General features: G+C 41.7%; 1 protein-coding gene and 1 pseudogene across 2 annotated transcripts; both read right to left on the minus strand.

The window, feature by feature from the left end:
* Positions 1-7,987: 7,987 nt before the first annotated feature.
* LOC147421579 (chloroplastic import inner membrane translocase subunit TIM22-2-like) lies at positions 7,988-35,177 on the minus strand. Of its 2 annotated transcripts, XM_086502873.1 has the most exons (6): positions 34,950-35,177; positions 11,038-11,133; positions 10,873-10,937; positions 10,729-10,801; positions 8,430-8,483; positions 7,988-8,332 (listed from the first exon to the last, which is right to left on the minus strand). In XM_086502873.1, the coding sequence occupies exons 1-6, from the start codon at positions 35,107-35,109 to the stop codon at positions 8,076-8,078; spliced, it is 705 nt and encodes a 234-aa protein (XP_086358999.1). In that variant the 5' UTR covers positions 35,110-35,177; the 3' UTR covers positions 7,988-8,075. The 2 variants fall into 2 exon arrangements, with proteins under 2 accessions (XP_086358999.1, XP_086359000.1); XM_086502874.1 differs by lacking the exon at positions 11,038-11,133 and having other exon boundaries at positions 34,950-35,174.
* Positions 35,178-42,184: 7,007 nt separating this feature from the next.
* On the minus strand, positions 42,185-43,513 carry LOC147421580 (uncharacterized; annotated as a pseudogene).
* Positions 43,514-72,089: the final 28,576 nt, after the last annotated feature.

Consider the following 72,089-nt stretch of genomic DNA (forward strand, 5'->3'; position numbering starts at 1 on the left):
TCTTCATGGTTTGTTGTGACCTTTGATTGGAAAAAATAGTGTAAGGAATCATTTCAAAACTTGAAGCAAGCATTGGGATCTGCACCTAAGGCACCAGATTGGAGCAAGATCTTTTATGTCCATATGATGCCTCTGCTTTTGCCATTGGACGTATCTTGGCACAACCTAGGAAAGGGACTATGGACTTTCCCATATGCTATGCTATTCGTCAATTGAACACTGCTAAACAAAATTACACAACTATGGAAAGAGAAGGAATGTGAATGGTTTATGCTGTGAAGAAATTCAGGCATTATCTCCTAGCCAATGGATTCACTTTTTTTGTGGATCATCAAGAAACATTCTATCTGGCAACAAGCCATGCAACACAGGCCGAATGGTGAGATGGTTCATCATCTTGCTTGAATTTGATTTCACAGTTGTGGTAAAGAAGGGGACAACCCATCAAAGGGATGATCACCTTTCTTGGCTAGTAAATGGAGAGAACCCAGAAGGAGTTGAAGATGACTTTCCAGATGTATGTCTCTTTAACCTAGAAATGATACTAGATGGAGTGAGAGTATAATTCCAATTTTGTCTATATGAAAATTGTCAACAGATCAAGAGAAAATAGCTAATAGACAAATGATTGAGCAAAGCAATTATTTTCAACTGTGTAGCGGACGATTATATCATAAGGGCTCGGATAGAATCTTGTGATTGGGTATCGAAGCCTCTAATATTTCATTGTACCTAAAAGAAGTACATGTCACAATGGACTTTATCCATCATGGGAAAATTAGAATCTACCAAAATTTGATGACAATGGTAGTTTTCTGGCCCAGTATGAAATTTGATGCACACATACATGTATGTTAAGAATTTCAAATCATGTACAGATACATCTCCCATGGAGTATGCTACACCGTTTCAATTGAGCAAAGCACCACATCGAAGTAAGTATATTGTAGATTATTTAAACCAAGTTCCTTTTTTTATTAAACATGATTAAAACCAGGATAAAAGCTATCAAAACCGAAGCACAATCACATGAATTGATTGGCAACCAACTACTTTATAAGTGTTGCAAAGATAATCAACTCAGACTTTGTGCATCAAAAAGTGAATACTTGCCTATCTTGCAAGAAGCACATTGAGGGCAAGCACGAGGTCATTTTTTTAATAATGAAAAAACGATTAAGGCTATAATGTTTACCAAAATTTGGTGGCCAACACTCGTCATGGATGTTGAAGCATATGTGAAGCCGTGCAGTGAATGCCAAAGAACAAAAATTCCATTCAAAAAGGACGACATGTGTATGAGACCAATGATGGAGTACACGCATTTGCAAAGTGGGTCTAGATTTTGTGGGTCCCATAGAACCATCGGAGTATAGAACTCCTGCATAATAGGTTATAGTTTCTACATACTATTTCACCAAGTGGGTTGAGACCAAAGCCACACAAAACAATGATGCATGCACTACGACACAATTCTTGTATGAAAATGTTTTCACACGGTATAATTTGCCTATTAAGATTGTTAGTGATCAAGCAACACATTTTGTTAATGAAGTCATTGAGTATTTACTTGATGCGTTCAAGGTCATACACAAAAAATCAGCTCTGTATCACCCACAGGATAATGATTAAAGCTAAAAAGACCAACAAAGTATTGTTCACGGTTCTAACAAAAATTGTGAACGAGAATAGGTTGGATCGAGATCAAAAGTTTCACTCTGCTATTTGGTCTTATAGAGCTGCATACAAGAATGTTCTAGGGACTACACCGTATAAGATGGTGTTTGGACTTAATGCAATTTTACCCATAGAGTTTTTATTCCAACTTTGCATATAGCAAATAAACTTGAATGGACTGGACATGAATGGTTTGACTGATTGGACGACCTAGAGAAGTTGTATGAAATTAGGTTAACGGTAGTAGTCACAATATACGTCCAAAAATGATGCATGAAAGAGTTTCATGGCAAGCATGTGAAGTCCAAGGACTTTGCATAAGGAGATTATGTGCTTGTTTACACTCTCAAGAAAAGAACAAAGAAATTGAACAAACGAGAAATGGGACCATTTGTGATTCATTCTATATCATTGAGTGGGGCCATTAAGCTTGCAACCTTAAATGGATAGGAAATGCCAAATTGGATCAATGGGTGCAGGCTAAAAAAACGTCACTTGACACTGACTCAAGAGATGCTTGAAAGGGAACATGCAACTAGAAACCAAAAACAGAATCAAGACCTTGAGATTCAACAGGCACAACAAGAAGCTAGAGAACGTGCATCAAAGAGAAAACAAAGAAAAGAAAATTTTGAGACTCATAAGACTGAGCTAATTCATTCGATTACAAGCATTGAGGAAGATGAAGAAAATGTGGATCCATATATTTTTGCAAAACTAGGAGCCATCATGTTACCTATTCACCTGTTGGTCGACTATGGTGTGCATTTTAATACAATTAGTTGGAATCTATACCAGAAGATGCCAAAGTTGGTGCTACAACCATTGAAAAGGACATTTATAGAATTCATGGTATTGTGAGTATTGCTATAAGTTATGTGGAGCTCATGATACACATCAATGGATACACATGTCCCCATAAATTCTTTGTACTACCACCAAACGCCCCTGGTAATCAACTATTACTTGATACACCATGGCAATGCAAATACAAAGCTTATATACATCCTTCCGACAACCAAGTGTATTTTACAACTAATCATTATGCAACATATGTCAATTTTTCTTCCATGGAAGATAACCGATATCTTTTTAAGAATGCTAGCAACAAGACAAAGGAATTGGCCAACAATTTCACTGCGACACAAACACAACAACAAGTACCATTGATTGTACCAAAAACAACAGCCACAGGGTCCATTCATAGCCTTCAAGTTGCAACTACCCGTAATCCGCTCCCTTCTGTACAAGTCTTGAATGACCCATCTTCTTTTTTGGAAGCACAACCACCTATCACCAGGCGCGTCTCAAAAATTGCCTAGAGAATTCATAACAAAAACATGAAGCAAATGTGGATACCAAAACAAAGAGGTGCTCACCTACGTCCAAAGCACTCCAAACCACTCTTTAAACAATAGATTTGGATACTGAAAGGAACTCCCCAAATTCAAGGAAACTTTATGTGGATTCCCAAAGGTCAACTACAAGGCATATCTTTGAAAAAGTGACAATATCCTTCTCCATAGCTAGTATAACTCCGAATGTGAGACGGCCGACTCATATTCCAAAACCATAAACACTTAGATACACCAAAGTGTGGAGATCGAAGCCCAAGGCCGGGCCGCAAAAATAAGTAAGTGTGTGTGTGTGTGTGTGTGTGTGTGTGTGTGTGTGTGTGTGTGTGTGTGTGTGTGTGTGTGTGTGTGTGTGTGTGTGTGTGTGTGTGTGTGTGTGTGAGAGAGAGAGAGAGAGAGAGAGAGAGACACAGAGAGAGAGAGAGAGTCTCCAAAACCATCGAAAGACTAAATGGTGAAGTTTGTCAAATGTGCACTATTGATGGACACACAGTTTTAAAATAAAGGTAGGAAGCCCTCCATGTACAATGTAGATATGGGCTGACACAATGTGTGCCATACAATGAGAGGTGGCACGCTACCATGAAGAGGGTTTCGATGATGAACCAAAAATCATGACAGTAGGAGAGAGATTGCATCAATGTGATAGGAGATGTGGAATTTTTTGTGAAATATATCTAAGACTAAAGACCTTGTCCTATCAACGAGCCTATCAGTTGTTATCCTTGTCCTACTTAAAATTTATTTAACTGAAACTACTAACTAAAAAGGTTTTATATGCTCATGGATTTTGTCATCATCAAAAGTCCATCACCCCTTTTGACACAAGTGGCTTTGTACTTGTTAAACAATAAGTTTTTATAAATTGTAATTCATTTTTAATCATTTTTCAGGTTTACATAATCCATGTTAAACATTAGCTTTCACCTCGTAATGTAGTAAATCATTAGAAGGCCATTAACCCTCTTGATGCAAGTGGAAAATTGTAATCCATTCTTCAATATTTTTTAAATTTTGCATAATCCAAGTTAATCTATATTCTTCTATGCATCTTTCCATTATGTATTTTTCAAAGTGATTAGGTAAATATTATTATGCACCTATAACTACATATGTATTCAATTTTCAAGCCAAAAAATAGGCCCAACAACTTGCTATGATCGAGTATATGAGAACCATCAAGTGAGTAATAAAGCCCAAATAGTTTTTCTACCAGTCCATAGTCACAGAAGGTTAGGAATACCATCTCGTGGCATTATGCTGAAAATAATTTTTTTGGTTGTGATTGTATGCTTAAACTTCCAAATGAAAACACGCATTTTTTGACTTTTTTTAATGCCAAGAGCTAAGCTTACCAGCATTCCAAGCCCAAATATTTGAAAAAATAAAGTAAATCAGTGGTTTAAAGCTTTAGAAATCGGATCTTAGATAAAGCACTCAGAATTTTAGTAAGCTCGCATCTTTTTCCAACAAGTCCACAATTTTGAACAGTGAAGAATCCCATCCTAAGATTATACAAAAACAGTGTATCTCAACCAAGGCTAGGGGAAAGGCAGGAACCAAAGAATATGAATATGTTTCATGAACCATTAGAATGCCAAGAAACATCTAAGTAGTACCGACAAATCAGACAAGATCCATTCACTATCCGAGACCCATATGGTATTCCCAACAATAATTCTAAATTCTGAAGCCTATCACACAAAAAGATCCCATCCTTCAAAACGGTTATGGCATACTAGTAATTTCCACAATAACATTCAAACTAAGGTAGAGATTCTTAGGTTTTTTCAAACCCTATCGAAAATATCAATAGCATCAAATATTGGTGATTTCACATATTATGATACATTTATTGTCATCAAAGATGACAGAGCATTCCTCTTTCCACGTTTTGATAGCTTGTTATCATTAAAGATCAACCATTTATGTCATCTTTTCAAGCTATTATTAAGAAATATCACATGAGAGCAACATTATTAAGCTATCCAAAATTTAGTTAAAGATTTATATTTGGTGTTCCCAAGCAACAAAACCAAACTAGAAAACCACTTATCCTCAGAAAGAGATTTTTTTTGAGACCGTGATTTCCAAAAATCCTCAAGCCATGTGTACCATCATGGAAACTATCCCCAAGTTACAGGTTACAATTAATGTAGGTCGGGCATCGCCAATTAATGCAAACCATCATGGGCCAAAAAATCATTACAAAAAAGGTCTTTCCTTTTAAAATTTAACTGACATAGTTCATAGTGATTAACCCCTAATTTAAGACCACCTTCAAGTTTTTTTAATGAAAAAATGCCAGTACATGCGTAGCAAATTCCAACAATGGATTAAACATGATAGTTAGTGAAGCATGACAACAGGTTTATTATCATCAAAGGTGAAAAAGAAACCTGAGAAGGAGCTGTTTAATCAACAATATCCATGGTGATATAGTTAACAGATTTGGCACCACACATTCTTTTCTTTTAACAAAAACACACTAGTACTGCAAGGCTAAGTGAGAGAGATGAAAAATCCCTCACCTATTTGAATAGGAAACACCATCGTGAAAGGTTTCCATCAATACCCTTGAAAAATGCATTGAAATCTCTCTAGCCAGCTACAGAATCGCCTACAAAGCATAGCATGTAAGAGCCACAAGAGTACAGTCTTCAATAAGATGTCCAAAGTGTAAAGCTTCAAGGTGACATAGAGAGAGAGAGAGAGAGAGAGAGAGAGAGAGAGACTTACCTAGTGTAAAAAAGCATAACATGGTAAAATTGTGCAATTTTGTGCAGCAATTACAGAGGAGCTCAACAAAGTGAGGACGACCCGATGCAAGCCATGCCAAAGAAAGAGTGTTGAATTTTTAAAAATGAGAATTTTTTGGAGAAAAAGCAAGTTTTAGTTAATACGGTACGTGAACTGCAAGGGTTAAGTCCCAGAGAGGGGATAAAAAGCATCAACAACTATGCCAAGGCAATTAAGGCAATAATCCAATATTTAGAGGCTCCATGGCCACCTTATAAAGCAGATAGTTGATATATTCCTCACCTAACATAAAGACCTTAAGAGGAGTATCTCACTAAGGTGCCAGGTAAAGAATTAAGCTAATCACCCATAAGATAATATAAACATCAGCAACATTATGGTAATCATCCTCCAAAAAAAAAAAACATCAATTTCAATAAGTATAGCATAAGCAAGGGCAGTAGCACGACAAATTTTCTTAAGGTTATGTTACAAAACAATATACCAATCAACTCAATCATGCATCCTGCACAATAGAGCCAAATTCTCCCATTGAGGTTATAGGAAGGTAAATACTCCAAATAATTACCAACAGGATGATATAAACTATTAGCTCTATCAAGCATATTAAAAGGCAACTATAGCAGCTACACGACAGCAAGCAAAAGCATAGTAATGGGCTAAGGAAACTTAGTTGTAGCCAGATGTAGCACTCAAAGCCAAGTAAATTGACCAAGTGACTCGGTTAGGAGTCAAAATCCAAATTCTTTAAATCAAAGAAACCACATGTCCTAAAATGATCACAACATCAAAAGTCCCGAGGTAAAAAGTGCAAGCTAAGACAATATTAATTATCAACTTACATAAGCATAGCATAAGCCAGATTCACCCCACGGTCTATCCTCAAAGTATCAAGCAAAGGGTATATGTGTACAACCCACACCAAGAAACCCCGAGTGGAAAAATATATATATGTTCAGACAAATCTAAGAAAAACCCAGATTCACCATTGAGAACAGTGAAAGGTGCAACCTTTTAGTAATCATCCTCGTTATAATATAACCATCAACTCCAACAAGCCAAGCATAAGCCAAATTCTCCTATTAAGGACAATACAAGGTAACTATACATGGTGTTTACGCACAAGACCAAAAGAAAGCATAAACAAGCCATCTACTCAAGCATTATGGGCAGTCATGTCCAAGCCGGCCATTAGGTCAAGCCCGGTAAAAAGTTTAGCATTAGCCAACAAGTGAGTCCTAGTTTAACATAGGTAAACTAATACAGTGTGTGTGTCAAGGATGAAGCTATCATAGCCACGTATAATTTCCAAGAGTGTGTGTGTGTGTGTGTGTGTGTGTGTGTGTGTGTGTGTGTGAGAGAGAGAGAGAGACCCCAAAACCCCAAACTGGTATTGAAAGACTGAATAGTCAAATGTGCACTATTGATGGACACAGTTTTTGAATAAAGGTAGGAAGCCCTCCATGTACAATGTAGATATGGCCTGACACAATGTGCACCATACCATGAGAGGTGGCATGCTACCATGAAGAGGGTTCCGATGAGAGCCAAAAATCATGACAGCGGGAGAGAAATTGCATCGATTTGAGAGATTGCATCAATATGTCACAACATGTAATTTGTTGACATATATGTGAAACTAAAGAGCCTTGGTCAGGATAGGTATATGCATTACCATGAAAGAATTGAAGCTCAATGGTGGCTAATCGCTATCTGGGACCATGAGTGGCATGACAGTATAACCAGAATGGGACTGTGTGGCTGAAATGGGTGCTCACTAATGCAATGGCCTCCATTTCACAAGTCGAGATAGTACTTTCATATCCTCGTCTCACGTGATTTTCATCCTTGATTGTGCAACTGAGAGAGAGAGAGAGAGAGAGAGAGAGAGAGAGAGGGTGGATGGGGGTGTTTTTTTTCTTTTTTTAGGCGGCCAGCAGGGGGGGGGTAAGTTTTAGTGCCATAGGAACAATCCCAAGAGACCTCAAAGATCTATCCGATGGGGCTTGAACTCAAGACCTGCTACCCAAGAGGGAACTGAGAGAACCAATCTACCACACTTGGGTGATAAAAAGGTTATTCCAGTTTCCTCTTATTCACACACACACATGCACACGCAATTCGTGTTAGGCATGTCAATCTGGAGATAAGACAGAATCATGGAGACAACAGCATGCAAAGAGAGACAAACTAAAGAATTGAAAACTTGCTTGCATGAGCACTGTAATTCACATGAAATTTCGTCACACAAAACTGTTAAGGGTAATTTCAAAGAACCAAGGGTCACCAACTTTTCAGGTTTGTGTACTTCACAATTGTCCCTCTGCTTGAGAGCTCGAGAGAATCCAGAAAAGTGGGCGGCAGAACAAAAGGGGGAAGAACTCCAAATGAGAAGTTTCTGTCCACCAGCTGTCGCTCCGATTTTGCTGGCAAATAATCTAGAGAACCTGCTATAGCCTCTGGTGGCTTACTAAACCTTTCCATTATATACGAGAAAGCAGCAAATGTTACACAGCTGCGTAGCAGGGCATCTGGATTTCCTGTGAAACATTGATACATGGATCTTTCATTAGCCAGCAAAGCGAGAGGAAGAGCTAGCTGCGCTACAAGATCTATTATTCCCCAAACGACACTTACCTGGCGTACTAAGGACCAGGCCGGTAGCACATCCAGCAATACCTGCATTTATAGCTGAAGGCATTGCAGAATATTGTTGGTCAACCAATAGGAACAAAATTCACCAAAAACCTTCATGCTAAACCAAAGAGAAAATCCGAGATACAAGAGGCACCACACATGGACTAAGCAGCCAAATCAAAAAGCATATTGGATTAGTTACTTCAAACACATTGCACAATTGAAATATGAGCAAAAGCGTTTGGCTCTGTTCATAAGCTCAAGCACCATGCTTAATGGAGCATGCACTTCAAGAGAGGGCCTGAACACTGATGCCAGATTACCGGCGGTCCATGTCGGCATCAGTATGCACGACAGGGTGCAAGAGCTTGGAATTGGGTTTTTTTTTCCATGTCAGCCGCTTCTCGCTTGCTGCTGCAGCCACATACCCACCCCCTTTACAGCCAAACAGGCAGCCTGTAGCGAGCCACCAAAATTAAAAACTCTCTCCATGCCTTGCAAACAGGCCGTTCATCTCCCTGAATGATTTTACAAGCTGCAGAAAAAGCATTGCTTCTTTGATTTTCTACTGTTCCTACTTTTCTATGCAAGCACCTTCTTAGAAATTGAGTCCATACCCAAGGTGTTACGTCCCCTAACCGTCAGGATGGGCTCCTAATCTGTGTACACCGAGTGTGAACCAAGCCCTTGAGTTAGGGCCATTAAGAATCCTATAAAAGTTAAGAATCCTATAAATAGGACCCCTAGTCTCTATCTTGTGTAATCACCACACTTGGACTCAAGACTCTTGGCAATGTCCACCAGGACAAACACCGAAGCTATTGGTAGTTTGGGATGCCATGTGTTCCAACAAGAACATGAGACAACGTACATTATCTAGATTCTAAACTAGAATAGCACAAGATTCATTTACCTAGATACCTGAACAAAATGCAGGAGTAACATGAGGAAAAACTCCATTATCTAGATTCAGAAAGTAAGATGTAAAGCTCAAGAGAGAAACAAGAAAGCAGACAACTTGGTATATGAAGCACACAAACTCAAAAGACTAAATCTGCAAAACTTCTGCACTCCACCGTGACTAGGATGTGAAAAACCACAGCATAGCTTGAAAGTTAAAAGTAACGTCAGAGTCACCTTAAAGCGTTTCATTCTTAAACACGGAGTTTTGGCACAAACCATTTCACCCCAAACAAAAGAGGAGTCAAGACCGAAACATCAATGTATATAAAAATCAAGAGAAATTCATTGCCTTATGTAGCAAGGCCACAGTGTCGCAGGCACTGGACAGACAGTTAGTTGCAGTTGGGCTGGGCTGAGTCCACACTGGGCAGTGACACGTGGCAGGCATACGGGTGGTGGTCTATCGGACGCGGGGCCAGACCACCACGACCACAGTTTTGAGATAGTCTTAGCTGGATTAGATATTTGTGAGCCGTTGGTGGCTCTTTATGGTTGTATATATCCATAGCTGTTTGGGGTTTTGATTATCCACTTTGTACGGTCTAGCGTCTAGTCTCGAGTCCCGAGTCTAGAGTTTTGCACGACACTGGCACTCTCCCTGCACATTGGAGCCTCGACACCCCCATTGTACCTCGAGTCCTAAGCTTGGAGTTGTGTGTGCTGCCAGCCAGAGTTGTATGGTTCTTTGAGCTTGTGGAGTTCCATTAAGTTGAGTCTGCAGTTGTGTTTTGAGTCGTGTTGTGTCTTGAGTCATATTCCACTTTTGTGTTTGAGTCATGTTCTTGTGTGATGTTTCTTCTGTTGGAGTGAGGTTTCATGCATACTACACTGAGGAGCACCCACTCTAGAGAGCACAACACCTTTTCCTCGCTACACCTTATACACCTCAACTTTGTGAGCCGCAGTAATAAATCCAGAGGTGTTTCAACCGAGGTTTCATGTGGGCGTTTCAGCACCCCTTGAAATGTTTCAGAAGTTTCAAGATTTCAAAGTTTCATGCCCACCGAAACGTGTTTCACGGGGCTTCAACAATAGGGATGACATGTACACCTCCATCAACGCCCAATGGAAATTGTAAGTTTGGCAAAACAAGACTGAACTTTAAAACACAAACCAAATTTCAATTAATACTAAACAAACAACCCTTGAAAAACATCCATGTGCGAATAGTTTGTTTTACTATTGATAGAATGTGTTCATTAGAATGTGTTTGAAAACAAGGTGAATGCACACCAAACTTAATGCAGCAGATAGGCTGCTGGTCCCAGGACCAACTTGGTCGAAGACAATATGTTTTCCTACACCCGTCAGCCTACATCGAAATTTAAAATCTTACCATCTTGCTTCCCTCGAATCTTCCTTAAGCAGCACGTTACTAAAGTGTGCACGCCAGAAAGTAAAGCAAACATCTGCAGTCACACAGAAGTTATTATCAGGAGCACCATTGACATTGTCTCCATACTATCGCCAAACGTTTTACCTTCGCAGAGGAGCCAGCCTCCTTCAAAGACCCTTTAAAACCCTGTTTCTTCCATAATCCTTGGCCTAAAATAAACAGAAGAAATTGAAGAAAATTATGCCCACAGATGAACACACACCTTCACATCACTTTCAAACTAAAAAAGAAATCATACTGGAAACTTACTCCTAAGTAAAGCTAAATTTCCCTGAAATACAGCCATTGAATTCATAATGTTTGCACACCCTTTTTCCCACAAGATGATAAGAGGATAGGACCAACCTGCAAATGAAATAATTAACCTAGCAAGCTTCTCCTATGACAAAAGAGGTAATAAATGGGCTTTTTGATCCTTCTAGTAGTTAATAAAACTGCCCAGCAAGCTACAAACTGCCCTAACAAGAGGGGGCTACATAAGCATGAGGGGAGACTCTCCCAATGAAAAATGAGATATGTACAAGACGGCTAAATCAGGAGATAGGAGGAGGAAACAACCACGCGGGTGGCGGTAGTGCCATCTAGGAGCCCCAAGGACCATGGTGTAGAAAGGAGCCAGATATGCTGTACGGAATTGCGCAAATTACACTGGCTGTTTTTAGCAGCTTTTGGATGAAAGATTTTTAAGGAATTGCTTTTGGGGCATAAAGCTTTTGAGTTAAAAGTTTGGGGCTCTGCTTTTGGGCATCCCTTGTACCAATAAATAAGTTGGTTAGGCCTCATTACTCAAAGCATCTAGACCAGAGTCTGAGAGTGAGCGCCTGCCGACTCTCTTGTACTTTGAACACAGATTAATATAAAAAGAAATACCGAAAGGGCGCCAGTCTTTGGGGCCAATACCTCTGAGCACGGAACTACACCGGGCCGTGTCGTCTTTGTGAACTGTTTTGAAGTGAATCTTTGTTGTGCCGCGGTAGAATCTTGACTTGGGGTGTCCAAGTTTGTTGCACAAGATTTGGGGCCAGTGCTCTCTTGGGGTGGAACTCCGCCACTCGGTGTCTCGTGTGTCGTGCACTCTCTCTTCTCTCTCTCTTTCAGTTCAATTGTTATTTGACGTGCTTAAAGTTGTTTAGCCTGTTCTTTTCCGTTGGCACGTGGTGCCAGTCCCCGTTACAGTGGTATCAGAGCTTCAAGCATGTGCTTTTCTAAAGCATATCGGTCCTACCAAAGAGCAGATAGAGCAAGTGGCGCTTCCAAGGCTTACAATCAATTTTAGTAAAGAATCTTCGTGTCCTAGACCTGGACTTATTAACCACTCCCACCCTTAGTTCATCGCGCATCGGGCGCACTACCGTCTTCATCGCTCTGTCTTACGGGGCATAAGCCATAAAGAACCCACCCAAGACCACATGTCGTTCATGGATTCAGCAAAGTATCTGTAGTTTCTCCTCGATGAGCTTCGTGACATTCTTTCATGGCATCCTCAACAGAATCTTCAAGTGCTTCAAAGCTTTCAACAGTTTCTCAATTACATGTTACCCCCTCTGATGCCCCAAGTGGTACCTCCTCCTCCGATACCAGGAAGTACAAGAGCTTCCAACCAGAAATCTTCCCAGTCGTCTGTTCCGATCAAGGGAGTCTTCAAGAATATGGTACAGCCATCTGCTGACCCTGATCCAGTGCAACCGCCATTCCCCCCCCCCCAAACCGACACCAAGCTACAATGATTGGAGCCCGTATGGATACCCTTATTATCCATACCCACGATACGCGCCTAACCAATCGAAAGATTTCAAAGATGGCGGCACGACGGGGTGAAAGATCAAAAGAAAGCTTTGCAGTTCCTACAGCCATTCGACAACATCTATGCTTTGGGGAACTATACATAAGAATCCAAGATTTCTCGAGCAACGGGATTTCTTAAAGATAATGCTATGCAGTGGTGGAGTTCAATCGCAACACAACCGCATGCTCCAACGACCTGGCAAGCTTTCAAGACAATATTAAAATATTTGCACACAGTTATATGACCTCTCTTTAAAGTTCAGATCTTGGTAGAATAGGGGAACTTGAAAATGCTCGCCACAGAGACCATGGACGACTATGACCAAAGGTTTCTCGACGTCTACCTCCCGGTGTCCTTCTCTAAGTTTGTTAACTTGGAGGAGCAGTTAAAACCAGTCTATGGACTCATAAAGCAGTGATTCAAACAGTAAAATACCTGCACTTTTCACTCACACAGTCTTCAAATCTCACTTCCTCGCTCACACATCAGATAGGCCCCGAAGTCCGGCACCCCTTGCAGTATTTCTTTCTCAATTAACAAAGTAGAACTTCACAAGTCCAAAGCTCTAAATCCAACAAAGCTATCCACGCTTGTAATTGGCAGCCATAACCTGTTTTTGGCCAAATTTCGGCAACATAACAGCTCCAAAACTCAATATGACAGGAATTCCATTGAAAGGACAACTTCCCGCGATGTCTGGCACGCTTTCCAAAACCTGTCAGAAAATTACAGCAAGTTGTAATTGTTTTGCCCTGTACCTGCTGCCCAAACTTTGTGGAACACTCTCGGAACTCTTGCCCAAGCTCTAGGGCACCTGTATGAGTGAATAGGGCCAAAACCTGAGACCTGCAATTTCTGTACAGCAGCCTGTTTTGCCCTAATTTCAGACCTGTACCTGTCAGTGAGGGCTCCTACACAATCCTCTCACAATTCGCCACGCACAGGGCTATCTGCCTTTGATTTGCTCGCAATTCCACCGCCGGAAATGCAAGAAATCAACATAAAACAGTGGGGAGAATTCTTGTACCTGTTTGGGGGTTGTAGTTAGCTACCCCATGTACCTGTTCAAGAGGCTCTTGCCTCAGCAATCGAGCATAAAACCCACATAGCTGTACATAAAGTCAGATGATTAGCCATCTAGTGGGGCATTACCACTGCTCATGACGGATAGTAGGAGTCAAGAGGGAGCAAGCTCAACCACATGTGCATGAGAGACAACGAGAGGGCAGCACGGAATAGCTTTGGTACCTGCAACAAGCCACCATGCGGCTGAAAATGCAACCCAACGTTCAATTTCAATGCCCTCTCTCTCTCTCAAGCTGGAAAGTACCCAAAAATGTGCCAAGTGGCACTCATGCATGGTTTTCCCACTTTGTACCTTCTGGTCTACAAATATCTCAACCGGTTGCTCAGTTGACCTAGCAACAGAGTAATACAATGTTCTTCTTGTCATTCTGGAGCTATGACACGAACACATTTCAAGGTCCAAAAATAGCAACTCCCTAAATTTTAGGGATCACCTCCGTTGCATTCCCTCAGGTCTTCTGACCATCTTTCAACATTGTGACCACATCTAGAAATGTATTGTGGCACAAATACAGTGACTTCAAGTTGGTATCCACTCACGGGTGTGCACCTTCATGTCCGGTCAGGCACACTGTCTTGCACAATCTTCAGGGTGTAGGCTTTGGCTTTCACCCAAAATTCTTTACTTTAGACACACACAAAGAGAACGTGCAAAGGAAACCTGCGACGAGAATTAACACTTAAGCACACACAGCTCGGAAGCTAGAGTGCTCCGAGTAGACACCGACAACCTGTAGGCCCCAAATTGGTGCCCCTTTCGGTATTTCTTTATATTTGAGAGGGTAAATTACAAAGTAGAGTCCTGGGAATTCTTTACCTGTATCCAACTAGATACCAACTTTTTTGGCCAAATTTCGGCAACATAACAACCCCAAAACTTGCGCGAAACCAATTCCCCTGCTGGAACTCACTTCCACTGGCATTAACCCTCTGATTCCTGCCCAAAAAAAAGTAAATTCAGCACGCTGTATTTATTGGTTTTTGCCCTGTTTTCAAGCCCAAACAGTCCCCTAACTGTCATTTGCCAGTGGGGCACTATTCCCAGTGGTTTTGGCTTCCGTATGGCTGAAAAACAGTCAATTTATAGCGCATACACAGCGCTGAAAACGCACCTGTACGGTGAGGTTATGACCCTCACCGGTGCTTGCTTTGGAGTAGCAGTTAGCTACCACTGTTCCTGCTCAAGGAGGCTCTTGCCTCAACACAAAAGCATGAAACCACACGACTGTACATCACATCACATAACTGCACGTAGGGGAGAGAGAGAGAGAGAGCAATGTGTAGTGTGCAGGGCATCACTCCTAGCACCACACTGTACATAGAGAGGAAAGCAAGCACTCCATAGCTCTTAACCTGTGATTGACAGGAAGTAAATGAGGCCTCCCAGCTTAAAATTCAGCGCCCATTTTTCTGAATGAGGCAAGTACACAAGAAAGTGCCACTTGGCACATTTACAAGCATTTGCCCATTTCGATGTTGCTGCCTAAAAATCTCCCGACTGGTTGCCCAGTTGACTTCGCGGCAGAGTTGTAGAATGTTCCCCTTGTCATACCGGAGGTAATGACACGAACACATTTCACAGCCCAAAATAGCATTTCCCTAATTTTTAGGAGATGCTTCCGCTGGGCTCCCACTGGTCATCTGACCATCTATCCTCATTGGGACCGCATCCAAAAGTGCAATGTGGCCCAACTGTCGGATACTTTCTGTTGGTGATCCCACCTTGACTTTATGCCTTTATTGAGTTCACTTCCTAGTATCCACCAACTTGCTGAGTGAGACAGGGGGACCTACATGATCTTGCACTGAGCCTAGACATCCTCTTACTATAAGAATTCCAGTGCCGACCAACTTCCCATCTGCGGGTGAAACTACCGTTCACATTGGCCATACAATGTCCGACCATTTGCAACTTCAAAAAGAGGGTCTCAAAAATAAAACAAAAATCATTGAAAAGAAACCAACAACTAAGGTTAGCAATTGCCACGTCCTCGTAACATAGTTAACAGCTGCCACGTCCTCGTGACATACCCTCCTCTTGAAATCGCAAACATCCTCGATTGCATACCATAAATATACGCCACTGATGATCTTGTGTTGTTAGCACTCTTTTATCATCGCATGTATCCACAAGAAAGATCGTAACACATAGATACAAATGACTTAACGAGACCTTCATACTTTTGTCATTTCCATCTATTACACTGAATTCATAAGTACATTTGATGTACTAGCTCTATCATTACCCCTCCTTCGCACACATTGGGTTGGGACATAAGTAGGTTGTTACCCAAAGGCTTCAAGGTAAAGCTGCAATACATTTGGTGACTCTAACAGTTCATGCTCTTCCATTCACTTTGCATCCATAGGCGGATAGTTCTTGAACTTCACCAATAGCGTCTTGCAACCTGTCCTTTAACTTTTCTGTCCTTATGTGCCAAAACTTGCTCAGGTACTAGAATCTCATCAAGTTCCTCAACTTCTAATTGATCCTCATCTGGCATATCTTCTGGCACATCACCCACGAAGGGTCTTAGAAGACTCACGTGGAACGCATTATGAATCTTCCACGCATCAAGCAATTTCAGCCTATAAGCCACATCGCTGATCTTGTCAAGCACTTGAAAAGGCCCATAGTAACGCATACTAAGCTTAGGAAACAACCGTTCCTTGCCCTTCATCTTCTTTAACCTTGCCTTTTCGAACCTTAATAGTACCCAGTCACCAGGTGATAACAGCAATTCACAACGGTGACGATCAACAACCTTTTCTTTGCCTGAGTCTTCTCCAAGGCAACTTTAGTTTTCTTATACATTTCGTCCATGTTCTCAACATATCAATCCACCTCAAAGATCTTGCCCTTTGTATGCAAAATGGGAGGAACTTTTTTGCCGCTTCAACAATCTCAAAAGGTGCTTTGCCAGTAGACGAATGCACCGTATTATTGTACGCATATTTAAGCATAGGCAAATATTGTTTCCACTTGCCCTTATTATCTGACACATAGCATTTCAGCAGATCTAAGACAGTAGAATTAGCCTCTTCTGACTGTCCATCCGTTTGTGGATGAACAAAGACGAGAACTTGAGCGTAGTGTCCATGTTCTCAAACAATCCTCTCCAGAACAAACTGGTCATGCGAGGATCACGATCACTAATAATCGATTGTGGCATACCATGGTACTTAAACACATTGTACAAGAACAAGCGTGCCATCTGATCAGATTTTATCTTCTTTCTGACAAGGATAAAATGGGCCTGCTTGCTGAACCTGCACATGATGGTCCATATACCATCATTCCCTGCATTCTTGGAAGATCAAAGATAAAGTCCATAGCAATGCTTTCCCATGGCTTATCCGGAATCGACAGTGGTTGTAACAACCCTGGTGCCTTTTCCTATCAAACTTGACCTTTTGGCAAATCACGCATGCTCGCACAAAAGCATCCACATCTCTCCTCAAGGTAGGCCAATAGAAGAATGTCTCTACCGCTTTAACTGTCGCATCAATACCACAATGCCCTACATATGGTGGGACATGTCTCTCGTCCATGACCTTATGTCGCAATGGCCTAGTGACACAAAGTCTGTCATGCATCATCATAAAACCATCTCTGAGGAGGTAGTGCTCATGATGTTGCCCCTCTTGCAAATGTTCAAAGATTCTTGCAAAATCTTCATCAGTAGCATATTGTTCCTTCATGTCATCTAACTCATGATGATAAGGAATTGACACAGCTGAAATTTGTGGCTTCCTTGATAACGCATCAGCCACAACATTCTTGCCTTCCACATGCATAATCTGGAAGTGGAACATAGAAAGAATGTTTGCCCATTGCATATGCTTTTCAGATAACTTTGATTGTGTCAAGAAGTATCGCAAGGTATGATGATTTGTTTGGACAACAAAATCAGCACCTAAGAGGTAGTGTTTCCAGCTAGAAAGCGCATGAATCACGGCCAAGAGCTCTTTCTCATAGACTTGCATAGTCCTCTTTGGCCCTTGCAAAATTCGGCTTTCATAAGCTATTGCCCGTCCATCTTGCATTAGCACTGCTCCGATGCTACTGCCACACGCGTCACACTGGACCACAAATGACTTCTTGAGATCTGGCAAAACAATTACTGGATCTGAAGTCAACTTTTCCTTTAAGAGACTAAAAGCTGAAATCTCTTTTTGGGTCCATTTGAAAGTGACCTCTTTCTTTTGCAAAGCGTGAAGAGGCGATGCTATCTCTACAAAATTCCTGATAATCCTTCTATAGTAGGAACACAATCCCAAGAAGCTTCTGACATCGTGCACAGTCTTCAAGTCTGGCCATGTCTTAATAGCTTCGACCTTTGCGGGATCCATTCTGACACCATCCTTTGAGACTATGTGGCCAAGAAAGTGGATCTCTTCCAGGAAGAATTCACTTTTCTTAGGATTAACAAGTAGCCTGTGACTGCGGAGCTCTTCGAACAAAATGGTCAAGTGACGCCTATGCTCCTCTTCATTGTTCGAATAGACTATCATGTCATCGAAGAACGTCCCAACAAACTATTGATGCGAGCGGAAAATCCGGTACATCATTCTGTTGAACGTGGCAGGAGCATTTGTTAGCCCAAACGGCATCACTAGAAACTCATAGACCAAATGTTGTTCTGAACGTAGTCTTGTGCACATCCTCTGGCCTTATACGAATCTGATGGTACCCACTCTTAAGGTCTATCCTGCTGAAAATTACAGCGCCCTCTAAACGAACGAGAATATCATCAATCCTAGGAATAGGAAACCTATTCTTGATGGTATTCTTGTTCAACGCACGGTAATCAATACATGCGCCATGAGCCATCCTTCTTCTGCAATAGGAGCACTGGGGAGCAAAAGGGTGAAGAACTAGGCTGAATCAGCCCCTTCTCTATAACTCCTCAACCTGACCCATAATCTCTTTCTGCTGCGCCGCGCTAACGCTGTAGGGAGGTCTATTTGGTGGGCTACACCCTGGCACCAAATCTATCCGATGATCCTCAGGTCTCTCTGACGACAATTGCGACGGTAATGAATCAAAAATGCTGACCTTTCTTTATCTAACACAAATAAATTTGATTGATCATTATCTGAGACATCACATGCAAAAATCAAGTACACAGAAAGATGATTCTTTATTACAGAAGTGATAGCAGAAGCAGATACAATAGGGACAGACTCTCCTTTGAGCTTTACATCCAAAACATGAGTTTTGCCCCTATGCTGAAGGGTGATCATCTTGCCGAAGGCATCCAGCACGCCATGCACTCTGAACATCTACGAAATTCCAAGTAGCGCATCGCACCCTTCCGACCCTGCCTCTGCTGTGTACCCCATCTCTTCAGCTCTGATGCCCAGCTTCATAGCTAGCTCTGGAGAGATAAAGTTTGCTTTGGCACCTGGATAAAAGAAGATGAGTGTCGTCTGATCCCTAACTTTACCCCATGCCCTGCATAACTCACTGGCATCTGTATTGGGCCTATCATCCACCATATCTGGCACCAAACCTGCCGTGGGTTTAAGCTTCTTGCCTTTTCTGGTCCTCTTTATCATCTAAGTCAGCTGGTCTTTTCCTTTGTCGACAATTGGTAGCAAAGTGACCAAGTTGCTCGCATATAAAGCATTTATTTTCAGCCATTAGGACCTTCTTTTCCTGGAGCGACTTGCGTAAAAAGGCTTCCTTTTCTGTTTCTTTGCCTGCGCTCCAGAAGCCCCGGCTGAAATCTTATCTTTGGTGGCCTTTTCTAACCCCTGTGACACTTCAGGAACCGTTTTCGCAAAGGGCTTCTTCGCTGAATTTTTCTTATGCTTCCCTTCTTTTTCGTTGCTCTGAAACCCACTGTCCTCTCTTTTCAACAAGGCAAGACCAGTGTTCACAATTTCCATAAGCTGAGTGAGGGTAGCCACTCTGTTCTTGGTATAGTAATCACGAAGCCCTTTAGGCAGCCCACAACACTACTTCTCTATCTGCTCTATCAATGGCACAAATCTATAGGTGGTCAATGAGAGTAACGCTTTACAAAACCTCCGATTATACTCCAGCAAGCTCTTGCATGTAGTTGAAGTAAGCTGGTGTCAATCTGTCATGACGTCGGCTTCAAATTCATTTGACAACCAAGCAGATGCAAACATTTGCTTGAAGTAAACGCAAGTGGCGGGTGCCTGTCCTTGCATTAACAATGTCTTCCACCATGTAAGCGCATTGTCCTTTAGGAAAGTGGCAGCTTAAAATTCCCTCCCGATAAGCTGTATCAAACTGCTGGAGGAAAGTGAGAGCCTCTGCTTTATCCTCGAAGCCACTGAAAGTGTTGAACTTTACAGCTGCACCACCTTCTTTGTAAGCTTTCAGCTTTTCCAGTGCCCCCAAGTTGTCATAAGGAATGGTCTGCAACATGGGCACTGTAGTAGGCATGATCGGCACATCTTGGCCATTAACATTTTGCGTCAGAGGTGCGATATCTGGCCGCTGTCCAGAAAAACCAGCGATGCCAAAATGATCCTATGGCACCCCAAACTGGCCCTGGTTGCACTAAAAACCTTGTTGCATGCCAATACTACCATACATGGGGTTTGGCATCATGCCTTGCATACCCCCAAACACTGTTCCTCGCATGTACGACTGGCTTCCAGGCGCATAACCAGCCCTACTTTGGAACACTGATCCACCTCCGAAATACCCAGGATGTACCGTGGGTGGTGGAAAAACTGGGTGCATTGCCTGGTAACCAGTTCTCTGGTTGCCCAGTTCACTTCGCGGCAAAGTTGTAGAATGTTCCCCTTGTCATACCAGAGGTAATGACGCGAACACATTTCACGGCCCAAAATAGCAGTTCCCTAATTTTTAGGAGATACTTCCGTTGGGCTCCCACTGGCCATCTGACCATCTATCCTCATTGGGACCGCATCCAAGAGTGCAATGTGGCCCAACTGTCGAATACTTTCTGTGGGTGATCCCACCTTGACTTTATGCCTTTATTGAGTTCACTTCCTAGTATTCACCAACTTGCTAAGTGCGACGAGGGGACCTACATGATCTTGCACTGAGCTTAGACATCCTCTTACTATACGAATTCCAGTGCCGACCAACTTCCCGTCTGCGGATGAAACTACCGTTCACATTGGCCATACAATGTCTGACCATTTACAACTTCAAAAAGAGGGTCTCAAAAATAAAACAAAAATCATTGGAAAGAAACCAACAACTAAGGTTAGCAGTTGCCACGTCCTCGTGACATAGTTAACAGCTGCCACGTCCTCGTGATAGTGGCCAAGCACTCAGTCTGATCCATTGTTAATCTGTCCTTCACTGCCACTTTTAAGGCTCAGACAGCCACTTCTCTGGCCATGCAATGGTTCAAGCTTAATCCAAGAAAATTGGGGGAGAGCAACAGCAGCAAAAGAAGAAAAAGATATATATATATATAGAGAAAGCAACTGCAAAAATATCACCACCTGGTGACACACTGCACACGATACACCATTGGAATACCATCACCATTGTAGCAATATTGTCTATCCAAGCAAGTCTCGACCATGCAAGAGCTTATGAACCATGCCGCAGTCGGCTACAAGCTGATGAAGGGAAAACCACAAAACCAACTCCAACCACTAACCAGAACTCTCGACAACAACAAACAAATTCTCATGAGTCTCGTGAACCTCAACCTCAAAGGCTTCATATGACACAGCGTCAACGAGAAATATCACCACCCGGTGACATACCCCCCTCTTGAAAGAAGCAAGTGACCATAATTGCAAGCCACACATGCTAATGGATGACACCGGACGATAACAAGATTCCCCAGGTTATTTGTGTTATCACATGTTTCTCTTGCTAACGGATGACACTGGGCAATGATAGGAATTCCCCACTACCATTTGTGCCATCGCAAGTTCAAGCCTCATATAAATGTAGTCAAATATGCTTACTTCAAGCCTTTCGAATACATGCTTTCAGATGCAGCACGGTGTCACAACATGTATAATCATTCTATTGAAGCGTAACAAATACAACTTCAAAGCATTGAAATTTCATTCAATGACAACACATGTCAAGTCTAATTCTGTACATTATTCAAACGAAGTGCACTATACAATTGTACAGTACATAATCTACATTGCTTCAAAAAGCATTTCATATCACTGTAGATTTCAATTGGAAAGCCTCTTTGTAAAGTCGCAACAACTGAGCTGAATCGGCCAGTTCAACCTCGTCTATTGTAACAGACTTGGACACACCAAGTCAAGAATCTACCGCGACAGCACCAAATAACCACTTCAAAACAGTTCACAGTTCACAATTTTATCCGACACTTGGCCTGGCGGAGTTCCGTGCCTAGAGATATTGGCCCCAAAGACTGGCGCCCCTTTCGGTATTTCTTTTTGTATTAATCTGAGTTCAACGTACAATAGTGCGGGCAGGCGCTCACACTCAGACTCTACGTCCAGATGCTCTGAGTTGTGAGAGGCCCTGCCAACTTATGTAAAGGTACAAGGGATGCCAAAAGCTGCCATAAAGAAAACTTCCCATAAAAAAACTGCCCTAAGAGTAGGCTTCCAATTTTAAAGCTCCTTAAAATTTAAAAGCCCTTCTCTCTCTCTGGCTTGCGTAAATAAAAGCAACTGTATTGCGTAGAAAAAGCATATCCAGCAGCGTAGACAAAGCGTCGCCCAAAAGCTGCCAAAAATCTGTCAACGCTCAGCTCCACAAGATGCGCTGCAAGATTCGTGGGCTGCCACGTCAACAGGCTGCCACTGCCAACTAGTCAACATTTCAGCCCGTGTGTATGTCGAGTGGGCACGCCACGTCATCACATTTCTGACATACCCCCCTCTTGAAGCATTGTAATCGCCCTCAATTACGCCTACGAAACAGACAGAGGCCATAAACTGTCTTAGCAGACACTGACTGTTAATACCTACGCACTAGGAACACACATCTAGCACATGTACCAATCAACAATCACATCACACGACATCACAGGACATCACATGACATTCAACATTCATTCGGATCTTAGACCATGATTTATCGGCAATGTAGCTAGCAATCGCATCTAGATCCACTCAGGACCTCATCGATGCCCAATTGACTAACCCCTATTGCAACCATGCCTATTCGAGATCAATTAGACCAAAATGCTGCAATCATTTCGTCTATCAGTTCCAGCACTTAAAAACAAGTCAAGAACAAATCAATTTCATATTCAAGAATTCCATTTCATAAAGTCATACAGCAAAATACTGTCAGCTCTCAATATCCCCGAAGCTCAAAGAGACATCAGTGACTCTAGTATTCTAAAAATCAAGGCATCTGTTGACAAAGGAGCGGAGTAACTCCCCTCTTGTGCATCCCACTACACCAGATCTCCGGCCAAGCTGAATTCTGGGTTCCATTTGGAATAGACTATGCTAAACCAAAAGCTTCAAGGTAAAGTTTCACAATCTGAGGAGAAACTCCTAGGTCCTCCTCCATCCACTTCGCATCCAATGCAGGATAGTTCTTGAACTTAACCAAGAACCGCCTTCGGACTTTACCTTTTTTCTTTGTGTCCTTATGTGCCAGAATTTGTTCAGGAACAAGGATCTCCTCGTTTTCCTCTACTTCGAGTTGCTCATCGGGCTCCCCATCATCAGGCACATCACCTTTAAAAGGTTTCAAGAGACTCACATGAAATGCATTGTGAATCCTCCAAGTGTCAGGCAATTTCAGTCGGAAGGAGACATCATTGATCTTTTCGGAGATCTGAAAAGGTCCGTAGTATCTGAAAAGGTCCGTAGTATCTCATACTAACCTTTGGAAAAAGCCTCTCCTTTCCCTTTTTCTCTCGCGTGCCTTCTCAAAACGTAAGAGCACCCAATCATCCTCCTTCAATTTCAAATCGCGACGATGGCGATCCGCTGCCTTTTTCTGTCGTTCTTGAGATTTCTACAAAGCCTCGCACGCCTTGGCAAAAGCCGTGTCTAAGTCGCGCGTATGCTCATCCGCTTCAAAAATCTTATCTTTCGTGCTTAGGAAGGGTGGAACCTTCGTAGCAACAATCTCAAATGGCGCCTTCCCCGTCGAAGAGTGTATCGTGTTATTGTAGTCAAATTCCACCAAAGGTAGATACTTTTCCCATTGAGTCTTCTGATCCGAGATATAAGACTTCAATAAATCTAAAACCACTGAATTGGCAATCTCAAATTGCCAGTCAGCCTGCGGGTGGAACGATGACGAGAACTGCAACCGCGTACCAATGTTCTCCCAAATTGCCTTCCAAAACAAACTTGTAAATCTAGGGTCTTGTCGGAGACAATCGTATCAGGCATGCCATGTAATCTAAAAATTTGGACCACAAACAGTCTCGTTAAGTGATCCATCGACTGTTTTCTTCACTGGAATGAAATGAGCCTGCTTGCTAAATCTGTCAATAACAGTCCAGATAGCATCGTGACCACTCTGTGTTCTCGGGAGAAGAAAAATGAAATCCATTCCAATACTTTCCCAGGGGCGGATGGGTATGGGCAAAGGCTGTAACAATCCCTGTGCTTTATGCTTGTCAAACTTGACCTTCTGGCATACTGTCACGAGGACGTGGCAACTGCTAACCTTAGTTGTTGGTTTCTTTCCAATGATTTTTGTTTAATTTTTGAGACCCTCTTTTTGAAGTTGCAAATGGTCGGACGTTGTATGGCCAATGTGAACGGTAGTTTCATCCGCAGACGGGAAGTGGGTCGGCACTGGAATTCGTATAGTAATAGGATGTCCAGGCTCAGTTCAAAATCATGTAGGTGCCCCCGTCACACTTAGCAAGTTGGTGGATACTAGGAAGTGAACTCAATAAAGGCATAAAGTCAAGGTGGGATTACCAACAGAAAGTATCCGATAGTTGGGCCACATTGCATTTTTGGATGCGGTCCCAATGAGGATAGATGATCAGATGACTAATTAGAGTCCAATGGAAGCATTTCCTAAAATTTAGGGAACTGCTATTTTGGGCCACGAAATTTGTTCGCGTCATTACCTCTGGAATGACAAGGGGAACATCTTATTACTCTGTTGCAAAGTCAACTGATGCACCAGTTGAGAGACTTCTAAGCAGGAAGCCCAATGCAGAGAAATTGCATGTATGAGTGCCAAGTGGCACTTTTTGGCTAATTTACCAAGTCTGGGAGAAGAGAACTCGTAACTGACTTTTGGGAGCAGTTTTGGAGGCTGATAACTCTAATTTTCAGCCATTTCTCTCCATTTTTGAGCTTCCCATGACTTTATCTAGAGCCAAGGAGCTCATTTTCAGCATTGGAAGACATCCGATGCGTGTTTACAGGACTGTTTTGCTGCGTTTTCAGCGATACGCAAGTTTTGACAGCCATGGAACTCCTCCCCTTTTGCATCGATTTGTTCACAAATGCATTACAGGTCAAGGACAGAAGAGGGGGCGCTCGCTTTATGCTGGGGGATGCTTCATTGAGAACTTGTCACAGATTTAAAAGCTATGGAATGCATGCTTTCCTCTCTATGTATAGTGTGGTGCTAGGAGTGATGCCCTGCACACTACACATTGCTCTCTCTCTCTCCCCTACGTGCAATTATGCGATGCCCCAGAGGGCTCTTCATTTGACTGATGTACAGTTGTGTGGTTTCATGCTTTTGTGCGGAGGCAAGAGCCTCGTTGAGCAAGAACAAGGGTAGCTAACTGCTACTCCAAAGCAAGCACCGGTGAGGGTCATAACCTCACCGTACAGGTGCGTTTTCAGCGTTGTGTATGCGCTGTGAATTGACTGTTTTTCAGCCATACGAACGCCAGAACCATTGGGAATAGTGCCCCACTGGCAGAGAACAACTAGGGGACTGTTTGGGGCTGAAAACAGGGCAAAAACCAGTAAATACAGCGTGCTGTATTTACTGTTTTTGGGCAAGAATCAGAGGGTTTATGCTAGTGGAAGTGAGTTCCAGCAGGGGAATTGGTTTCGCGCAAGTTTTGGGGCTGTTATGCTGCCGAAATTTGGCCAAAACAGTTGGTATCTAGTTGGATACAGGTAAAGGATTCCCAAGACTCTACTTTGTAATTTACCCTCTCAAAGTATAAAGAAATACCGAAAGGGGTGCCAATTTTGGAGCCTACATTTTGTCGGCGTTTGCTCGGAGCACTCTAGCTTCCGAGCCGTATGTGTGTGCTTAAGTGTTAATTCCCGTCGTAGGTTTCCTATGCACGTTCTCTCTGTGTGTGTCTAAAGTAAAGAATTTCGGGTGAAAGCCAAAGCCTACCGCCCTACGGGCCGGTTTCAAGGTTCCGTTGCCGGGACCGAATCACTTTTTCCTCAAGAAGTGAGCCTCGGTTGTTTTGGGTAAAGACAGACTACAGGAACGCGGGATTATACTATGGCCGACAAAGGGAAGGGCATTATGGAAGAGGTTTCCTCTTCACACGACAGACAGGAAATTCCGCATGTTTGCCCTACCAAAAAGTGGTCAAATTAGGGCTGATTTTTTGCTGCGTTTTTAGGGTTTGCAAGTATGAACCAAGATGAGATAGGGAGAGGTCTCACGGTGGTAGATTGGCCACTAGATCTCCTACGGGAGTGATGTGGGTCTGCCAAGTAGCACGCTGCTCGCCGATTCTCTCAGGCGATTGCTTGGATTCTTTGATGCATTAGTAAATCATCTTGAAATTTGAGCTTACTTGGTCGTGGGTAGTACGCTACAGTGTTGTGGAATTATGCTCGTTTGCCAGAGCCTCTTACACATGTAAAAAGTTAAGGGACAGGTTGCAAGATGCTATGTGGTGAAGTTCAAGAACTATCCACCTATGGATGGAAAGTGGATGGAAGAGCATGAACTGTTAGAATCAGCAAATGTATTGCAGCTTTACCTTAAGGTCTTTGGGTTACAGCCTACGTATGCCCCAACCCAATGTGTACAAAGGAGAGATAATGATAGAGCTAGCATATCACATGTACATATGAATTCAGTGTAATTGATGGAAATGACAAAAGTATGAAGGTCTCATTAAGTCATTTGTATCTATGTGTTACGACCTTTCTTGCGGATACATGCGATGATAAAAGAGTGCTAACAAGACAAGATCATCAGTGGCATGTATTTATGGTATGCAATCGAGGACGTTTGCGATTTTAAGAGGGAGGTATGTCAAGAGGACGTGGCAACTGCTAACCTTAGTTGTTGGTTTCTTTCCAATGACGAGCCTCTGTAGAACTGTCAACAACTGGGCGAGATTTAAACTCCTTTGCCTTTCTCTTGCCCTTTCCGAAGCTTTGCTTTTTGCTTCGCTTTTTGCCCTTTTTGTCTTCTTCGCTCGAGTCAGAGGAGCTAGAAGAACTCTCAGAAGAAGAAGAAAAAGAAGAACTGGGTACTCCTTCAAATCGAACACGCTTCTTCTGCTTTCTTGCCGATGCAAATGTAGACTCACGACACAAATAACCCGGGAAGTCGGTTCTTTTCTTCTGCTTTTTGTCGTGCTTTTCTGCTTTGTTTTGCGCGTCAAAAAGCTGAGCAATTCGTACATCAACCACCTATGCTAATTCTTGCTCTGTATAAATGCTTGGAGTAGGAGGTTTCTTCAGTGCCGGTTTGAGGGGTGGTTTTGTGGTCTGTCGCCACTGTGCATGCACCTCATTGAAGGAGGCCTGGCTCATAAATTTTGCAAATTTCGGGTCCTTCGCAAAATTTAGCATCATCTTTGTTGCATCGCTCATTAATTGTCAACGCTCCATCTCTTCGAGCTCCGCCTGAGTAGGCCGAGGCGGGCCGTACTCCTCGCATGAATCATCGTTGTCGTCTCTTCCCGCATCTCCGGATGTATAGGAAGTCGACTGATTTCTGTCTGAAGCCATAGGTACCACGTAAAAAGGATCGGATTTCCCGTAGAAGAGAAATCGGCTATGCTCTGATACCACTGTAACAGATTTGGACACTACAAGTCGAGATTCCACCGCAACACCACAAGAATTCACTTCAAAACAGTTCACAGTTCACAATTGATTCGACACTGGCCCGGCGGAGTTCCGTGCCTAGAGATATCGGCCCCAAAGACTGGCGCCCCTTTCGGTATTTCTTTTTGTATTAATCTGCAACTCAAAGTACAAGTGAGTGGTCGGGACTCACTCTCAGACTCTGCATCCAGATGCTCTGAGAAGTAAGAGCCCAAGCCACCATTAAATAAGTTTACAAGGGATGCTAAAAGCAGAGCCCCAAAAGCCATGTAATTTATCTCACAATGCTTTGAAAATAAAGCAACTTAAATCAAAAGCTCTCTCTCTCTTTCTCCTTGCGTAAGAATTGCGTAGCTGAAAACTGCGCACACATCAGCTTTTTCCGTACACTGCTGCCAACGCTTTTGGCGCCGCAAATTGCGGAGGGTCCATACGGCATGCCACGTCAACTATTCCCCCAAACCTGCCACGTCAACATTTGTCTGCTTTTCCGGGACTGCTGCCAGCGGGTGTGTGTGAGTACTGGGCAGCCACGTCACTGAGTTGTGACAAGGTACTCTTGGAATCTATGTCAACGACGATGATGTCGACGACGAGGTACTGCTAGAATCTATGTCGACGACGATGACGACGACGAGGTATTGATGGGTCTATGTCGACGATGATGATGACGAGGACGAGGTACTGATGGGTCTGTGGATCTATATCGACGACGGAGACGACAAGGTTCTTGACGAGTCGGTGGATCTACGACGACAACGACACTCAGGCTGAAAGCTGGGATCTGCTAACGGTGTCGATGGTAAGGGGTGTGCAACCACGACGAGGCTAGGTTGAATCTGTTGGCGCTTCAAGCTGAAACACTGGCTGTCTTGGGCTGAAATCGCTGATCATGCTCTGCTGAAAACGCTGGTCTTCAATCTGAGAAAACGTTGGGCTGCTGGCTGGTCATGCGGCACGCCTGGGTGCTCCTTGTTTCCCTGCGTCTTCTGCTTCTACAAGCGCCTAATGGGCTGCCTATATAGGAGGCAAAATCTGGGTCGAGCAGGGACTAATTCAGCCCCAACAACCATGCTTTTAAATTGCTGAAATCACTTGTTAATAAAAGAGGTGGTTCACGCGTGGTAATATGCCTACGTACTGAAATGTAGTATTGTGCAAGAGAGGGTATGCAACTATGACCGGCTTGGACATGCACGCCATGCTAGAGGCTCACAAAAGGTGCCACGCTCAGTCCTAAGCTAAGACTCGTGCTAGACTGTAGCAACGTAACCGCGAAACGTTTCAGACCCGAAACGTTTCACCCCGAAACGCGACGTTTCACCCCGAAACGTCTCACCCTAGGCTAAGGCCTCACTGAAACGTCAGACCGAAACGCCAATTTTGTGTGTATATAGTGTTATGTATAGACAAAATAGGTGTTCACAGTGCAGTGAGTAAAGACACGTGCTATGTTAACCTTGAAATAGCATATACATAATTAATAAATAATTATTTAATGCCCAAATTCTCAGAAGGGTTTTTTTTTTTTTAAAGGCGTTTCACTCCAGGCGTTTCACCCTGCAGCCTGCAGGTGAAACATTTCGGCCGTTTCACTCGTTTCGCGTTTCAGGCCTGCTGAAACGCGTTTCGCGGTTTCGTTGGACTGTAGTAGAAGCATGTCCACGTAACGCTAGTGCGCACGTGACATCCCCCCGTCAAAGGTGAGGCACAACTGTTGAACTCCTACCTTTGGATATTTTTATGTACTTCTGATGTTGACTGCTTTTGATGCTTGTGGATGTGTTAGGTGCAGCGGAATGAATGTTGTATTTTCTCAAGATTAGTGATCTTTATTGCTCAAGGTTCCTTTTAGTTCTTAGGGAAAGAGAGAGCTTTCCGTCTTATGGAGAGTGCTATGATCACGAACAAAGTGAGTGGATATTGTGCGTGCAAGTGAATGAGACTGAGAGAAGGAGAGAGAAGAGATACAACACCCGAGAGGTTGTAAAACCCTCCTCCGAAGGCCCCACTCTCGTCGGCGAGAGTGGTCTATTCTTTGATTGCACAAAGGTGTACAATGCGTATGCAATGGACTATGCAACTTGGTCTATGCCGATGACGACGACGGTGACGACGATGACGACGACGGTGACGACGATGACGATGACAACGACGACGACGACGATGGCTGAAATCTGAGATCTTCTAATCGCTGAATTTCGGGACTGTTTCGGTGGCTGAAAATGACTGTTTTGGCTGCGTTTTCTTGGCTGAAAAATGAGGTTTCTTAGGGCTGAAAACTGATGGTCTTTACGGGCTGAATCTGCTACACTTTAGGTGAATAATGCCGGTCTTAATTTGCTGCTGAAATCCAAAAACGCCAAGGGTTGAAATTGGTCCTTCTGTCGCCAGGGTTCTGCAAATGCAAAAACGCTAGGCTGATCTGCTGTCTCGTGATGACGCCGGGGCTGATCTGCTATGCACAAATCGCCAAGGCTGATCTGATGCAGAAACGCTAGGTCTTCTGTGGAGAAAACGCCAGAGTAGTCGCGGGGGTTGGTCTTGCTAAGAAGTTGCCTGTTGAGCAAGGTGCTCCTGCTGCCTCTTCTGCCATTTAGTGCTAACTTGGGTTTGCTTATATAGAAACTTAGCAAAATTGCCCTACCTACTTTTGTAGGAAAGTCACTTAAAAATAATAAGTGAAAATAACCAATAAATAGGAAAATAGGCTAAATGCAATGGAAAATTCCCCTAACTGATGCTAATGGATTCTGATGGGAATTCCGATGATCATGCTATGTGCAACCGGAGGATATGCATCTATGCTAAGTGACTGGGCATGCACGGTCTACGAATAGACTCACAAAAGTGCCAGATCACTGCTAATCTAGACTTGACTGAACTGACTGAACCCTGCTGTGGTGTAACTTGTCCACGGACACATAGGGTTGGGATGTGTCACGTGACAGGATGCATAACCGATGAAGACTCCTCCAAACGGGTGGATACTACAGATGTAGGTCTGGTGCGATGTTAGGTGCAGCGGAATGAATGTTTGCGCTTTGCTTAAGATGAGTGCTCCGAACTGTGCTCAGGGTTCCTTTTGTTCTTATGGAAGGTAGAGCCTTCCGTTCTTAGTGAAAGAATGCTATGATCACAAACAAAGTGAATGGACACTATGCATGCAAGTGTATGAGACTGAGAGATAGAGAGAGAAGAGAGATACGACACCAGAGACGTAAAACCCTCCTCCGAAGGCCCCACTCTCGTCGGCGAGAGTGGTCTACTTTATGATTGCACAATCTGGTACAAACTGAATGCATGTGAATGATGCAAGTCTAGGCTATGTCGGCAATGACGACGGGGACGACGAGACCGACACTAGGGCTGAAATCTGCAATCTTTCTACTGCTGTCCAAAAACACTATGGGCTGAAATCTGCGACCAGTTCAAAAACGCTGATTTTGGGGCTGTTTCTGTGGGTCTTTGTCGCTGAAAATCTGCAGGTTTAGGGCTGAAAACTGAGGTTCATTAAGGCTGAAAACTGAGGTTCTTACCAAGCTCAATCTACTACTCTTTAAGGCTGAATCTGCTACTCTTTAGGGGTTGAATCTGCAAGTACTTCATTGCTGAAAAACGCTGCATGCTGAGGTCATAAATGCTGCAAATCTGCAATCGCTAGGACATGCAAAAACGCTAGGCTGAGGTGTTTCCAAAAACACTAGAGAAGGTCTTCAAAAACGCTGGGTCAAGGCTCTGCAAAAACGCTATCTGCTGGGGGTTCTGGCGATGATGCTGAGTGAAAACGCTAGGTCTGAGCTTGCTTCCGTCGCGGTAATCTGCTGATGAGAAAACGCTAGGGCTGATTCTTCTTGCTTGGAGGGGGAAACCGCCGAGGGGTCTTGTTGAGAAGTTTCCTGCTGAGCTTGGCTCCTGTTGCCTCTTCTGCCATTTAGTGCTAATCTAGGTTTGCTTATATACAAACTTACTCAATTTGCCCTACCTACTTTCCAACAAAAGTCACTTAAAAATAATAAGTGAAAAATGTCAAAAATAGGTTAAATGCACTAGAAAATTTCCCTAACTGATTCTAATGGATTTTGATGGGAATATTGATGATCATGCTGTGTGCAACCAGAGGATATGCATCTACACTAAGTGACTGGGCATGCACGGTCTACGAATAGACTCACAAAAGTGTCAGATCACTTCTAATCTAGACTGACTGGACTGACTGAACCTTGATCATGTTGTAGCTTGTCCACGGACACATAGGGTTGGATGTGTCACATGACATGCGATGTAAACACCGCCCATACAAGTTGCTAGGCAAGCTTACTACTGTCACAGAATACCAACCTTCATGCTGACTTGCGAGCAAGTACTACCACTCGAATAGTCCTGTCGTGAAAACATTGCGGGTGAAGTTGAAAGGTAAGGGTGCTTGGAGGTAATTCCAAGGGTTTCTTGTCGACGGAAGTGGATGCACGCTACATGCGAATGCAAACGACGAAGAGGGTTAGGGATCCTGTCTCCAACTCCTTCCATATCCGCATAAGAGGCAAGTAGATCCTGGTACTCAAGATCTGGGTTGTCATGTATCCGATGTCGATCTTCCTTCGAAGACATGGCAATGAAGATGGGAGCTAATAAGTCCATGGTCAGGACTCAAAAATTCTTCAGGAAAAAAAACTAAGAGAGGTTCTTTGGGTTCTTAGTGGTTCTTTGGTACTTGGGTTCTTGGTTCTGCTTGGGTTCTTCGGTTCTTGAATCTTCCTGGGTTCTTGGGTTCTTGAGTCTTCTTGGGTTCTTGGTGGTACTTCCTTTTGAGTTTGCAAAACCAAAGCACACAGATCTCTGATACCAATGTCAGGTGCAGCAGAAGTGTTTATGGATTTAGCTCAGACTAATATTGGTTTCAATGATTGGTGATTTACTCCCGCGTGAAGTAGTGAAAAATGTTGTTTTGGTATTGTTAAACCTCGGAACGACACAGACGGGATGTTTAGGGAGCATTTTGTTGTACGCTGGAAAACCTCCGAGCCACGCAAACGGGATGTCTGGGGAGAATGGTTGTATGCTTGAAACCTCCAAGCGACGCAGGTTGCGGTCTAGGAGCGTTTGGTTGTATCAGTTCTCTGAAATCATGGCCCGGACCTTTTTAGGTGATTAATGGGAGGAGTGATGAGGGAGTCGTTGAACAACTCATGGCCCGGACCAAGATGGTTATTTGCGGGGGGGGTGTTCATCGGCCGCTTTATGTTTCAGTGTCTTGTGACATGCATTACATGCACATTTGAAGCGGATGTCTTGATCATTTGGAATCAATTACAATCCCAAAAATAAGAAACACCATTCATTATGATGAAAAGTTTTGGGATGCTTATTTGCCAGTCACTTCTTCACTTTGGTTGGAGAAATACTATCGAGGTATTCCCAAGGAACTTAGGAATTATTGCCTCAATCAAAAGACATTTAATCGTGCCTTGGATGTGTATGTTATGCTCAACTTGACCTTTGGTAATTCCAAGATGCGGGCAAAGAGATTGAAGAAGAAAGAGACTCCATAAAAACCTGAATAAGTCTTTGATTGAGAAGAGGAGAAAGTGATTAAAATAGGGAAAGCGTTTCTAATGTCGTAGCCTTGGCACGAGTCTACACAATCCATCCAAAACGAATAGAAATTTGTCACCACTTTGAATTATATAAAGTAAACTTTGGAAAGAATGAGATCTAAGCTTTCTCCTCTCACGAACAATCATGATGACATCTATTTATCTCCTCCATATTCTCCTAACTACCATTGCTTCTACCCCGAATGCTATTCTTAAAGCATAACGACAGCCATATCCAAAAACTTCAAACCACAAACGAAGCGCGTGTCAAGAAAAATAGCAAGAATATCTCCAAGTCGAGCCATAAGGATGTCAAGTTGAACAGTTAAAATGGAAGAAGAGACATCTCCAAGGCTCTCTACTTAAGCCATCAATATGCCTTTGCCGATGGCAACTTTTCCGAGAAGTTAGAATTGACACATGTTGTTTATAAACAATATTTGCCTCCAGTTTCTAAAAAGAGTATCTAGAAAGAATGCAACAAGCTTTGCCCAAGGAAACAAGTTACATCTTGTGTTGACAAGGTACGATCTACTCTCCTCGAGACTCCTTTCAAGAATATATCAGATGAGAAAAGGATGAGAAAGTTTGAAGCGGGTCTTCAACTTCCACTTGCGAAGAGCTTAAAATGTATCCAAATGATAGCCTCCTTATATGAGAATATTCGATGAGGAAAAGATGAGAAAGCTCGAAGCAGGACGTCAACCTTCCTTCGAGGAGCATGAAGGTGTCTTCACATGACACCTTTCAACGGATAATGGAGTCACAGTGTTGAGGATCTGCATTTCACATGAACACCTTGGAAACAAGATTATAGCACATGTCAAGTAAGGCAAAAAGAAAAATAAATGAGCGGACTCGTGAAAGAAATAGGAAATGCTTTCTCCAAGAGCGGGCCCAATCCAAGAAGCCAAAGTTTGATGACAAGAAAGTAAAGAATCTCTCTCTTGCATATTGATATTGTGATACGCTTCCATCTTGTGACTACCAAATAAGAAAGACTCATGAGAAGGGTGTGCGTCACAAACATGCCATATGAAGGCTCATTTGCCCCGCTGCCTAGTGAGGAGGGTGCCCACCTAATCGGGTGGCCAGTCCTACAACCAAGGGCCTATAGAAACACATTCACCCAACCGTACATAGGCTCATCTAGGCGATAAAACTCCTCGATTACACACAGTCCGTGCTAAACGATCGGCACAAATCAGTAAATCTTTTATACTGTCAATTGCACTAAAATATTGGTCCTCAGGTTGTGAAATCACTATCAATGTAACCAGCACTTTTCATGCACCTTTCTATTCAATACTTTTTAACTCTATGTCTAACAACCTTGCTTGTGTGCCCCTAAAAGGTATGGGATATTTTAAGTGAAGAGGTACATCTTTCTTTATTAACACGAAACAAAGTACGTGAAATTTGTAATTCTGTAAAATAAAGTAAAGGTGAATCTTATGTTTCAAAAACTGTGAAAGCACTTGGAATACACAAAATTTGAGCACATATCTTTATGCATTTTGAAGCATGTATGCGTATGAACCTAAGTAAAATGCATTCTTGCGCAGGTATCTTCTGAACCAGAAAAATTGTCCTCATAAATTTGTGTCTATTGGAGAATATTTGATCTAAGTTACAAGGGTGATTTTATGCATGAACGTTTAAGCACTAAGGACCTTGTTGCATGCATTGTGTTGAGCTTGTCGAAAGTACATACATATACACATACACAAGAGGGAGAGTCTGTGTACCAAAACCAAAGATAGAGCCCATCACGCCTCCAGCAAAGCCATCGCGAAGTCCAGTGACGAGACAGACTACAGGTCCACCATCTCCGAGTGGCGAAGTTCCGGGCGGGGCAAGTCTGTCGGGTGCTGGCGCTTCTTCTGAGGGAGACGGGTGAGCTTCCATCGCGGCTACGGTGCAGTGACAGCAGAGACTCAAATTTCCAGATATTGAGAATCCAAACGACCAAAAAAAAAAACGAGTAAAAGGGTCACGGTGGCTTTTCTAAAAAACTAAGAAAGTGATAAAGTCATTAGGTTGAGTTTAACTCAAATCAATGTTCGGGAAAGGACTGCGTCAGCTTAGCCTTGAGTCGGTTGAAAATCAACACTAGCCAGGTTACAAACCATGGTCAAGGGAAGAAAAATGGTGAAATATGTGAGAAAATAGTTCAAAAATCTTGCAAATTTATGCAGTATTTTTGGTTCGTTGCTTTGTGAGGAGGAAATTCGACCGATGATTGCTTAATAAAAGAGACTTTCTCGAATATTGAGTAATATTAATTTATAGAATGCAAGACAAGTCAAGCCATGTGAAGTTGTGAAAGGAAATATGAAATAAAAAGAACTCATCAATATGTGTGTGTGTATCTATAGAATTTACTAGAATTATGCAAGGTGAAGCTTGACTTTAACATTATAAAACAAACTAGTTTGCCTTGATTGACTCACTGTGCAGATGGTGAGAAGTAAAATAGCGATAGTGGTGTGGATTTTACCGCCTGGCATAGCTCGTGATGATGGCTCCATAGCATCTCTCCTCGAAGCTTTCGCCAAAAGCTCTATGACCTCGCATCACAAATGAGATTTTGCATGAAAAGATGATCAATGTAAACAGTTTCACATTATAATGAAAACAGAACGAGATGCATTTCGTGCATTTACGATGCTCGTGCCCATGAAAAAAAGAAAAAACCATACATATGTATGGTGTGGAGTTGGCACCGTTCTCCACATTTATAATAATACCGTAGGGAACGTGCCCTTCCCCGCCACTTTTATCCCCTTCAGTGTTGAAGGGGGACTTATGCTTCTCTTCCAGTGTTGGAGGGACTTTCTTATTGTAAAAATACTACAGCTTTACAAGGAAGAACTCGCTACCGATGTTTGATGAAGACATGTATTATTCCACGTTGCCTTGCCGTAGCGTATTGTTTATGTGTTCCTTTGTTGGGCATCACAAAAATTCTTCAGCCTTTGTCACCTTCATCTACAATCTTTTGAATGATGTAAACTTATTGCTTAAATGTGTACATGATTTAATCTAAGTACTTTTGAGATCACAGAAAAGAAACCAAAATACGGAATATAAGTGTACCTTTGGTATTGGTCGTACGAATCAACGCACAATCTTGGATGAAGCTTCTAGACCTTCATTGCATTGTTCCGCCACCTTCCTACGAGTATACGTTCTACCATCGTCATCCATTCTGCGACTTCTGCAAACATGCCGATTGATGTTGAGTTCGTCGTATCGTTCGTCGGTAGGGTCACATGCACACATACACAAATTCGTAGTCTTTGGGGCATCCCATTTGACATACATATTGATCAAAATACGGCCAAGCATGACATCTTTCTCCAAGATTCCTTGCTTCGCATCTGCTGAAAACAGCCTAGAGCTTTGTGGCGCTGCCCTTTTGGAGCAAATCTTGCGATCATGAGGGAGGCCATTACTTCAAATATGTTGAAAACAGACTAGAGCTATCACTTCAAATATGTCTAAAATAGACTAGAGCTTTCTGGCCTGTCCCCTGTGGGGTAAATCCTACAATCAGAGCGTTCCAAGAGTCCACACTCTGGATAGGAAGCTTTTCAAGAAGTTCTGGTGCTCTCTGAAGTGTAAGTGTGGCTCTCTACTACATGAGCTGTAGGTTTGCTCTTTTGCTTCCTCAAGTTGCATGTTGTTTTAGCCCAATGCCAGTGTAGCGGGGTGATCTTACAGGCATGCGTATGCAACAAGTATGATGTTACGACAAGATCATCATAAACTCAATCCTGCAGTCAGTGCATTCTAGCTCCGGGCGGGAAGCTTTGCGAGAAGTTCTAGTGCTCTCTAAATTGCACCACATTTAGTAAACATGTCAATCAAGGCATTGCCAAGCACAACATCTTTTTCAACAACCCCTAACTAGCAATATCAACGTGAATTTTTATGCCCATACCAACATCTTGCATAGAGCTACATGCTTTCAAGATACACGCGTACATGATTGCATTAGGAGAGAGGCCCTGGATTTGCATCTGCTGAGAACAACCTAAAGAGTTATCCCATGCTCCTCTTGTGCATATCCCGCAATCGATACACTCCAAGAGACGACGTTCCGGACAGGAAGCTCCTCAAGCACTTTCTGTGCTTTCTAAAGTGCACCACATTTGGCATACATATCGACCAAGGCATTTCCAAGCACGACAGTTTTTGCAACAACCCTCGAACTAATAATATCAGAAGTGAATTTTTAAAGTGCACCACATCTAGCAACACATTCTGGTGGGAAGATGCAACAACGTCAACTGAGGCATTCGCAAGCACGACATTTTTTTCAACATTCCTTGACTAACAATATCAGTGTGAATTTTTATGCACATAACAACATCTTGCGTAGAGCAACATGCCTTCAAGATGCACGCGCATATGTGATTGCATCAGGAGAGAGGCCATCGCTTTGCATCCGGTAAAAATAGCGTAGAGATTTTTGGTCCTGCTCATGTTGCACATATCCCGTAATCAATGCACTCCAAAACAAGACATTCTAGATCAAGAATGTCCTCAAGCACTTTCTGTGCTCCCTAAAGTACACCAAATTTGGTCTACATATTGACCAAGGCATTGTGAAGCACCACAGTTTTTTGCAACAACCCGAGACTAACCATACCAAAGTGAATTTTGATATCGGCACCCTACATAGAGCCACGTGCCTTCAAGATGCACACGTAGGTGATTTCATCTGGAAAGAGGCCTTCACTTTGCATCCGCTGAAAACAACCTAGAGCTTTCTGGTCCTGCTCTTGTTGTGCATATCCCGCAATCAGTGCTTGGCATACATATCGACCAAGGCAGTGTGAAGTATGACATCTTTTTTCAATAGTCTTTAACTAACAATATCATCGTGAATTTTTGTGTCTATATGAGCATTTTGCGTAGAGCCACATGCTTTCAAGAGGTGATTGCATCTTGTTCGCAACTATTGAAAACTAACTAGAGCTTTTTGGCCATGCCTCTGTGTGGCAAATCCTTCAATCAGTGCATTCGAAGAGTCCACACTCCGGACAGAAAGATCCTCGAGCACTTTTTGTGCTCTCTTAAGGGCACCACATTCAGCAAACATGTCAACCAAGGCATTGTCAAGCACGATACCCTTTTTCAACAGCCTTTGACTAACAATATTAGCAAGAATTTTTATGCCTATATCAATATCTTGCATAGAGCCACATGCCTTCAAGATGCACGCATATATGATTTCAACTGGAGAGAAGTCCTCGCTTTACATCCGTCGAGGAAATCAACCTGGAGCTCTCTGGCCCTTCTTCTGTTGTGCATATACCGCAACCAATGCACTCCAAGAGAGGACATTTTGGACAGAAGGTCCTCAAGAACTTTCTGTGCTTTACATAGCGCACCACATTTGGCATACATATCAACCAAGGCAATTCCAAGCACAACAATCTTTTGCAACAACTCCTCAATAATAATATCAGAGTAAATTTTTAAGCCCATATCACATCTTGCGTAGAGTCACATGCCTTCAAGATGCATATGGACGGAGGCCCTCGCTTTGCATCAACATCTTGCGTAGAGACACATGAATCATCATACATAGGTGATTGCATCTGGAGAGGCGCCCTCGCTTCGCATCTGCTGAAAACAGATTGGCATGTCATCTCTTTTCAGCAACCTTAGATTAACAATATCATCGTGAATTTTTGTGTCTATATCAGCATCTTGTGTAGAGTCACATGCTTTTAAGAGTGATTGCATCTGGTTCGCATCTGCTGAAAACTGACTAGAGCTTTTTGGCCCTACCCCTGTGTGGTAAATCCTTCAATCAGTGCATTCAAAGAGTCCACACTCCGGACAGAAAGCTCCTCCAACACTTTTTGTGCTCTCTTAAGGGCACCACATTTAGCAAACATGTCAACCAAGGCATTGTCAAGCACGATACCCTTTTTCAACAACCCCTGACTAACAATATTAGCAAGAATTTTTATGCCTATACCAGTATCTTGCACGCATATATGATTGCACCTGGAGAGAAGTCCTCGCTTTGCATCCACCGCTGAAATCAGCTTGGAGCACTCTAGCCCTGCTTCTGTTGTGCATATCCCGCAACCAATGCACTCCAAGAGACGACATTCTGGACAGAAGGTCCTCAAGAACTTTTTGTGCTTTACATAGCGCACCACATTTGGTATACATATCGACCAAGGCATTGCCAAGCACAACAATCTTTTGCAACAACCCCTCAGTAATAATATCAGAGTAAATTTTTAAGCCCATATCAACATCTTGCGTAGATTCACATGCCTTCAAGATGCATATGGGCGGAGGCCCTCGCTTCATCAGCATCTTGTGTAGAGACACATGAATCATCATACGTAGGTGATTGCATATGGAGAGAGGCCCTTGCTTTGCATCTGCTGAAAACAGATTGGCATGACATCTCCTTTCAGCAACCTTAGATTAACAATATCATCGTGAATTTTTGTGTCTATATCAGCATCTTGTGTAGAGCCACAATGCGCATGCCTTTAAGATGCACGCATAGGTGATTGCATCTGGACATAGGCCCTCGCTATGCACCAGTTAAAAACAACCCATAGCTTCCTAGCCCTGTCTAGGCATATCCTGCAATCAGTGTTCCACAAGATGACATCCCGCACTGTAACCTTGTCAAAGAGTTGATAGGTGCACCGCACTTGACATACTTACTGACCAACATTTTCCCCAAGTATGCATTCTTTTCAAGTAACCCAATATCGCAATATCAGCATGAATGCTACAGCCTTGGTACAAACCCTTCTCGTAAGCACAGTCTTTGAGTAAACTCACAAAAAGAAAGACTCATTCTCTTGCTCTCCATTTTTGCTTGTCTAGCCTTTATTGCTACTTGCTTGGAGGTGTTACAAGAGAAAATGGATGTGTGTAAAGCAAGGCATTGCCAAGAACGACAATTTTTGCATCAGCCCTTGGCTGACAATATCTGAGCAAATATTTAAGCCCATATCAACATCTTGGGTAGAGCCACATGCCTTCAAGATGCATGCATAGGTGATTGCATCTCTGCTGACCATATCCTGCAATCAGTGTGTTCCACAAGACCATTAAGCTCGTCGAAGATTTGTTGCCCACTGACAACACTTGACATACATACTGACCAACATTTTTCCAAGTATGCATTCTTTTCAAGTTACCCACTATCGCGAATATCAGCATGAATCCTAGTGCCTTGGTACAGAAGGTCAAGATGCATGTGTTATATATGATTGCATCTAGGGAGAGGCCCTTGCTTTACATCCACTAAAAATAGTCTTGAGCTTTTTGGCTTGCTCCTGTTACACGCATCCAACTATCAATGCACTCCAAGAGAAAACATTCCGGATAAAAGCTCCTCAAGCACTTTTTGTGCTTTCTGAAGTGTACCACATTTGGCATACAACAATGCGCATGCCTTTCAGATGCACGCGTAGGTGATTGCGCACTGACAACACTTGACATACATACTGACCAACATTTTTCTAAGTATGCATTCTTTTCAAGCTACCCACTATCGCGAATATTAGCATGAATCCTAGTGCCTTGGTACAGAAGGTCAAGATGCATGCGTTATATGTGATTGCATCTAGGGAGAGGCCCTTGCTTTACATCCACTAAAAATAGTCTTGAGCTTTCTGGCTTGCTACTGTTCCACGCATCCAACTATCAATTCACTCCAAGAGAAAACATTCCGGATAAAAATCTCCTCAAGCACTTTTTGTGCTTTCTGAAGTGTACCGCATTTGGCATACAGCAATGCGCATGCCTTTCAGATGGACGCGTAGCTGATTGTGTTTGGAGACAGGCCCTCATTAAGCATCATGTGAAAACGGCCCACAACTTCCTAGCCCTGTCTTGGTTGGGCATATCTTGCAATCAATGCGTTCCACAAGATGACATCCCGCACAGTAACCTCGTCAAAGATTTGTTGTGCGGTGCTTGACATACATACTGACCAACATTTTTCCCAACATGTTCTTTTCAAATAACCCACTACCGCAAATATCAACATGAATGCTACTGCCTTGTACAAAACCTTCTCCTTAGGACAGTCTTTAAGTGAGCTCACAAAAGAAAGACTCATTCTATCACTCTTTATTTTTGCTTGTGTAGCCTTTATTGTTGCTTGCTTGGCGACGTTGAAGACTCAATCTGTTACTCTTTATTTTTGCTTGTGTAGCCTTTATTGCTGCTTGCTTGGCGATCTTGCAAGAGAAAACGGATGTGTGTGGAGCAAGGAATGCATGCGGAGCCGTGTGTGCACCAATTGCTTCTCTGATCTCTCTCTTTTTCGAACAAAAAGCTCCTTGAGCATTATTTGTGCTTTCTCAAGTGCACCACATTTGTGCTGACCAAGGGAGTGTCAGCATGACGTCTCTTTTCAATAGCATCTGAGTAACAATATCAACGTGAATTTTTGTGTCCATATCAGCATCTTGCAAAGAGCCACATGCCTTTAAGATATACACGTAGGCGACCGCGTCTGGAGATAGCTCTCGCTTCACATCTTCTGAAACAGTCCACAGCTTCCTAGCCCTGCTCGTCAGTGCATTTGAAGAGATGCCGCTCTGAGCAGTAAGCTCCTCAAGCACTTTCTGTGCTTTTTCAAGTGCACCACATTTGGTATACATGCCAAGACAGTGCCAAGTACCTTGTTTTTTTCTGACAACCACTGGCTAACAATATCATGGTGAATTCTTTTGCCCACATCAGCATCTGCATAATGCCACATGTCTTAAAGATACAAGCGTAGGTGATTGCATTTGGGAGATCTGCCCTCTCTTTGCATCCAAGAGATGCTCTTCCGAACAAAAAGCTCCTTGAGCACTATTTGTGCTTTCTCAAGTGCACCACATTTGGCATACACATTGCCCAAGGGAGTGTCAGTATGACATCTCTTTTCAATAGCCTCTGAGTAATAATATCATCTTGAATTTCTATGTCCATATCAGCATCTTGCAAAGAGCCACATGCCTTTAAGATATACACGTAGGCGACTGCATCTGGAGATAGCTCTTGCTTCACATCTGTTGAAAACAGTCCACAGCTTCCTAGCCCCGCTCCTCTTGTGCATATCCTGCAATCAATGCATTTGAAGAGATGCCGCTCTAAACAGTAAGCTTGTCAAGCACTTCCTGTGCTTTCTCAAGTGCACCACATTTGGTATACATGCCAAGATAGTGCCAAGTACCTCGTTTTTTTCCAACAACCTCTCGCTAACAATATCACCTTGAATTCTTTTGCCCATATCAGCATCTGAAAAATGCCACATGTCTTGAAGATACAAGCGTAGGTGATTGCATTTGAGAGAGCAACCCTCTCTTTGCATCTACTAAAAAAAGCCCATCGCTTCCTGGCCCTGCCTTTGTTGGGCATATCCCGCAATCAGAGCCACATGTCTTGAAGATACAATCGTAGGTGATTGCATTTGGGAGAGCAGCCCACCAGCGCTTCCTGGCCCTGCCTTTGTTGGGCATATCCCCCGATCAGAGCCACATGTCTTGAAGATACAAGCGTAGGTGATTGCATTTGGGAGAGCAGCCCTCTCTTTGCATCTGCTGAAAAAGGCCCAGCGCTTCTTGGCCCTGCCTTTGTTGGGAATATCCTGCGATCAGAGCCACATGTCTTGAAGATACAAGCGTAGGTGATTGCATTTGTGAGAGCAGCCCTCTCTTCGCATCTGCTAAAAAAATCCCAGCGCTTCCTAGCCCTGCCTTTGTTGGGCATTCCCGCGATCAGAGCATAGCTCATTGAGCACAACGGATCTAATTTTAGCACAACCCTTTTTTAGCTTAGCGTTCCATTTTTCTTTGCCTTTAATAATAACCCAATGACATGCGGCCAAGTGGTGCATCTCTCCTTGCGGCATTCCCAAAATCTATTTTACGTAATCAAGGTAAAGAATGCAAGAAAAGTCAGGACATGTCAGGATGTGAAATAAAAAGATCCATTTACTATTTTAAAATTGACATAACATTTAAGGTAAGTCTCAATCATCACTGAAAATATTGAAAGTATATCTAACCCAACTCTCCTCTAAGGCTTCTTTTAGAAAGCCAACAAAAGCGAACGTGTCAGTCTCTAAGGTGCAAACCCTGTAGGTATGGTCCTCTGCCTCACAAGGGATCGACCAGTTGTGGACCCAAGCTCAAAATACAAAGCTTGCCTCTTCCCATTTGGCAAGTTGGAAGCCTTTGCGTTCGGCATGGAGCGCCGCCCGCTGCAATGATGGGTTCGAAAATGCGTGAATTTTTTTCAACCAACCAACGCCCGTCATGAAAGCATTTCTCCTTTGCCTCAAGTACTTTAGCGCACAATCTGAATGCTACCTTCGACGATGAAGGCCAAAGGTTTGAATGATAATAAGCCCCTTGTGCCGATCCTTTCGTTGGCACTAGATTAAAGGTGACCAGTTTTCAGACTTTCTAAAGGTGTTGAAACATGTAAGAATGCCTCTCCTCAACTTTCCATGAAAGTGACATATCTCATTAGCACAGATTAAGTCCTTCATTCCTCATCAATAGACAACCCCACATATATGGTGATCGAGGTTGAAAACCTAACATAAACATGAATGGACTAAACCTAGTCGCAACATGCTTTGCATCATGCTAAGCAAACAAGGTAATCTTTTCAATTGGATTGCTTCTTGCTAACGTACGCTCTAAGCATATTCTCTAGCACTAGATTAACACTTAGCATATTCTCTAGCACTAGATTAACACTTCCAAGTTGTTCATCTATCGTTGGTCTGTCGTTGGATGATTGGCAGTATTGAGTTGTGTTTCCCAATCGTTTAGAGACAATCTTCCAGAAATGATTGGTTAACATAGGTTCACTATTACTCACAAAATTGCGTTGCAGTCCATATAATTTATACAAATTGTGAACAACCAATTTGGTTAAAGAGTGGATTTGATTGGGATAAACTTATAAAGTTTAGGCAATCTATTTACAAGCACCCATACCAAGCCATCACCTCATATGCTGGTTGGTAGACCCACAATAAATCCCATAGAGATATTGTACTTGTGGTACAAAAAGCTTCATAAGCTATCACATTCATGAATTTGTATGTGGTTCCAAATACGCTTTTATTAAACACTAGGACCCATAACATCTAGTGTACATGCATTAAGCAAAAAATTATTCAAACCTGCATTTTCATGACTATAGTTGACAATGCTTATCAGATATGTTATGCTCATAGCACACATGAAAAATTGAAGGAATAAAATGTATAAATAACTTCATGAAAGGAAACTAAATACTTCAATTAAAACATTTGGACCATAATCGAATGCGAAAATGAATCACATCTAGGTATAAACAATGAAACATTTTCATAAACAAGGTATAGTCGTGCTACATGCATAAATAGCCGTTAATGTTTTTTAACACTTGTTGTAACTTTAACAAGTCTTACTTGGTATCCGACATTTTTTTGCCACTGAAATTATTCCTAATGCTATGTGCTCAAAATGGTCTAATGAACGAATTTGACTAGCACCTCGGGACTCTGTCATGACACATAATTAGAGAAACAAGTGCGAATGTCAGTTCCAGAGACTCGTATTCTCCACATGTGGAATATGTCTCACAAGAAAGCAACAGGTTGCAAAAATTGTACCCAATACATTACTTTTCCAAAAACCTTTTTTCATACATGACCTTGTCATGTGCCTGAAGAGCGGAGTGGATGAAAGCTTTCCAGCATATTCATCCCACTTGTAAAGCTCAATCAAAGCATACTTATAAAGGAAACAAAAACAAATTGTATGCTTACTATGAGGTGAAAAAGCACAGTATACTTAACCGAAGGTCAAGAAAAATTTTCATATGTCAAAGGTACCTTACCACAAATTCCAACCTCAAAAAGCTCAGTATTTCTTTAACATGTTAAACATTAAAAGAGAGATTAGTAAAAATAGACAAATTATTAACATATAATCTTTGGTGTTCTCTTGGCAATCTAAACCCCTTGGTTAGATTTTGCAATGAAGCTACTTAAGCTATTAGGTAGTCAAGACCAACATAGGCTATTGTGCTACCAATAGTGATTACAAGTAGCAACTTAGCTACTACCCCTTGGCGGTTGAGAATTTCTTTCCTTGAAAGTACAAGTGTGAAGAGGCCAAGTGATGACCATCAACACTTATGGAGTAATTTTTCATTAGTTGGGTCATACCTTGAAAAGATCACTCATATAGACACAATCAGTGCTATAGACTAAACATAAGATCCTCTCAAGTTGGAATCTTATTCACAATTGGATCTTTAAAAAAAATCATATCTCCTCATTGAAAGAAGAGAAAAATTCCTCCAAAACCCAAAAAGGAGGTAGTCATACTAGATATACTTTGGTTTGTGAAACAAGAGATTACCTGCCTTGAGGCTCTCTTAGGAGATTCATGTTATGCCATGAATTAGTTTCTTGATAGTGAGGCTATGTCTATCTGCTACATTAAAAAAATCATTATCTGTAGTGCATGCACCTTATGCATACAACCAATGATATGTAGTGCATGTTGCAAACACAAGCAGAGAAACCAACCTCACTTGCTAGTGAGTAGAAGATCACAACTATGAGTAACTTATGCAACCACGTCAACAAGAGAATCATCAATAAAATACATTGGAAACAAACAAGATCTTACCTCATCTTAAAGAATCGTGCGAGTCCAGTGCATGTGGACATCACATTGAATGGAATCCACCGTGACCATTAGGCAGATAATGAAGTCTTTTACAAAGTTGATGGTGTTATAGCGAAAGCATAAACAATGATGGAGTGGAATTAATCCCATCTTACTGGCTTGTCGTGCATGTAACTGATAAAAATAAAGCGATAAGTCCTTGGCTACAATGATGGCCTCAACCATTTGAGCCGATACCATGTGTGCCTTGCACAATCTATATAGGCGTGGATACATCATAATTCGGTGCTGTCATGCGTAAAATGTGAGCTTATATCCTCATTTGTCAATGCCCCAAACTTGTCTACCATTGCCCTTGATCCCACGTCAATGAGCAATACTTTGGCATGGGATAGAAGTGTTTCTTCTCATGTTGGCCTTCAAAGCACTTTGCTTTGCAAAACAGAAGATATGTTCCAAAGTAAAGATTATACCATAGAAAAACAAGAAGAACTTGAATTTGCCTAACTTTGTCACCCCTCTGTGGCTAGTTGTCTTGAAATTTAGAAGTAAAGGCTTGCTTGAAGGTGAATTTCAGTTTGAATTTTTTTTTCTTGCTTGAATCTGGCTCATAGCCATATATGTTGATAGATTTAGAGCTATTGTATGTACCATGTATTCCCTCTGGGCTTGCTTCCTATTGAGACCTAGTGAAATACAATGCAAACACGTTGCAAAGTCCCCCCAAGTTCGTATGTTGATAGCGTATTCCAAACTTTGAAAGCCTTTATGCAATATGCCTAAAATTGAAGCCTTGCTTAACACTAGTTCTGTAATTGGACACTTAAGTGTCCTGAGACACTAAAGTGTCTTGTTTTCCTACCAAGTTTTGGTAATTTATTTGTCAAGCTGGAAATATTTTTTTTATACCTTTCTTCTACCCTAGGTTGCTTATGAGGGAGAGAAAACACTAGTTTTTTCTCCATGTCAAAATACAATCCATATGGAGAGATTTTGGTAAGTTCTAAGTCATAAATTTTAGTAAAATTTTAAGTTGTTTTGCCAAAAGAATCATAAAATTCTTATATCTTTTTATAGAGATTGCCTTTTTATAGAGAGAAATTTGGTAAGTTCTAAGTCATAAATTTTAGTAAAATTTCAAGTTGTTTTGCCAAAAAAATATAAAATTCTTATATCTTTTTTGTTACCATATACATGTGGTAGTGATGTGTGTGAACACACTAGGATCGCCGGGGCATTTTTTCCCTCTTTAGGAGGTTTTTTCCCCCGTGCATTGTATATACGCCCATCACTCTAGGGCTATCTATCTTTCCATTGCACACTAAGTTATACACTCTCTATTGTGTGCCTTGAGCTTCCTTCGTCTTCTCCAAGCTGTGTATGTTTCTCTGCAACCCTAATTCCAACAATTGGTATCAGAGCAGGTTGTGTCCTCTCGGGCTTAGTTGCCAACTGCTCCAGTACACGCTTGCTCACTTTCCCCGATTTCAGTGGGCTTTGGCGAGCATTCGCAGGTCGACAAATTTTGCCATTTGGGCTCATTTCGGCCTCCGTTTGCACTACAGGCAGTACTGCACAGGCAATTTCATCATTTTGTGCAAAATTTCTGTCAGTGCCGTTTTTTTCATAATAGGTGCCTTATAGTCTTTTATGGTTTGTTCTATATAGCACGTGTTGTTCTTGCTCTATTTCTCCTATTTTCGGGCAGTTTTCACATCAGGTGCAGCATTTACCATGGTTGACAACAACAACACAGATGTGTTCAAGATGTTTGCTGCTGAGGACAGGTTGGATGGGGACAACTACCCTATGTGGGCTTATCTGATGCAACATGTGCTTGTGTCAAAGGGCGTCTGGAACATTGTGCAAGGCATTGATGTACGTCCTGGTTTTGAGGATGTAGGCGATGTTGAGGATGTTGCAAGTCTTACTGCAAGGATTACAATTGTTAGAGTTGTTTTTGCCTACGGTAGAACAAGCTCGTTGGGATGTTAAGGATGCGCAGGCTCATGCATTGATTGCGTTGTCTGTGAAGCGCAGCATTGTTCCTCACATCCGTTCATTATGCATGAGGAAGATGATATGGACACTTTCCTTGCTAGTGTCAAGGATATCAATGAGTAGCTTATTTCTGCAGGTGAAGTCATTTCAGACAGTTCACTTGTGCAGACTGTTCTTGATGCCTTATCAGATTCTTACCAGACTTTTGCTAGTACTTGGAGACTTATGACCCAAGGAAATCCAGAAGTTGTCAAGTTTGATGCATTATGCACATTGCTGTTGCAAGAGTCACTTTCCAGAAAAAACAGGACTAGGCAGCGTGCAGTTGAACAGGCTTTTATTGCTTCTCAAAGAAAGGGTGGTAACAGCAATGCAACCACTTCTTATGGTTCTGCTATGAGTGGCAAAAATTCTGTTCCTAATGCTTCTGCTGGCAGCAAGTCGTCTGGAAATTCTGGTGATAAGGGCAAAAAGAAGATGCGTTGCCATTATTGTAAAGCTAATGATCACTTGATCAAGCAGTGTCCTAAGTTGAAGGCAAAAGAGGCTAAGAAGAAAGAGGGTGGTTCCACTGCAAATGCTGGTTCCACTACAAATGCAGCCATTGTTGAGTCTTCTATGAGAGGAGATTGTGATGCTGATGTCGATGCAGAATGGGCTTTTAGCGCAGAGTGCACTTACAATCGTGCTGTCCATGATGCATGCTTGTCAGTTGCTGCAGATTCACATGTGTGGTATTTCGACAATGGTGCTACAAAGCACATTACCTCACATCGTGAATTGTTTACCTCTCTCGAGTCTGTCCCTCATGGGAATTGAGTCACTTGTGCCAACAATGCCTCTTATCCAGTTCATGGAGTTGGAAAGATTATGCTTACTGCTGCAAATGGCAGTTCCTTTAAATTGTTGATGCACTTTATGTACCTGGATCAAGAAGAATCTCTTGTCTATATCCACACTTGCTAGACTTGGACTTGTAGTCAAATTTGTGGATGACAGATGTACAGTTCATGATCTCAGTTTTGGTGATGAAATTGTTGCATTTGGCCTTTTGTGCCCTGGGCTGTATAAGCTCACTTTGTATGACAAGTGTGGACAAAATTTTGCAAATGCTGTTGCAGATTCAAGGGCTATTTCAGATGCAAAACTTTGGCATGCACGTTTTGGTCATCTGAATTTTGCCACTTTGCTGCGTTTGCAAAAATCTGATATGGTTACTTCTTTGCCGCCTCTTGAAGCACCTGTCAAACATGTTTGTGAAGGCTGTATTTTGGGTAAGATGCAGCGTTCTAAGTTTCCAAAGGATTGTTCATTTCGGGCCACATGCAGGTTGCAGCTTGTGCATAGTGATGCTTATGGGCCCATGGAAACTCCGTCCTTGGGCAATTACCTGCACTTTGTGACTTTCATTGATGATTACTCCAAGCATGCATGGGTATTTCCGCTTAAAGCATGATAGAAAGCCTTCTATTGAGCACATGCGTGTTTTTGGCTGTTTGGCATATGCTTTGGTGCCACAAGTGCAGCGCACAAAATTGGATGATAAGGCTGTCAAATGTATTTTTGTTGGTTATAGTGATAAAAGCAAAAATTACAGGTTGTATCATCCGCAAACAAAACGTATTCTGGTTTCTCGGGATGTAGTGTTTGTGGAAGATTCTGTTCAGCCCTTGCTGTCATGTACTAGAGATAGTAATGTAAGCTCACAGGACATTTATGACACTTTGTTGCCTCTTTTCAGTGGTGGAAATACGAATATAAATTCCAATGAGGCAAATGTACAGCCTATGGGGGTTTCTGAAAATGTTTTAGATCAGCCTATTACTGATGCAGATGTACATGATGTACTTGATGAGGAAAGGGCTGAAAATGAGCAGGCTAGAGGTATGCCAAAATGGCTGGTGCACACTTTGCGTGACAGTAAATTGGATGCACCTTTGTTCTAGTCGTACTCGTTCAGGCTCTCGCCATGCATCTTATGCATCAGATTGTTATGCTTTGGCTGTGTCAGCCTTACATGATGTTGAGGAGCCTCTCTCTTTTGATGAAGCACATAATTCAAAAAATTGGATGGCTGCCATGCAATCAGAATATGATGCACTTATAGAAAATGACACATGGACTTTATGTGATTTGCCTCCTGGAAAAAAGGCCATTGGTACAAAGTGGGTTTACAAGTTGAAACGCAAGACGGATGGTGAGATTGATCGCCATAAGGCTCGACTTGTTGCAAAGGGTTATGCACAGCAAAAGGGCATTGATTATGAAGAGACTTGCTCCCACTTGTCGTATGACTACTGTGCGTTTTCTATGTGCATTGGCAGCTCATTTTGGTTGGGATGTACATCAATCAGACATTGTTACTGCTTTCTTGAATGGTGACATATTTGATGAAGTTTATGTAACGCAGCCTCGCGGTTTTGTCATAAAAGGACAAGAGGACAAAGTGTGCAAATGTAACAAGGCTTTGTATGGGTTGAAGCAATCTTCTCGTGCTTGGTATGAGAAAGCTGACACTCATTTGGTCAAACAAGGCTTTCGTAACAGTCCAACAAAAAGCACATTGTATGTAAAGCGTGAGGGTGATGTACTTCTCATTGTGGTTCTTTAAGTTGATGATTTGCTGATCACTGGACCAACTGAGAGACATATTGCTGAATTTAAGGCTGATTTGAATGCTACTTTCAAGATGAAAGATTTGGGGTTGTTGCATCATTACTTGGGTATACAGTTTAAGCAGTGTGATGGTGGTATTGCCTTGTGTCAGAAAAGTTACATAGAGACATTGCTATGTAAGTTTGGACTTGAGGATTGCAAACATATTGCCACTCCCATGGAAACAGGTTTGAAGTTGAGTCTACATGATGCTGGCGATCCTGCTGATGTCACTCTTTATCAAACTACTGTTGGCTGCCTCATTTATGTATGCAACACGAGGCCGGATATTCAGTTTGCAGTCTCACAGGTCAGTAGATTTATGCATAGCCCAGGGTCTAAGCATTGGCAGGCTGTCAAGAGGATTTTCCGCTACCTTAGGCTTGTTTTATCCCAAGGGGGGATCATTGCCGCCAAACTTACATGCTTTTTCAGACTCAGATTGGGCTGGTTGTTTTGACACGAGAGTGTCCACAAGTGGTTTTTGTTTCATGCTTGGCAGTTCATGTATATCATGGTTGAGCAAGAAGCAACCTACTGTGGCCACTTCGAGTTGTGAGGCTGAGTACAGGGCAGTGTTCACAGATATGGTTGAGTGTGTATAGCTCAAACGCCTTATGGCTGATTTGGGTGTTGGACAGGACATTGCCAACACTATCTACACTGACAGTCAGAGTGCATTGGCAGTTGCGAGGAACCCAATTTTTCATGCTCGCACAAAGCACATTGAGGTGCATTACCACTATGTCAGGGAGAGGCTCTCAGTAGGATAGATCAGCTTGGCTTATGTGCCAACACAGGACAACCTTGCAGATCTTTTCACAAAGGCATTGTCTCGTGAGAAGCTTGAAGCTTTTCGCAAAGCTTTGGGCTTACTCCCCTTTGTGGACTGATCATGTCCTCAAGGCATGGCACTTCCCTTTACTCATGTGCCAGCTCTCGTTCACTGCCTCACTCCAGGGGGGATTTGTTACCATATACATGTGGTAGTGATGTGTGTGAACACACTAGGACCACCATGGCATTTTTCCCCTCTTTAGGAGGTTTTTTCCCCCGTGCATTGTATATACGCCCATCACTCTAGGGCTATCTATCTTTCTATTGCACACTAAGTTATACACTCTCTATTGTGTGCCTTGAGCTTCCTTCGTCTTCTCCAAGCTGTGTGTGTTTCTCTGCAACCCTAATTCCAACATTTTTATAGAGATTGCCTTTTTTATGTTTATAAAAGCAAAGTGTTAGCACTTAGTGTTACAAAACAATGAAATGCACTTTAAAGACAAGTTTCCAAGTCACACGCAAGTTATAGACATAGTTTCATACTTGAGCACATGCTGAATAAGAGCATAATTTTGGTCTTCCAAAGATCCCCTCATGAAATTGGTACTATTCTAGCGCAGTTTGACAACTACAAATGACTTTGTATGTTTAAACCAAGAAAGTACGTATTTTTTGGGCTCCCTAACTCAATTATATCTCGTTGCTTGAACTCTATCTTGAATTTTTTATCGTGCAAAAACTCTTGAAAATTTTGAGTTCTCCATAATAACATTGAGACCAAGTTTTTAGGCACCCCAATTGTGTATGTACCATGTACTTTGATACATTTAGTTGATCTACATAGAAAGTTTGATATCATTTGAGGTTTTGAATGCTTATGTCTCAAGAATGAAAATATCAAAGTTTTCTCTTATGCAATTTTGAATATTTAAAATAATCCAATAATTGTTGCATACCAAAGCTCTTCTACTTGCCACCTTGAGTCCTCAATGGAAAGGGTAAAAAATGTATCACTTTCTAAAACTCATAAATACTTTCATAAACATATTTTTCTTTGTATAGAACGATATGCTTGAAATGGCCATATCAAACATGCACATGGAACTTTCCATTATTTTATATACTCCAATGTCATTTTTTTTGCAAATGAAACTTTTAATTATCTATAGAAAAATGTGGAAAAGTAGCCGCGCCTTATCGAGGCGCATGTTTACACCTAAAATATTCTACAAGGTCGCTTCATTTTTTCTTGAGCTTATAAAATCAATTTCTTCAAAGCATCAATCGGAGTCTTACGAGGGTCGACTTGATGAGTATAGTGCTTGATCATGGTAGATTCTAAATAAAATGCAAGGTTATATTTTTAAAAGACCGTCTAGCTAACATATTTAAGCATAACAAGAGGGTTCTCTTAAATAACCCATCTGATGCAAGTAGCATTTAATTTAAATTTATTAAAAAAGGGCATTTAAGTGTTTTGTTTTGGTACCAAACTAGTGTTAACAGAATTACATTGGAAGAATAAAAGATGTTGGAGCCTTCATGCTCATAGCCGACGGATACTCCTACCGACATATAGATGTCATGGAAAAATAAAATTGACCTTGTCCAGCATGTACAAATAATCGACCTTTATGAATTGTACGTCATTTTGAGAATCATAAAAGTACCTTAGATTGCCCAATGTTGAAAGGAGATAGCTCAGGAAACTTAGCTAGTAGGCTTCATCTGATTGCAAAACCCTTCTTGCCAGATGAAACTTTTGCTTTGCAAGATGACTTTGTAGAAAATTCTGCAAGATTTAATAAATTAAAATTATAAGCTGTAAATCTAACTTGCTTATTGACTTGCTTGAATTATCGCCTTGGCATCTAAATTCGTAGCACCCCATAGTGTGGTTTGCCTATGTAGGATGCCTCACATGTGTACAAGCAATGCTTCACCATGCACTTTCATGTCTTGATTAAGTTAATGAGCTCAAAGTCCTGCTTGCGATCATTTTTTGTATGGCCTTACCAATCAATTTTTTTGCCTAGTCGTGCTTAAATCCCTACTTGAGACCTCTTATCAAGGTCGTTTCTTGCACAAGCCTTGCTTGATTGTGGTCTTTAAATGAGTTTTTGCTCTTTGCTCAAAGTATATTTGTCATAATTGTTTGCTTACAATAACTTTCACAGGTCTTGCTTGTGACTTGATGGCTTAAATTGCAGAAGTATGGAAAAATTGCCATGACATCGCACATGTCCATTGCATGCATCCTTACATTACCCCCTGTTGTACTTTGGCAATCTCACAAAGATGTGATAATAGCACGATGGAAATCATGCTTTGTTTTCCAAATTTCCATCCTTGATGAAGCCTCAACAGTACACAGTTTGATGCGAGATGCTGTCCTTGTTGACAATCTATTTTGAGGATCATGAGATTGTTGCCCACCAACCTAGGTTCGTAGCTCAAATAGTAGGACACTTTGCATGTGATATGTAACCGGATCAATGCCCCAAATCAAATGCTCAACTTCCTCAAATTTGCAATTGCTTCCTTCAACTTTGTTTGCTATCGCACTTCAAACAGCTCACAAATTGGTTACGAACTCACCCTACTTGTCTAATTTCCTTCTTGCTACAACATGTCTTCCAAGGTTATGGACCTTGTAGCCTTCCCCTTTGAATGGGAAAGATCCCCTCCTAAAGGGGTGGCCACTAAATCAACCCAAAAGGGCTACCAAATCAAGCCAAGCAAGCTGAAATATGCGACCACAAAATTTGTTATGGCAAAAACTGTGATCAACGAGAAGGGAGACCAAAATTGCCTACACTACTCGCTACAAGCCATGTTGGCTTTCGATGCAACAATAAAAAACCTACCCCATGCTGGGGAAATCCCTTTTGGCACCAGCAAGAAATCCATATGTGCAAGTCGCTTTGACTCCTTTCCCTATGTAAAAGGACCTTGGGGTGTGGCTCCTTGTAGATTGGATCTCGCCATGATGGGCAATCCATGCCTGACTCGAGAGAGGGTTAAAAAAAAAATCCATGCAAGGCCATGACCCCACCTTTCCTTCCCCCCTCCATGGCTACCCTAAGCTCTGATACCAATGAAAGGACAAAGGAATTATTGCATGCTAGTCTCACCCATCCTTGCCCCTATATAGATCCTTGATCCCTATTTTAGGAGCCTCCTTCACCATGTATGCATAGATTAAGGTTTTGCCCCCCAGTCCTACCTTAGGCCTGACAAAAGGAGTATTTTGTTGGCACTACCTTTTGAGAGAAAGGGAGTGTTGATCTGTAAGTTTTTTGAGCCCGTTAGTGAGATGCCTCTGTCTCTTTCTCTCTGTGTCTCCCTGTCTCTCTTTGGGGAGAAATGTTCTGTACATATTTATAGACTTGGGATGAGGTTCAAAGTGGATTTTCTCATCCTTATATCCTTGATAGAAATAGTATCTTCAAGCGTTTTATTCTTGATATCAGTCCATGGCATCGTATTAGAGTATTTGTTGAGCCCATCAAAAGCCTTTTGATTTCTAGAAAACCAAATCAACCATAGAACCAACATCTAAAAGAAAAACCATAGTGTGAAGAGACAAACAACTTATTAAGGATTGTATACTTTCTAGGACTTGCTTATGAAAACCTCCCTTCCTCTAGAAAACCTACTAAAACCTTCCCTACATATAGTACTTAGTCAAAAACTTAGAGCAACCCTATCAAAATCAGCTATAGTCAAGCTCTACATTTTGATTTATATTTCTATGTGTCTTTACTTTCAATTTTTTGTTGCAAATGTTAGCATTCTATATTTTGGTTTACGTATTGTGTATCTTAATGAGTAAGTTCTTCATATCTTTGTTGAAACATGTTGATATTAGTCTATATTTTTGTCACCAAAGTTCATTTTTTGTCTACTTAAATGAATTTTCTCTTGCTAGAATTGGCCATTCTAGTGAGAGAAAATAAAAATAATGGAAGGGCCAATTATGTACAATGGGTAAAGGAATGTGTTTGTGAGCTAGAGAGTTCCAAAATTTGAATGCATTCTTCACAATTGCAACGAAATTTGATAAGGATTCAATCGGGATCTTATGGGGCGAAGACGGGATATCAACGAGTCCAAAAGAGTCCAAAATGGATCCCGAAAGCCTTCTCAAGTAAAAAGGATAACCAAAAGGTGGGAATGAGAGCCAAGGTGTAATTATCCATACTTTTCAATCAAAGCTATGTGGAGATAAGGAATGTGGTTCACAAGCCTCCCATGCAAAAGATAAGGTGAGAGGAGTGGCTTTTATAAATAGAAAACAGTTTTTTCAGAATTTAGGGTGAGTATTTTTGGAATAACTCAAAAAAGAAAGAGGTTATGTAAAGAGAACCCTCTTGACTTATCGAAAACGGAAAGAAGAACAACTTTGTGGTTCATAGTTTTTTATTTGAGGACCGCAAGAGGGAGTTTTTTGCGTTTTTCTATAGAGCTGCATTGGAGAGAGCAGGGAAACTTCTATCTTCATGTCTCATGAAGCTCAATGCAATCTCAGCCAAAAGAAGCTCTCCATGCTCTCCTCAAGGCTGATCATCCTCCCCCCCCCCCCCTCTCTCTCTCTCTCTCTCTCTCTCTCTTCCACACAAGTCTTTATAGCTATGACTTCTCAAGTCTACACTATTTAATTATGCAGGTTACTACTTCTTACTGCTTACTTATCTTCTTTCCAACCTAATCTTGCTTAATTCCCGCATATCCTATCACTTGCGAGGTGTTTAGGGCCTTAGGATTGAGTTCAATGAGTTGTTTTAGGTGAAAATTATAATCGCAAACTCTGCCAAATTTTAGAGCTTTCATCTCTTCAATTTGTGTAGCTAAAAGTACGATTAGTCAGTTGTACTGATCAAAAGATCTTTTGAAGAAGAAGAATTTATTAATACAAAGTTTTTTCAGAGGGGGTCGGTTCCAAAAAGTCTGGCCCTCAACTGGTGTCGAATTCATCTCTCTCTCTTTCTTACAGTTTTAGTACATGTGTGTGATGTGTGATTGAATCTCAGTTAATGCATGCTCTGCTATTTTCATGCTCGAATATGCTCAATGTTACACAATTGATTTGATTACTCTAGTTCATCTATAATTTCTGTTGCACCTTAGTCCCAATACTCAAACTTGATACCAAAGCATATCTAGGTTATCTCTTTCTTTTTGAAGAAAGGGCGTTTCTAGGATTGAGCATGAAGAGTTTAAACCAAGGGTTTGTAAGATCCAAAGAAAATTCTCTTGATTAACAAAGGGGAATAGATGTGATTGTTCATACAAAATAGTTATATTTCACAAGGAACTTTTGATTCACAAAGCACCATCACTATGCCTGAACATAATCAAAAAGAGGAGAGAGTGATTGATTTCACCAGTTTGGATTTGCACAATAATGCTGCAAACTGCTGATGGAATTTGGGCTGTTGAATTTCTTGCTTGCAAGTTATAAGAAGCTATGGAAAATCTTGCTTTGCAGGTTGTAGTCCAAACACAATTGCAAACAAGAAATCTTATTGTCCTTGCTCCCAAAGAGGATTCTCTTACGAGACTTCAAAACGAGGAAAATCTATCGAGCAAAAGAAGCACTCATCTATTACAAGAAGAGGAAGAAGCCCTCAATGTGAGGCAAAGGGAAAGAAGAAATACAAAGACACAAGAGAGAAATCTCCTGTGAATGAAGAAGATAGTCATGTGTCATTTGATGCAGATGTACATCCTAGGAGATGCTGAAGAATTCCCTCACCATCACCTCCCTTTGGGGAGAGAAGATCTTCAAGCTCTCATTCTTCTCATCGTTCTTGGGGAGTGAAAAGAAGCCTGAGAACAAAAGGAGAAAGAAGAAACCATCTAGCTCTCTTTCATCATCAAGCTCATCTAGTTTTGAGAGTATCTCCTACTCAGACAACAATTCTTCCACGCAAGGGGAGAGGCCATCGACGCTCTCATGCTGCTTGGAAGAGAGCATCTCGCCTAAGAAAGTTCAATGAAGGAGGTAAAAGCATAACCTTCCTCTCCTTCGATGGAACTTTTGGCAATGTGGACAAAGTTTTAAGTTTTATCCAGCAATTTGATGCAGCTTTTGGGGATGAAATTTTTTTGGAGTCATCCAAACTTCGACATGTTGCTATGCATCTCCAAAAATCAGCCCGTCAGTGGTGGGCAAGCTTATGCTCCAACGGAGAAGCTCCGAAGACTTGGAAAACATGTAGAGTTGCTATCAGGAAGAACTTCTTATCCAGTAGGGCTTCCGACCAAGTGCTTATGGCATGGTGAAGCCTAAAGCTTGATGATGGAGAAGACATGCAAAAATATGTGGAAATTTTCGGGGATCTGCATCTTAAAGCTACAATATATAAGCACATCAACTTCTCGGAGCAATAGCAACAATTCTATGTTGGGCTTCCTGAAGATTGGAGAAACTATATCAATACACAAAGACCTCGGAACATCTCTGAGATTATCCACCATGCAATGGTAGCCTCCAACTTCTTCATGACTCCTTTGACAAACCAATAAAAGGTTCTATTTCTGCTTACATGATATTTGTTAAGGATGTTTCTAAAAATAATGTTGACTCTTCTAATGGTTCATTAAAAGTAGAACGTGGTTTCCACTCATTTCTAAATTAACATGTTGATCTTTTTATCGATGACATCCTGAGAAAGTTACCTCCTAAAAGGGGGGATGATGACCATAGGATTGAGCTTATACCAAGAAGCTCTCCTTCTAACAAGCCTCCGTATCGAGTCTCACCAGCTCAAGGAGATTATGTCACAAGTTAATGAACTCGTGCAAAAAGGAATGGCTCTCACCATTTTGTTCTCATGTCTAATTAATGCACAAGAAGGATGGTACATAGAGAATGTGTCTAGCCTATCGTGCATTAAGTAAGATGACAGTGGAGAACAAATTTCTAGTCTCAAGGATTGAGGATTTTTTTGATAAGCTACAAGGATCTACTTACTTTAGTAGAATAGACCTTAAAAGTGGCTATCATCAAATACAAACTGTATAAGAAAATATTCACAAGACAGCCTTCAGGACCACCTTTGGCTTGTATGAACATATTGTCATGGCTTTTGGGTTGACAAATGCCCCAGCCACATTCAATCGAATGATGGAAATTATTTTTCGTGTACATAGGGCTTACACTGGTCTTCTTTGATGATATCATAGTCTACTCTAAGTCCTTAGAAGAGCACAAATAGCATCTCAAAGTTACATTTCAAGCATTGCAAGAGAATAAATTATTCATTAATTGGAAAAAGAGTGAATTCTTCTTAGAAGAGATTCAACATTTAGGTCATATTATCTCAAAGGATGGTATTCTTATGGATCCACAAAATCTTGAGGTGATAAATGAATGGCTTGAACGAAGCAATCTAGATGAGCTACGAAGTTTTGTGCGAATGTGCTCATACTATAGAAGCTTCATTGCAAAATTATCAGCCATAGCAAGACCATTACACAAGAAGAACGTCAAGTATGTATGGACTAAAAGGGAGAGAAAAGCCTTTACTAAGCTTGAAGAGAGACTCACAACTCAGCTCATCTTAGTGATAGAAGACCTCTCAAATCCATTTGAGGTCCATTGTGATGCAAGTGGTAATTGCCTTGGAGCGGTACTGCTACAAGAAGGGCATGCCATAGCATATGAGAGTTGCAGATTGCACTCTAATGAGATGATTCTTGGCATCTATAGAAAGGAGCTTCTGGCTGTCTTACATGCCTTGAATACGTCAAAGCATTACTTACTTGGGATGCCCTTCATCAATCGAACAGATCACCAGAGTCTCAAGTACTTCATGACACAAACCAAGCTTTCCGACAAACAAATGAGGTGGTCAAATTTCCTTCGCAATTTCATTTTCACATTGCTCACATTCTTGGTAAGCACAATCAAGTAGCCAATGAACTCTCACGTAGACCTCAATGCAATGCTGTGTCAATAGCCTCTCACAATGATCTAACCTCTTTGGTATATGAGTATGCTACTAAATCAAATTTTAGAGATGTTATGTCATAACACTAGGGAGGATGCAAAATCAGCACGCATCTATATGGACCATTCCAAATTCTACGGCCAATCAATGAAATGGCTTATCAACTTAAGCTACCTTCTCATTGGCCAATCCATAATGCATTCCATGTAAGTCTACTAAAGGGCTACAACAGTGATCCACCACAAGATCTAGTAGCAAAAGATCCTCCAAAATTTGAAGGGGCTGAAGAGATATTTCAACTCAAGCATATAATCCGCCAGGAAGACAAGGTGCTACACAATGGTAAGGTACCGTGTAAGTATCTCATTAAATTTGAAAACTACCCTTTTGAAGATGCTAAATGGATGCAAGAGCCACAATTGAAGGATAGTATGTCACTTATAGGGTCTACTTAAATGAATTTCTCTTGCTAGAATTGGCCATTCTACTGAGGGAAAATAGAAATAGTAGAAGGGCCAATTATGTACAATGGGCAAAGGAATGTGTTTGTGAAATAGAGAGTTCCAAAAATTGAATGCATTCTTCACAAGTGCCAACAAAATTCGATAAGGATTCAATCGAGATCTTATGGGGCGAAGACGGGATATTAACGAGTCCAAAAGAGTCCAAACAAATCTTGAAAGCCTCCGATAGTAAAAAGGATAACCAAAAGGTGGGAATGAGAGCCAAGGTGTTATTATCCACACTTTTCAATCTAAAGCTATGTGGAAATAAGGGATGTGCTCCACAAGCCTCCCATGCAAAAGATAAGGTGAGAGGAGTTCCATCTACTTGGTAGAAACATAGACACCATCTTAAGTAATAAATATAACTTAACCTTGAAGACAAAAATCTCCTTAATGTGTTTTCCATCTCTCTATCATGGAGTTTTGTTTCCTCTATGATTTTCCTACTCTTGCAATTTTGGTAAATGTAGCTCCTAGAACATTTGCGATGGAGAAAAGTAACAAACGGACCACTACCAATTTTTTAAATCATTTTGTATCAGCTTTGCAAAAATAAAATTTAGATGCATATCTCTATGCCAAGACCATGCAAATTTGAGTGGATGCTTTGTATTTCAAAGTCTTATCATGCAACCAAAAATAATGAAATGAAGCCTATATAAATATCAATGGAATAATGATGTAAAGAAGAAGAAGGAGAAGAGAGAATTTAAGCATCGTCCGGAACAATTCCAAGAGACCTCAAAGATCTATCCAAAGGCTTGAATTTAAGACATGCTACTCAAGAAAAAGAAGATAAATTAACTTACCACAAGATAGATTTTGTGCTTCAAACTTTGCATTAGCGTATTAATATGAATTCATATACATGTATAACAACATGAAACCTTAGCTCTTCTATTAGGCTTTGATTGACACTTTTTTACCAAGTAGAGGATTTCTCATTGAAATCAACATCAAGGTCAGGTTCTATCTTTTATGAGACAAAGGAAATTCTAAAAATGGAATGGAAAGTGATGGACATGCATAATGGAAGTTGCCCTAAAAACCCGAGCAAAGGAGCAAAAACCACCTTGAACATGTTAGAAACAATACCTTCTAGTGGAGGATCGGAAAATGAAACAATCATACCTATTCAGGCGGTAACACCATCCCAAGCCCAAAGAAGGACGAATGAACCCATAGTTGAAGAACCAAAAACCGATGCTCAAAGTTCAGAAACGAGAAATCAGAGAAGCACTTGGAAAGCTAGAAAGGCGCGTAGGAAAGACAGGAAAGAACGAGAACAAACAGCCCTATCCGAGGAATTGAAACAGACAAAGGATAGATTAGAACGGTTAGAGGATCTAGCCAGCTTAAGCTCACATACCACATCAATCGTAGCATCCAAGGAAATGCTAGAGCCCAAAAGTGCAGGATCATGAGGATCTATACTGGCAGACAAGGTAAATGAGCAGTTAGATGCGCTTCTAAAAGCCTTCGAAGCTCGACTTAAAAAGAACCAAACCCAGGAGCAAAGGTGGATGACTTATCCATATGCAGAAATAGAAAAATAGAGGTCGGATATGTGTAAAAAGAGGATCGAATTGAAACGGCTCAATCATTGATGGAAGACCCGCTGGGTAAACCTGCAAATTGGCATGAGACACTAGCTCCAACCCCTACCCAACCAACTTTAGAGAAACATGTGGAAACAAAGGAAAGACTCACTAATGCCTATGAGTCCAGAGGAGAGCCTATCATAGTGCCAAATACCACCGGTGGGGCAAGTGACGGGTTCCAGCCTAAAATATTGGCAGAAATGGGTAAGGACTGTAACGGTCTAGATGATCTGTGGAAGCAAATCCGTGAGGCCAACGAGGCTAATAGGATGAGTAACCACCTGAATAGAGCGAGAAAAGAAAAGAATGTGACCTTACCTCCTATTGAAGAATTTGAGGCAAGGTCACAAATGAACTTTGAGATACATTCACAAGGGGGAGACCAAGGATCAATTAGTTCGAGGCATAGCCAACCAGACGTTGAGAACTTTACCCTCTTACCTGGGAGAGTACGAAGCCAAGTCAGAAGTGAGAGCAATCCCATCTCAAAGACTTTCTTCTAACAAGGTGATGGATTCGCAAGGACTGATTGAGTTGTTATCCACCCCGGTGGCATGCACAATCACGTTAGCAGAACTCCTAAGGTTAAGGCCAAACATGTGGACCAAAGTAGGAAAATGCCTAGAAAAATTTGGAGTGAAAGACCTCACCTTGAAGTTACAAGAAGGGATTAGAGAGTTGGACAGGCCTCAACTAAACACTAGGCCAGTACCATTGAATAAGGTTGGAGAATATTGCGAGGGAGAAGACGGAAACACCACATTACCGGTAGAATTCCAAGGAGTAGTTTCCAAGGCTATTCTTGACAGTGGAGCGGGGGTTGCAATCGCCACCAAGGAAATCTGGAAAAAATGGGGAAAACCAGCTTTGAGGGCTACCAGAATGAAACTGCAATTGGCAGATGGGTTCATGGAGAAGCCTCTAGGACTCTTAGAAAAAGTGATTGTCACTTCGTGCGGAATCGAGTATGAGCATACATTTGCAATAGTCGATTTCGACAAAAAGAACAATTATGAGATCATCTTGGGACGACCATTCATGCGACAATTGAAGATGGTCCAAGATTGGGGTTATGACACATATACCTCAGACATGGCGAGACAACAACTAAAATACACCTGAAAGACCATAGTTACAAAGATGTGAACCAAACACCTGTGGAAGAGTTTGATTCGGCTACAGTAGCCGGATCAGAACTACCAACATGGTTAGGGCAACCAAAAGAGCTATGGATGTGCGGAGCTTCACATTGTGGAAGCTTAAGAAGAGAGGAATGTGTCTTAGAAAGAACAAATGAGGACAAGGAGTATATTTCGGAACCTTTCCCTGAAGATGCCTTGGAACCTCTAGAATGGGAACACATACTAGCAACATTGGATGTCTGTACCATTACCGACAGTCCAACAATAAAATTTTGCGATAAGGATGGCTCTGATGTGTTACCCTATTACATGGTAAGCGTTATACCAGAAAAAGAGACGGTAGAACCACCAAAACAAGAAGAGTTTTACAACTTTTCTAAACATTTGGAAGTAAATGATGATGCAGATAATGAGTGTTCAGACACCTCAAGTGAGAGTGGAAATGAAACCGAGAATATCAAGTTTTATGATTTTGCTAATCAACACCCTAGACGCCAAGAACGCTATAGGAGGAAACGAGTAGGAAACAAAGCGAGAGAGAACATGATGCCCATGATAAAAGATAAAACTCATTATTTGATGCTTGTAAAATCAGAGGATTGTGTAAAAGATCAAATATTAGGAAAATTCTCAAAAAATCGAAAAGAAAGAACGCGAGAGGAAATAAAACAGGCACGAAAAGCTAAAACCGAAACAAAATCACAAAAATCTCAAAAATCAAAAAAAGAAATAACAGAAGACCAAGAGTGGACCAAACTGGAGCGTAAACAGAAATACCAAGAACTGAAACGGTCTTTGAGAGAGATATGGACCACTGAAGAAGATAGTGATGGTAAAGGGGAGTCAGAAAAGGGGAACATGAATGTACTATCACACTATCGAAAATTTACTATCTAAGACATAAAAATCATAATGACACCACCAGTCAGAGAAAGAACCAACCAAGAATCTTACGATGGGCCTGAAAATGCAAAAAAGATAGACCTTGCAGAACCAGGTGAAAAGCCTCAGCCGGTCTATATAGCTAATGATTTAGAGCCCGAGGAGGAAGAACAACTAACACAACTTCTCAAGAAGTATAAAGATGTGTTCGCCTGGTCCTATAAAAACCTCAAAGGAGTTGATCCATTGATATGCCAACATACAATTCCTTTGAAATCGGATGAAAAACCTAGCAAACAACGTCCTTATATATATAATGACACATTTGCTAAATGAATCAAAGAAGAGATTGATAAACTAATGGAAGCTGAATTCATCTATGAGATTGAACATACAGATTGGGTGTCACCCATTGTGGTAGTTCCCATAAAGAATGGAAAACTGTGAGTGTGTGTAAACCTCAAGAAGGTGAATGCAGCAACCATAAGGGATAATTATCCCTTGACAATCATAGAACATGTACTTGAGTGAGTGGCCGAAAAACGGGCTTATTCCTTTCTGGATGGGTTTTCAGGATACAACCAACTGGCAATAGCAAGGGAGGATCAACACAAAATGACGTTTGCCACAGAATGGGGGATTTATGCGTATCGAGTTATGCCATTTGGCTTAACTAATGCACCAGCCACTTTCCAAAGGTTAATGGCTCACGCATTCAAGAAATACCTAAGAATATTCTTAGAAATATACATGGATGACCTGTGTGTACACTCTCTTCTACGAGAGGAACATATTGACCATTTGTAAAAGGTCTTTGAAAAGTGCAGGACATATCGAATTTGTCTTAACCTAGAAAAGTGCGTATTCATGGTTAAGCAAGGACGAATCTTAGGACACATTGTCTCAAGAAATGGCATAACCACAGACCTAGACAAAGTCAAAGTCATTGTAGACCTACCCAGGTCTACTAATGCGAAACAAGTGCAATCCTTCATGGGACACTGCGGATATTATCGAAGATTCATATACATGTATGTGGTTATCGCACAACCTCTGTATCGTTTGCTAGTTAATTTCAAGTGGACCGAGGAGTGTGAAACTTCATTCCAAAAGCTGAAGGAAAACCTTATATCAGCACCTGTACTAAAGGCACCAGATTGGGAAAAGATATTCCATGTGCACATTGATGCTTCAGCATATGCCATTGGAAGTATTCTAGCTCAACCTGGAGACGGAACAATGGATTTTCCGGTTTGCTATGCGAGTCGACAGTTAAACAGTGTAGAAAAGAACTACACAACAACCGAGCGAGAAGGGTTAGGAATGATTTATGCTATAAAGAAATTTTGGCATTATTTGCTTGCAAACAAATTTGTGTTCTTCACAGATCATCAAGCTCTTTTGTACCTAGTAAATAAACCTTGCAATACAGGGAGAATCGTACGCTGGTTTATTATATTGCTAGAATTTGACTTCACAGTGGTGGTGAAAAAGGGTAAAACCCATCTACGAGCGGATCATCTTTCAAGGATACACAACGGGGAAGCTCCTAAAGGAGTAGATGATGACATACCAGATGCTTATCTTTTCAACATTGAAATGGTACCCAAATGGTCTAAGGAAATTGTTAGCATTCTTTCCTTTGGAAGTAGGTTTGATAATACGGAATGCATATCCAAACAGCAAACAATTCGACAAACAAAAAAATTCCAGTTGATAGCAGGACGGCTGTATCATCTTGGATCGGACCTAATCCTACGATTATGTATAAATCCGGAAGAATTCGAGTGCTACCTTGAAGAGGCACATGTCCAGGGTTGTGCATTTCATTGTTCAACAGTGAAGACACACCAGAGACTGAAACAGTTAGGGGTTTATTGGCCAACTATGTATGCGGACACACATTCTTATGTTACCAATTGTACTATATGTAGTGCCAAACGACCAGTGGATCACGCAACTTTGTTTCAGGTAAACATAGCACCTGCATGGAGTCAATATATCATTGACTTCTTGACCACCAGAACGTTCCATGAGAACATCACAAGTGCATGGAAAAAAGCTATAGAGCTGGAAGCTCGTGACTTTCAGTTAACTGGAAACCAACTCTATAAGCGAGGTAAGGACAATCAACTTAGAATATGTGCAAGTGAAAGCGAATACTTGTTGATTCTAGAACACGCACATAGCGGAATAAGTGGAGGCCATTTTTCAGGTGATAAGATGGCAAAAATTGTATTAACCGCAGGAATATGGTGGCCTACATTGCACATGGATGCTGAAGAGTATGTAAAGCGTTGTGACGCATGTCAACGCACCAAGGTGCCAATAAAAGAGATGAGATGGCATTACGGCCAATGATGGGAGCAAGAGCATTTACAAAATGGGGCATTGATTTTGTGGGACCTATATCACCCCCTGCATATCGCACCCATACCCAATATATCATAGTGGCCATGGACTATCTCACAAAATGGATCGAAGCCAAAGCAACACAAAAAGTTGATGCACGCACCACGGTACAATTTTTGTATGAGAATGTTTTTGTACGTTACGGGTTACCAATAGAAATTTTCAGTGACCGTGGAACACATTTTCTCAATGAAGTCATTGAATACCTGCTAGAGGAATTCATGGTCATACATAGGAAATCCGCACCATACCATCCACAGGCCAATGGGCAAGCAGAGGCCACAAATAAAACACTATGCACCGTTCTCACTAAAATAGTGTCAGAATCTAGAACAGATTGGGATCAACAGCTACACTCAACATTATGGGCATATAGGGTAGCTTACAAAACATCGATAGGAACAACACCATACAACATGGTGTTTGGCCTAAATGCTATACTACCCATAGAGTTTTTAATTTCAACTCTACGAGTAGCAAAAAGCTTAGAATGGACAAGGCATGAGCTCTCTTCAAGAATTGATGATCTTGAAAAGCTAGATGAACTCCGCTTAAGAGCTGTCGCTTCAATCTATGCTAAAAAGAGAAGACAAAAGGAATTCTTTGACAAACATGTGCGTACCAAAGAGTTTAAAACAGGTGATTACGTACTTGTTTATACCTTGAAGCAACATGCCAAGAAACTTAAAAAGCGAGGGATGGGACCATTTGCGATTAGTGATCTATCACAAAGTGGAGCTGTCAAGCTTGCTACATTAGCAGGTGAAGAAATGCCAAACTGGATTAGTGGATGTCGACTGAGAAGGTATCATCTACCACTCACACAGGAGATGCTCCAACAAATTCATCAAGGAAAACAAAGAATGAAGGAAAAACAGAGGGTACGAGAAGAAGCTCAAGCCGAAGCACAAGAACGCATTGCAAAAAGACGGCTTTTGCGACAACAACAACAAAGTGGAACACCATTGCGAATCAATGCCATTCGACTGACGAAGTTGGAGGAGGAAGCAGTGGAACCAATAATTGTGGTCAAAGTGGGCAGCAAAAAAGTTGAATCAACAGCCTTGCTTGATTCGGGTGCTCAAGCAAATTTGATCTCTAACAGATTATACCAACAACTCAAAGTCACAGGTCAACTTCATCCTACTCCTCAAGTGCTGGAAAGTAGCACATCACACTCGTTGAAAACATTGGGATGGACTATATTGCATGTACAGATACATCAATATATTTACCCACACAAATTCTATGTGGTGACAGATGAAAGCACACAACACCCAATGATGCTGGGGCAACCTTGGCAAAAAGAGTACAATGTGCAGATAGATTGGAAAGAAAAGGCAGTCAAAATTCAGCATGAACATGAACAACAGGTGATAGCTTTTGCTCATCAATACCAGCATGATCAACTGCAAGCCATGCAATCATTGGAAACAAAGCCAAAAGCACGAATGCCATTAAAGAACAACATGATACCCGAGACCAACAATCAGGTAAAAGCCAACCATACTACTTACAGACACATGCAGTCACCGGCCACAATGCAAAAATCTAGGCTACCAACACAAGGAAAACAAGTATGGATGCGGAAGGATAGAAATGACATGGGAGACAAACAACAATGCAACAACAAAATAACAACAAAGCAGATGGTTCAACCACAAACCAAGGGCATAAAACAGATATGGATCCCAAAGAAAATGCTTAGCCAAAACCCAAATGTCACTCACTTTTGGATACCAAAGCAAAAGCAAAAGGAACTCCCTTCAATACAAGCAACAACGGAAAGCAGACAGCTGCATTTCAAAAAGGAAAACCGACATATGTGGCTGCCAATAAAAAACAAACCAGTGGCAAACAAGAAAGTGCCAAACCATCTACAAAAACCAGCAGCAACAAAATACTAATGGAAAGCAAAGGCAATACTGCCCATAGCCATTACGGCCCAGCCAATTCTATACTTAGAAACAGCTACGACTCCATCAATAGTGTCGGCAAAGCAATTGCCTTTTGCAAAAAAGACAATTAAACAGAGAGCAATAGAGTTACAGTTGTTACTTGCAAAGAAAGCAGGAAACCTCGATGGCGAATGCCAATAAGCATCTTGCTTATTCCCTTCTCTTGCACAACATTAATTTTTCCATGCATTGACCGAGTATGCATAAAGTAGGGCCACATTAATCGGCCAGGCATTAGCACAGCTTTTTCAACCTATGCACGGCACATACTCCGAGGCGAAACCTTGTCGTCCGGGAGGACTCCGGCTAGGAGGGGGGAGGCATTCTAGAGGCACTCTCAAATGCGGAACCAATGACAGAAACAACAAAAAAGGGCATGATTTTTGACTATTTTAAGGGTTGTTGTTTGATTGAGAAATTTTTTGGAGTAACCCAAGTACATACGCCCTTATACAGCATGAAGCTACAGGTATATGGGGCCAAACACCAAATCAAGCCCCTAGGTGTGTGTATATAAGTAGAAATAGCCATTTTCCAGGCAAAATATTGGTAAAACGGAGAAATCCGGCCATAAAAATTGCATGTGAGTGTATATAATGTGTTGCGGTGATGTTTGTGATTTATTATGATTTTTAAGGATTTTTTGGGTTTGATTTGCTATTTTTCTTTTGATTTTGCTAATTTTCGGCAGAATAACTTCAAAAATACAAAAAGCAGGTGAAAAACAGTCGTAATGAAAAACAACAAATATGGGGATGACTAGTGACTATAGGACAACCTATGGTATGGTGGGGGTGCAATTATGAGACTGGAGCGGAAAGCGTGTTTTGGTCAGATTTTGACCGAAATGCCAAATTTTTGGTAAACAGAGCAAATGGAGTCCAAATCAAGAAATTTTTGAGCCTAAACCGTATCTCGCAAGAAGATAGGAGCACATGTCAAATTTCATGTGAAGTGGTTCGGGGACCTCCATTATAAGAAATTTTCACCCCATTTTTAGCTCATTCTCACTATTGACTTTGTGGAGAGAGCTTCTGCCATTTAGAGCGGATCGACCTTCCAGCAGCTTCTACGACGCGTACGACTACCCGACGAGCTCCAGACATGAGAGGTAGGCTCACCACCTTGAGCTTTTCGCACATATTTGTCATTATGTCACGAAAACTAGCGTAGGGGTCACACACAAAGCGGGCGGTAGAGACCTACAAGTAGAGACGGCGGCCTAACGGCTAACCCGAAAGCAACAAGACTTCATCGACAACTTACCCTAATCTAGGAGATCAGTCCTGGATAGCCAAAGGCGATAGGAAACCGTCGGGAAAAACCCTAATTCCCAGAAACCCGCAAGAGGCCACCAAATGGGAAATCGGCGAAACGGCGACCAAATGCTACCAAAATTCATGGGTAGGAGCATCTCGACATGCTCGACAAGTCTATATGACCCGCATGACCAAAAAGTGACCCGAAGCGGCACTAAACTTCAGAAACGGCATCCGACACACAAAGCGTCAAATTGCACTTGCGACCAAACCGCAAGTCCGTTTGCCACCAAACTTCACGAGCCGCTTTCCTAGACCATCAACAACCAAGTCCTATGGTGTTAGACCACCACAAATCATCAAAGGTATGTAAACGCAACCAAGGGTGCTTCTAGAGCGACAAATTGTCAAATGGAGCTCCGGTGAAACCAAAGTCGACAAAAACCATACGGCAAGGATCCCCAAGGGATCGGGAAGCTATGGAGACCAACATCGAGAAATTTCATCGCCAAAAAGCACTCCAAAAGTCAGAAAACGGCTCGGAGGCTCTGAAGTCCACACAGGGAGTTCTATCCATTTGACTTTTTTGTTGAAATTAGGCTCAAGGGCAAGCACTGGGAGCACCAGCAATGAAAAAAATCACCCGGAGACATCCTACGCGTAGGATGTCTCAAGGGCACTTTTTGGCACAAACTCCAACATTTCTCATCCTGCACATGTTCTGAATGACATTTACAAGCTATCCACCAAGTTTCATCACATTTGAACCAAATTTGACCTCATACGCATGAAAAAACGCAAAGTTAGGACATAGAGGCAATAATGGGCCAAAGACCTACCAAATCTTGTCCAAATCCCATGAAACTTGCACAACACATTCACCAACACATCAGCAAACAATCTGTGTGGTCAGGGAGAAAAAATGATGAAATAGACATCCTACGCGTAGGATGTCTAATTGACCTTTTTGGCATGCAAGGAATGTTTTATCATTCCAGATCAAATCACCTCATCATCAGGAGCCCATATATCAAGTTTGAAGCCATTCTAATCACTTTTGACCCCCAACACCCTCAAGATACACTTTTTTAGCCCAAAAACACCTCACAGAGCCTTACAAACATCAAATCTTTTCCAAATTCAAATCCAAGAACACGGCCATGTTCCATAGGCTAGGGACAACCCACAGAACAAGTTTCATGTCAATTTGATGAAAAAGACATCCTACGCGTAGGATATCTCCAACATAAATTTAGCCTTCTGTGCAAGGAATGACATCATGGGAGCCAATACCATCGTGCAATGAGCCCATATACCAATTTTCAACCCATTTGGACATCAATTGCTGCCTATGATGGACATTCTATCCAAATTGTGACCTAAAGCCTGAATCAGCCCAAAAATACACTTTTTGATCTCCAAATTCAAATCCAAGCATATAGCCATGTTCCATGAGCCTTACACTACCTGCATGTCAAGTATGAACCAATTCTGATGAAAAAGACATCCTACGCGTAGGATGTCTAGATAGAAATTTTTGGCCAGATTTGACAAGTTCCTTTTAAGCTTTATTTTCAATTTTCAAGTCATTTGGATAAGTAAAACTCAGTTTCGCAGCTAATATGGAAGAAACGCTAATTCGGACTACTGAGTGCAACAGGATCTATGGCGGCCTCGAAGTCACCGGCAAAGAGGAAAAGAATGACCATCAAGGATTATCTGGACGAAGTGGAACCCTTTGTCATTCCAGAGGGAACACTAAAGCCCACCAACACCTGGATACAAGAGGATCTGTTAGAGTCCAATGACCTAAAGATCTACCAGGGAGTGTTCAAAGACAATGAAGGCAATGTCATAGAGCTACCAATGCTGCCAAGAGAACTCAATGAGTTTGTACAAAGCAAGATGGCCAGTTACTTGGAGAAAATTGATCTCCACAACTACTTCGAAGCAATACCGACAGGGGTGGACATCAAAAGAGTCTAGGAGTTTGTAACAAGCATCAAAGAGGATGAAGTGGCCAAGGTAACAAATTTACAAGGCACACCAGATACAGAGATAATAATCACTGAGCCGGTTGTAGCCCATGCACTAGACCTCTCCAATGAGGGAGACAGCGTAACAAAAAGAAGGGATGAAGTCAAGGTGTACAAAGAGAAAAAGGCAAATTACACCCTTGAAGACATTGCTAACCCAAAGGTGGCAATCATGAGCCAATTATACAACCAGTACTTCCACATGTGCACAAAGAGGCCACTGAAGTACAGGATGCCGCCAGGTGCAATTGCCACAACGTTCACTTGGGCAATGACAAAAGTCACCCCAAAGATAATCAACTATGCGGCATACATACATGACAGCTTAGTAAAGATGGGCAACAAAAAGCCAACCTATATAGTGCCAAGAGAACTGATCACCAAGGTGGTTTATGGGGCACTACACGCTAAAGGAAGGTGGCCTGACCCCCCATCTCAGAATGATTGGCTGAGAGTAAAAGAAGACAAGGAAGATGAGCCGCAAAGGGCACCAAGGGTGGCTACGAGATTGAAAAGACGGCTAGAGCTAGTTGAAGAGGAGCAACCCGAGCAGAAGAAAGGAAAGAAGGAGTTTTCACAAGTGCCGGCCAAAGAAACAAGGTCTCAGAAAGCGGCAAGACTCGAGAGGCTGATGGAGAGTTTCCGAGCGGAGAGAGCCCTCAAGGGTGATTTAAACGAACTCTGGAAGCTATCTCTAGAGTCTATGTCTGGATCGTCCAGAAGAGTGCAAAGGGACCGCTTTGAAGATCATATCAAGAATTTCGAGATTCTTGATGCTGCAGTGGCCCCACAATTTGTGAGAACTTTTCTATGAAGCGTCTATAGTATGCACACATACCTATAAAGCTTCTTAGTTCATGAATATTCCTTGGTTTAGGCCATCCTTTTATTACCTCTACGTAGGATGGATCCATTTGGATGCCATCTTGAGAGATAATGTGACCTAAATACTGAATCTCTTGCAAGAAAAATTCACTTTTCTTTCGATTAACATAAAGTTTATTTT

This window comes from Adiantum capillus-veneris, chromosome 27, assembly GCF_014529385.1.
Source record: "Adiantum capillus-veneris isolate H3 chromosome 27, ASM1452938v2, whole genome shotgun sequence".
Lineage (NCBI taxonomy): Eukaryota > Viridiplantae > Streptophyta > Polypodiopsida > Polypodiales > Pteridaceae > Adiantum > Adiantum capillus-veneris.

Coding starts and splice junctions, on each gene's coding strand:
- LOC147421579 (XM_086502873.1), bottom strand. CDS start 35,109: ATGGAAGCTCACCCGTCTCCCTCAGAAGAAGCGCCAGCACCCGACAGA. Junction 11,134..34,949: donor GGGCTCTATCTTTGGTTTTG/GTACACAGACTC, acceptor TTTCATTTGCAG/GTTGGTCCTATCCTCTTATC. Junction 10,938..11,037: donor AAATTTAGCTTTACTTAGGA/GTAAGTTTCCAG, acceptor TGTTTATTTTAG/GCCAAGGATTATGGAAGAAA.